The sequence below is a fragment of the Nycticebus coucang genome, chromosome 8, assembly GCF_027406575.1.
Source record: "Nycticebus coucang isolate mNycCou1 chromosome 8, mNycCou1.pri, whole genome shotgun sequence".
NCBI lineage: Eukaryota > Metazoa > Chordata > Mammalia > Primates > Lorisidae > Nycticebus > Nycticebus coucang.
The window spans coordinates 47,775,754-47,847,842 of record NC_069787.1 but is presented as its reverse complement, the minus strand read 5'-3'; positions in this window follow the sequence as shown (position 1 = coordinate 47,847,842).

Genomic DNA, 72,089 nt, shown 5'->3' with positions numbered 1-72,089 from the left:
TTGTTTGACCCCCAAAGGGGTCACTACCCACAGATTGAGAACTGCTGCCTTAAACATAACCAAGCTGCCAAACTCCTCTCTCTCATCTACAGACATCAACGTGAGAGTAAGACATTATTAGGCATCTATCAAAAAAAAAAAATAATAATAATATTTTATCATAAGGATATATTTACAATTGCCAAGATGCAGAAACAACCTAAATGCTCATTAAGACAAGAATGGATTACTGAAGTCTGATATGTGTATCATGGACTAGTATTCAATCATAAAAATGATGGAGAACTTACATCTTTTGTATTAAGCTGGATAGAATTGAATTGAAATATTCTTCTTAGTAGAGTATATCAAGAATGGAAAAGCAAGTATCCAATGTACTCAATACTAATACGAAGCAGTAGACGAACTAAATATACTGAAAAATGAAAAACTCTAGTTAGGGGGAAGAGAGAGGAGAAAGGGGCAGATGGATGTGTCCCAGTGAATAGGCACAATGTGAGTTTACATGGCACACCTCCTGGGTGTAGGACATAACTATGACAGGGACTTTACCTAACAAATGCAAACATTGTAACTTAACTGTACTCTCATATTAATCAGAAATAAATAAAACTTAAAACCGAATCTGTAGAAAATATGTGAACCGTCATGAGCTAACAGGCCCTGAACAAGGTTCCATGAGGAGCAGAGACGAGTGGGAGGGCCCAGACTCAACTTTTGGTTGTAGGGGGTTCATGGAAGTGCCTCGGAACAAAGAAGCACAAGGCTCAGAGTTAAGTTAACTTACTGGGAACAAAACCCAAAATGGTCGGGTTTTGTTTGGCCAAACCATGGGACAAAGGTTTCTGTGTTTTCTACACAGATCTGCTACTCACCCTGCAACTGGAGCCTTTCCTACCTAAACCTCTAGTTCTGACCTCACAAATGTCTGTGCAGGCTTGAAGGAGAGCAGTGAGCTCACAATGAGCAGTGGTCAGGACTGGCTGCAAGGTCCACTTACACATGGACGAGTAAATGCAGGTGGCAACAATGGCCGTTAGCTGCCTTCCAAATTTCCACGCACCCCTCTTCCTTAAGTGGAAGGAAGGAATTTACTGCCCCCACTTTTTAGGGCATTAAATTGTCCAGGGAAAACATTTCCAACTTCTCTTGCCTCTAGATATGGATAATGGGCAAACTTCTGGTCAGTGAGATGTAGAGAGAAATTTTTCTAAGCTCCTGGCAAAACTAGGTGAGCTGAAACGTGAGCTCTTTCCCTTTGAGATTATGTGGAAAGCAGATGTGACAGCTGGAGCTCCAGCAAGCATTTTAGACCCTGAGTACCCTAAAGGATGTGAGCCCCTTAATAGCACGATGACACAGAAAGACAGAAGTCTGGATCCCTTATGAATAAGGAGCAGCCAAACTACCCTGTATGAAATGTCACATGTGACAGAGAAATAAACTTCTCTATTGGTTAAGGCTCTGTCATTTTGGGTTTTATTCCCAGTAAATGGACTTAACATCCTTATATTTGTCCAATTAGGAAGCCACCATGGGAAGGGACACATCTACCTTTTTCTGACCCTTTCATCCCAGATAGCAACAGTGAGCTCAAGCTTGGCCTCTTCTGCTCTGGCCAAGCAGCCAGGCAGGGCCCTGAAGATCCCCCTCCCCAGGGTCTTGCTGAAAAGCTCCATCTCTCTGAAGGTGTGCAGGGTTTGCCAAAAATGCCTACTGTCTTAGCTGAAATTTCTATCAAAATTTGTGGCCTATCTCCCTCCCCCACCCATCACTCTCACTGCTTGAGGGTCAGGTCATGGGACAAAGCTTTCTGTGTTTTCAGCTCTGGGACATCTCCTGGCCTAGCGCAGAGACAGGGGGGTCTCATAGACACGTGGGGCATAACTGGATGGCTGGGCAGGAGGGGCAGGGAGGAGCCTCTGCTCACAGGAGACACCTGAAAGGGGCTGCTGAGTTTGCTCTGGGGATCAGGAGGCCTTGGTTTCATCCCTGCTGGGTGACCCTGGACACACTGCCTCACTCATTCACCCTAAACAAAACCACCCATGGTCGGTCTCTGGTCTGTATGAGGCACTGGGCCCATGTATACAGGTGCAGAGATGAAAGGTCCTAAGGTCACTGAGCTGGCCTCTAATGGGACAGAGGGAGAAACAAACATCCCACACCATGGGGACCAGCACTGCATGACTCTGGGTGGCAGGAAATGTGAGGACTGTCTGGCCCAGCGGGGAGTTTGGGGGCTCCCCCAGGAGCAGTAACTCCCACCAGCTCAGCCCTCTGGGCCTCTTGTGGACAAGGCAAGGTTCAGGCACAGGAAGAACCAGTCCATTCACCAGCCTGCTGTGTGGCCGCCCTCGGGAAAATCTCCCACAACCACCTTTGGGAGGAGGCCCAGGTCTTTGTGCTCATGTGTTACTGACTGACCCTCACTGAGCACTCACTACCTCCCTGGCCTTTCTACACGCACTCCATATATTAGTTCAGTAATCCTCACCACAGCCTATGAGGTAGCTGGGGTCTCAGCCCCATTTGCGGATGGGGGGAGGGGTCTGTGAAGCCCAGAGAAGTTAAATGAGGCACAGCACAGAGCTACTGTGTATCAGACCCGGATGCAGCCTCCGCTGGTGTGGAGCGGAGCCCGTGTGCTCCAAACCGGACACGCCATGGCCACCTTCCTCCTCAGGTGGAGGAGGGATTCACAGCCATCAGGCAAGGGGCAGAATCCTCCCAGACCCAGGTTTGTAGAGGGCTCCGAATCTAAGACATCAAAGGCCACTGTCCAGTTCTGGAACTGTGTGAGGATTCTGAAGGTGACTGGAGTGGAACAGAAGGGGCCCTCTCTCCCGACCCCTGTTGGGGTCAGATAGGCAGCAGATAGGAGCATACAGGAAGCTATAGTGATCCCGGCACTCAGGTGGCCATGGCCGTGCTGTAGCTCACCAGGAACATGTTGCTGTGTGTCAGACCCGGATGCAGCTCAGGGCTGGTATGGAGCTGAGCCCGTGTTCTCCAAACTGCACACCCCACGGCCACTTCCCTCCTCAGATGAGAAGAGGGGTGCACAGCCATCAGGCAAGGGACAGAATCCACCCAGAGCCAGGTTTGCAGAGGCCTTAGAATCCAAGACACCAAAGGCCACTGTCCAGTTCTGGAACTGTGTGAGGATTCTGAAGGTGACTGGAGTGGACCAGAAGGGGCCCTCTGTCCTGACCCCTGTTGGGAACATTTCAAAGTCTTTAAAACCCACACTCCTGCCTTGATCTAGACAACCTGGCAGGTTAGCACCCTGCCAAGCCTGCCAAGCACTGTCTGTCCTATGTGAACACATGGATGTCAACTATTATCCCCTGTGGGGGAGTTCTGCTCCTTTATATGAGTTCCTGCATTCAGCCAGAAAGTCACAAGCAGAGGGAGGCATGGCCGAGCAAATGAATAATTCACACCAGGGAAGGAGTGGGCAGGGTGGTGGGGAAGGGCCAGGCCCCCGGCTCACCTTGAGGGGCAGATAGGCAGCTATGGTGATCCTGGCACTCAGGTGGCCATGGCCGTGCTGTAGCTCACCAGGAACATGTTGGATCCCTGGGCCTCAGCTCTCACCCTGAGGTCACTGCAGTGCTCAGAGCCCAGTGGCAGCCTCCCTGCACCATGGGGAGAACCACCTGGTCACCATGAACTTGTCCTTCATGAACAAGGCATGACAGGCTGAGGGTCCCTCTTTCATCCTAGGCTTAATAGGCAGTCTGACGATTTAAACAAAATTTTTTAATGTAAGTCTACTTCACATGAATAAACAACTTACATTTTTTTGGCCACATATTCTACACACCCTGTATCCCAGCTCTCAGATCAGGAAACAGATTATCAGCACACCAAAGTCACCTGGAGACACATCTGATGGCTAGCCTCTCCTTCAAAGAAACCCCTACCCTGACTTCTACCAGCACAAGCCTAATTTTGCTTGATGCTGCCGCTAAACTCTTCCTTATCTGGCTTCCTCAGCTTCATCTTGTTCCTGAGCTTCCTCGTCTGTCACGCATTGCACGGCCCATGCACATTTCCATACTTTATGCCATTGTGTGGATACAGGGCAATAGACTAACCCTGCTACTGTGCACATTTCCGTTCCTTCATTCCAGTCTGGGGCTCTGATCCACAGGGCTGCTAAGAACATCTGGGCACCTTCCCTTCTGGGGGCCCACTTAGGAGTTTCTCTTGGGTGTGTTCTGAAAAGTGAGACTCCTAGGCCATGGGGCACACATTGTTCTTGCCAAATAACTTTCTCCAAGTGGTCCCATCAATGAAAACTGCTGCCAACAGTTGCCCTACATCCCTGCCTTTATTTTCCATCAATATTTTGATTAGATTTTGAAACCTAATTCATTTGTATTCTGATAAAATAACACCCTTTAAGTGTACAGTTCAGTGGTGTGACATACATTCACACTGTGTTGCAACTGTCACCACTATTTATCTACAGAAATCATTTTGTAAAACTGAAACTGTCCTCAATAAACATCAACCCCCCAATCCCAACCCCTCCTTCCCTCACAACCACCTTTCTTCTTCCTGTGTCCATGAAATTGACTCCCTCTGGACACCTCATATAAGAGTAATTACACAATCTGTACCTTTGAGACTGGCTTAGACAGTGTCCCCGAGGTTCATCCATGTGGTAGCATGCGTCAGAATCTCTCTCCCTGCTAAGGTTGAATGACATTCCATTGTGTATACGGACCACATTTGTTTTATCGCTCATCTTTGATGAACACTTGGGTTGCTTCCACCTGTCAGCGATTGTGAATAACGCTGCTAGGAACATGGGGGGACTAATACCACTTTGAGACTATGCTTTCACGTGAAATCCTGTTGAACTTTTTGAGGATCCACCATACTGTGGTTATGTGTTAAGGATTTCTGAGCTAATAAATGAAATGGGTGTGCCATCCTAAGGAGTGTAAGGGAGTTTTCCTTGAGGTTTTGCTTTGCGGTTCTCTGATGATGAGCGCTGTTGAGCATCTTTTCATGAGCATGTTGGGCATTTGCATATCACCTCTGGAGAAATATCTCTTCGGGTCCTTTGGCTATTGTTTAATTGGGTTATTTGTTTTATTGTTGTCAATGTATAGGCGTTCTCTACAAATCCCAGATGTGAACCCCTTATCACATATATGAAGTGCAGGTATTTTCTCCCATTTCATAGGTTGCCTTTCATCTTTTGCACCCTTTGATATACAGATATTTTAGAGTCTTTTTATTCTTTTTCTTTTTCAGACAGAGTCTCACTTTGTAACCTTGGGTACAGCGCCAGGGCACCCATAACTGAAAGGAACCTCTAACTCCTGGGCTCAAGTGACCCTCTTCCCTCAGTTCCCAAGTAGCTGGGACTACAGACAAGAACCTCAATGCCCAGCTTCTCTTAGAGACAGGGTCTTTCTCTCACTTAGGCTGGTCTTGAACTCCTGTTCTCAAGCAATCCACCTACTTCAGCCCCCCAAAGTGCCAGAATTAGACGGGTGAGCTTCTGCGCCCAGTCCAGCAGGCTTTTGATGTGGTCCTGTTTACTTAGTGTAAATATGTAACCTGTGCTTCTGGTATTATAGGCAAAAAAATCAATGCCAAATCCAATGCCCTCAAGCTGTCCTCCTATGGTTTCTTCTTGGACTTTCATAGTTATAGCCCTTAACATTTCAGTCCTCAATTCACTATGAGTTAATTCTTGTGTATGGTTTCATGTCAGGATCCATCTTTAGTCTCCTATATGTGGATGTCCAGTCATCCCAGTACCATTGATGAAGAGACTGTCCTTTCCCCACTGGGTGCACATTGCACTCCTGTAAAATCATTTAACCATCCAGAAGCAGGTTTATTTCTGGGCTTAGTGTTCACTTCCATTGCTCTCTAAGTCTGCCCGTGCCAGTTCCGCCCCATTTGAACTCAAGAGCTTGTAATGAGTTTTGAAAACAGGAAATATAAGACCTCCAAGTTTGTAGTTTTCAAGAGTGTTTTATTTGGGGTCCCTTGAGATTCCATATACCTGAACCTTTCCTATGTTTGCTTTGGTTTTTACAGTATGTTCATGGAATCTTCAGTGTTTTCTACGTATGAGATCGTGTCATTTGAAAACTGATCACTTTCCACCTTCTTTTTCAAGAAATTCAAGTACCTTTTATTTCTTTCTCTTATGTAATTGCTCTTTCAGTTATTGGTGTCTCCAGATTACATGTGTCCTAAACATCCAATCACAATAGCCTTAAACCAAGTACAAGACAAAAATAGTACTAGGCTTTATAAGTGTCCATGTATTTGCCTTTACCAGACATCTTTATTTCTTCATCTAGCTTTGAGTTCCTGTCTAGTGTCCTTTATTTTCAACCAGTAGGACTCCTTCCATTGTAGGGCAAGGCTGCTGGTGCTCACCTCCCGGACGCCTGACAAATGTCTTAATTACTTCCTGATTTTTGAAGCACAGTTTCTTGGATATTGGACTCTTGGTAAACAGACCTTATTTTTTCCCCATGACTTTGAATATTTCACTCCATCGATGTCTGTACACCAAGGTTTTTGATGACAAATCTTATGTCAATCAGGTATAAAAACTATGATTAGAGTCATCTTCCTAGCAGCTCACTAGATGTGAATAAGGGATATTTATTGTGTATAACATACCCACGAACATTTCAGTATAGTATCATGATGGCAGCTATTTGTAGCATCTTTCCAACAGTAATTCAAATTTAAAGAAAAATAAATTGAATACTTCCCATACAGACATGATGAGGTCTCTACAAACCTAAAGTTATTATGTTTTCCAACTATAAGTGAGAAGGCCATGGAAACATTGTACAGGTTTTAATTTCTAATAAACCATATATCAATTTCTATACCCCATGTAAACGAGAAGTACATGCTTATCTTTCGAGAGTAAAACATTTTTGCACCCATATAAAGAAAAGAAACCCCACCCAGTGTTATCCTCAGCCCTGACTGGTCCATTTCCCCCTGCCTCTGACCTCATAGAGAGCCATTGAGGCCAAAACCTCAAACCTCAATGTTTTTGCACCCATATAATGAAAAAATCCCACCCAGTTTTATCCCCAGTCCTGATTGGTCCATTTCCCCCTGCCTCTGACCTCATAGAGAGCCATTGAGGCCAAAACCTCAATGTTTTTGCACCCATATGAGGAAAAAAACCCCACCCAGTGTTATCCCCAGCCCTGATTGGTCCATTTCCCCCTGCCTCTGACCTCATAGAGAGCCATTGAGGCCAAAACCTATATAAGTGCCTGTCTGAGCCTGGGTCTTTGGTCGTTACAGCCCAGGAAGCTCTTTCGGTGACCTGCGGACTTGACCTCAGATAGCATGTTTCCTTGATCGTAGTGCTTGCAGTTATCCCAGTGAGTAGTTTAGCATAGTATACATAGTCTTCTTGGAGTAGTGTTATTTGTTTTCTTAGTATAAGTTCACATATATTTTTTCCTAGTTAGCTTTCATTAGTAGTGTTAGCATATTTAGTGCCCCAGTTATTATATTCTGTTAGTGTTTGTAGTATAGTGTTAGTTGTTGTTGTTGATTGTTTAGTTTAGCTTATCTAGCATAGTTAGTGTAGTCAGGCTCCCCATGGTGCCTGGGGTGTCCTCCGTGTCCCTGGACAAGGAGGTCCTCCGGGACTATGAGCTCTTACAGACCATTGGTGAGGGCAGCTTCGCTGAGGTGAAGCTGGCCCGTCACCGTTGAACTGGCACTTTGGTGGCGGTGAAGATCATCAACAAACGCCGTATTGCTGGCCTCATGCCTGTGTCTGCAGAGCCTGACATCATGAAGACACTACACCATCCCCACATCATCCAGCTTCTAGAGGTAATAGAGGGTGCGGAAAATATGTACTTAGTCATGGAACTTGCAACTCGTGGTGACCTGGGTGAGAGAATAGACACATATGGCCAGATGGAGGAGGGGGAGGCCCGAGCCATATTCTTGCAGCTACTGAAAGCCATGGAGTACCTTCACCAAAACGGCATCGTGCACAGGGACCTGAAGCTTGACAATGTTTTGTTCGATTCCCAAAACAATGTCAAACTAGCTGACTTTGGCATGGCCTCAAACTTCAGTGAAGGTAAGACCTTCAGAAACTTTTGTGGGACCCCCCCTTACTTGGCCCCTGAACTGTTCCTGGGGCAGAACTACAAGGGGCCAGAGGCCGATATCTGGAGCCTTGGCATCATCCTCTATGCAATGGCGGCCGGGCGCTTCCCATTCAAGGGCCAGGACCTCAATGAACTAATAGCATCCATCTTAAGAGGCACCTATGCAATACCTGCTTTCATTACCCCCAAATTAAAAGCCTTTATCCAGAGAATCCTCAACACTGACCCCAGCAAGAGGCCCACCATCCGGCAGATGTTGGAAGACCCCTGGATCCAGTCTGGCCAAGTAGGCATGAGGCCACATACGGCGACGGACATCGCACCAGAGGCCGCCACCTCACCTGAGGCCACCACCCCACTAGAGGCCTCTACCCACCTGGAGTCTGTCACCCCAACTGTGGCCGTCACCCCACAGGAGACTGCCACCCCACCTGTGGCTGTCACCCCACAGGAGACTGCCACCCCACCTGTGGCTGTCACCCCACAGGAGACTGCCACCCCACTGGTGTGTGCCACCCCACCTGTGGCCACTGCCCCACTTGTGGCCACCACCCCACAGAAGACTGCCACCTCCCTGGTGGCCGCCACCCCACTGGTGGGCACCACACCACTGGAGGCTGCCAGCCCACCGGAGGCCACCACACCACTGGAGGCTGCCAGCCCACCCATGGGGGACGCCCCCCCAGAGACCAACACCCTCGCAGAGATCAACACCCCAGCAGAGACTGACAGCCCACCAGAGACCAACATCCTACCAATTTCCAGGCCCAGTTGTGCCCCCCACGCTGGCCCTGTGTCCTCCCCCTCCAGCACCAGCCACCTCAGTAGAGGCCCAGCAGGAGACAGAGCTGAGGGAAGTCCCAGAGTAGAACACTCCCTTCCAGCTGGGCAGGTAGTGGAGGAGTGTGGAGGGCTGCTTACCAAATGGCGGAAGGAAGGCTGAGTGACGGCGCAGCAACAGAGCGCTAACCTGAGTCTGTGTTTATTACCCAGCTACTGATGACGCGGTGGTAGGCTGAGAGTCGAGGAGCAACCTCGTGGGGAACTACTTCCCTAGCAACTGCTGAGCTTTTAGCCCCCAAGACGCCCATAGGTGGAAGGCCTGGAAAGTCCCTGAGTGTAAACACCGGATGCATGGGGGAGGGTGTGGATAGGATATATAATCAGAGAGCTAGCTGTGCAGAGGGGCTAGCTGTGCCCTGAGGAAGAGGGACCTCGAACAAATTGGGAGCAATATACTGCACCTCTTCGCTACAACCGATGGTGTCTTCATTCTCTGATGGTCAGGTGTGCGACCCGACAAGTGGTGCCGAAACCCGGGAATCTTCTTCCTCTCCTCTTCACCTAGACGTCTAAAGGTAAGTGCCTGCGACAAAAGCAGGGGGCGGCCCCATAACTAAGACAGGGGGCCCGAGTCTGCGACCAAAGCCGGGACCGCATTCAAAAGCGGGGGTGTGCACACATCATTTGCCACGACAATAGTGGCGGGATCATTTGCTGTGATCACAGCAGCGGGATAGGTTAAGTGTCTTGTCTTGTATTGTGTGTTTTTCGTTTTGTCTCGTGATAATTATCGGAAATGGGTAATGAAACGTATCGAGTGTGGCTCCAAGCCCCTCTAATGCTACATTACAATTTGGGCCCACGCCTGTATGCGTGGTGCCCCCCTTCTTCTTCTTGTTGATAAATGCCAGTACTGTATTCAACCATAGCACAACAATTCAGTGTACTAACCAAACTTGTTTTTTCAGTGCCTGCTGGAATGCTACCCGGTTTCCCCTTGCTGCAGTAGTCCGGTTCCTACCCAAATACCCATTCCGGTCACGGTGGCAGAAGAATCACTCCCGGTGCTGCTGCGCCAGAAGCGAGATTTTGGAGTGACTGCAGCAGTAGTTGCAGCGATCGCGGTGTCCTCAGAGGCCACCGCGGCCGCCACAGCAGCTTTGGCCACGGCGATACCGACCGCGCAAGCTGTGTCGAAAGCAGCCGAGACTACAGCGGCTGCTCTGGAAGTCCAGGCACTGGTTAATCAACACCTGCGCTCGGGACTGCTACTTCTCAACCGAAGAGTGGACTTACTCCAAGAACAAGTGGACATTTTAGCCAGTACTCTGTCCTTCGGGTGTCTGGCCCGTCTCCCCGGTGTCTGTATAACCCCCATTGAGTATCAGAATGTGTCCCTTGCAGCAAATTTGTCACGACAGTTAGGCCTGCAGTTGCTGGGTGAGTGGGATGCTCAATTTGATAACCTGACTCAGCAACTCCACCACAGCATTACGGCCGTCAACGCCACTGTGTGCCAGTGGCCACAGCTCAGGGTATTTTACACTTGCTAAGCGCTTTCGCTGTTCATGCCTATAACTGGGCCGGCACTGCAGCGTTAGGAATTCTGTTCCTCATTGCCGCCGCCGTCAGCCTCAAATGCCTCCTAGCCATCCGTCGCCAAACGTGTGATTGTCCAGCAAGCCCTCCTCACCCTCCAAGAGGGAGGTTCCCCCCAGATCTGGATTAGTATGCTGGACCAGTAGTCAAAGACAGGTAAGATCCCCCCGACATAGATCAACCTAAGACAGAGGACGGGCCTGTGCTGCCCGTTTCCTCCATGACGGGTAAGACTATGCTGGAGGACAGGGACAACCTAAGACAGGCATGGTCCCAGATGAATAAATAATAAAAAAGGGGAGATGTGGAGGGCTGCTTACCAAATGGCGGAAGGAAGGCTGAGTGACGGCGCAGCAACAGAGCGCTAACCTGAGTCTGTGTTTATTACCCAGCTACTGATGACGCGGTGGTAGGCTGAGAGTCGAGGAGCAACCTCGTGGGGAACTACTTCCCTAGCAACTGCTGAGCTTTTAGCCCCCAAGACGCCCATAGGTGGAAGGCCTGGAAAGTCCCTGAGTGTAAACACCGGATGCATGGGGGAGGGTGTGGATGGGATATATAATCAGAGAGCTTGCTGTGCAGAGGGGCCAGCTGTGCCGGGAGGAAGAGGGACCTCGAACAAATTGGGCGCAATATACTGCACCTCTTCGCTACAACCGTTGGTGTCTTCATTCCCTGCTGGTCAGCGGTGTGACACCGACAGAGGAGGAAACTACTGAAGTAGGCCAGGGCCGGCGGGGGTGCGCTGGGAGGATCATGAACTTCTTTCGGAAACTGTTCTGCCTCCCGCCGGCCCAGAAGAACCGCCACCACAGGAACAAGGTGGTGCCTGTGACCACCCAGGGGACTTGAGTCTGAGACCAGGAGGCGAGTGTGGGGCGGCCAAGCCACACTTTCTCCTCTTATTTCTTATTGGTTTTTCAATAAAGAGATTGGTTGATTGAAATTGTATGTTTTTTCTGTGTGTACATGTATGTGGCACAAGGTGAAGTTCCAGTGTGAGTGGAAAGCTAAGACCCCCATCCCTGCGGGCAGAGGCAGTGTGCTGTCACTGATGTGTTGCCTCTGAAGAGCTGACCTCATAGAAATCATTTGTGACACAGCAGTGGGTGGCACAGGGCAGGATTGGAGGGGGGTCGTTGGTCGCAGGGAACAGTTTCAGTCAGGATGAAGATACCCTGACATCAGTTGCATGGCAGGATGACCAGGTTAAGGAGATTGAAGGACACATTTCAAAATATCAGAGAGTCCACTTCAAATGTATCCTCGGAGAGCAAAAAGGCCCTGAGCGCCCGGGATCCTGTCACAGGGTGTGGGAGGTCATCCGGGTGTGGGAGGTCATCCAGGTGTGGACTCCCAGCTGGGTGGGGAGTCAGAGCAGCATCCTGAGGCCTGCAGAGGCCTCCTAGCCACAGTGGACCGAGCTGAAGCACGACCTGAACTCCCCCCAATCAACCAGCTGGGACAATCATGGAGCCTGGACTGTGACTCTTGGGCACTTGTGCCCTCCCTGCCCTTCTCTGCCTTTTCTTCCATGGTCATGGGTGGCAGAGAGAGAGGGTTCTTAGTCATCTCACTCCCTGTGGGATTCCTGGATGACATGGTAGTCCTGTGTAACTCTGTGTAACTCTTTGTGGAACCACCATACTGTTTCACACAATGGTGATACCATTGCTTAGGGTTTTCATGCTCCATATCCTAGGAGTCTCACTTTTAGGGACACACACAAGTGAGGAATCTCACTTTTAGGGACACACCCACCACAGCCCTAAGGGTCCACCCAGAAAGGAAGGTGCCTGGATGTTCATAGCAGCCCTGTGGATCGGTGCCACAGTAGAAGTAACAGTAGCAGGGTCAGTCTACTGTCCTGTGTCCACACATCAGCGTAATATATGGAAATGTGCAATAGAAAGTGCAATGTGTGACAGATGAGGTAGCTCAGGAACTATATAGAGCTGAGGAAGCCAGATATGTAAGAATTTAGGTGTAGTATCAAGCAAAAATAGGCTTGTGCTGGTAGAAGTCAGGGTAGAGGTTTCCCTTGGGGGAGAGGCTAGACATCAGATGGGTCTCCAAGAGGCTTTGGGAGGCTGACAACCTGTTTCCTGATTTGGGTGTTGGATACAGGGTGTGTTTACTGTGTGGCAAAATGAATGTACATTGTATAATCATGTGAAGTATACTTAAATTAAAAATGTATAGTTCGTGTGATGTATACTTCAATTAAAATCATCAGACTGTCTATCAAGCCTAGGATGAAGAAGGGACCCTCAGCCTGTCATGCCTTGTTCATAAGAGACGAGTTGTCAGTGACCATGTGGTTCTCCCCTTGGCACAGGGAGGCTGCCACCAGGCTCTAAGCAGTGCGGTTCCAGCAGGGTGAGACCGAGCCCAGGGCTCCAGCAGGCTTCTGAAGAGCTACAACACGGCCACACCACCCGAGTGCCGGGATCACCGTCACAGCCTACCTGCGCTTCAGGGTGAGTTGGGGCCCTGCCCCTCCCCACCTGCCCTGTCTAGTCCTTCCCTGAGGTGAGTTATTCTTTGCCTCAGATGAATTTGTAAGAAAACCCCAATTGTTGAGAATATATTTTGGTATGCCTCCCTCTGCCTGTGACTTTCTGGCTGGAGGCAGGAACTGATGTAGAAGAGCAGAGCCTCCCCCGCAGGGGACTGTGGGTGCTGACATCCAGGTGTTCACATGGGACAGTGCTTGGCAGGCTTGGCAGGGCGCTGACCTGCCTGGCTGTCCTGACCAAGTCAGGAGTGTGGGCTCCAAAGGCTTCTTCTGGTCTACTACAGTGCCTTCAGAACCCCCATAGACACCCATAACTGGGACAGAGGGCTTTGGTGTGTTAGATTCTAGAAGTTTGCCCACTATCCATACCTAGAGCAAGAGAAGCTGGGAATGTTTTCCCTTTGTGATTTACTATCCTAAAAAAGTGGAGGTGTCTTTCTTAATGAAGAGGGGAGTGTGGAAACTTGGAGGGCAGCTAACAGCCATTGCTGCCACCTGTATTTGCTGGTCCATGTGTCCGTTCACTCTGCAGCCAGTCCTGACCACTGCTCATGGTGAGCTCACTGCTCTCTTTCAACCGTGACATTTGTGAGGTCAGAAGTAGAGGCTTAGGCAGGAAAGGCTCCAGTGGCAGGGTGGGTAGCTAATCTGTCTGGCTCTGGGACCTGTGCTTCTTTGTTCCAAGGCACTTCCCTGAACCTCCTACAAGCAAAAGTTGAGTCTGTGCCCCCCACCCATCTCTGTTCCTCATAGAACCTTGTTCAGGGCCTGTTAAATCTCATAGTTCACATGGTTACAGCAGACTCAATTTTTGGTTTTATTTCCATTTAATATCCAGGTACAATTAAGTTACAATGTTTGCATTTGTTAGGTAAAGTCCCTGTCGTAGTTGTGTCCTACCCGCAGGAGGTGTGCCATGTACCCTCACATTGTGCCCGTTCATTGCAAACACATCAATCCCCCCCTCCTCTCTCTTCCCCCTAACTTGAGTTTTCCTCTTGTGTGGCCGTGTATTAGCTCATCTACTGCTTCACATCAGTATTGAGAACACTGCGTCCTTGCTTTTCCATTCCTGCCATACTCTACTAAGAAGACTGCATTTCACCTCCATCCAGGGTAATACCAAAGATGTAAGTTTTCCATCTTTTTATGGTTGAATAGTATTCCATGATACACATATGCCAGACTTCAGAATCCATTCATGTGTTGATGAGAGTTTAGGTTGTTTCTGCATCTTGGCAGTTGTTAACTGAGCTATGGTAAAACATCTAGTGAAAATATCCTTATGTTAAATATATATATATATATATATTTTTTTTTTTTATTTTTTACTATGGATATATGCCAAACAATGGAATTGCAGTATCAAATGAAAGGTCTAGTTTGAGTTCTTTGGGGGACTCTCCATACTTCTTTCCAAAGAGGCTGTATTAGTTTGCAGTGCCACCAACAGTGTAAAAGTGTTCCCTTCCCTCCCCATCTGACTCAGTGTCTGAAGCTTTGGAACTTTGTGAGTTGGACTATTCTCACTGGATCCTGACATTTTCATATCATACACAAAAATTAACTCGCAGTGAATTGAAGACTTAAATGATAAGAGCTAACAGGACAAAACTCCTGGGATTAAACATAAGCAGAAAGCTTCAGGACAACGTGAGCCATAACACTTCCTGCTGGTGGAGCCTGAGGGATAAAACCCAATATTGTGGGTTGGTGCCTGTGGCTCAGAGGAATAGGGTGCCGGCCCCATGTGTGGGAGGTGCTGGCTTCAAACCCAGCCCCAGCCCAAAACTGCAACCCCCCCCCCCAAAAAAAAAACAATGTTGTGAATCTTGTGTGTAAAAGTGTTGGCTTAAGGGTACCGGGAGAGATCGGAATCCCTCTTTGACTTTGAACAGGCCTGAGACTTTGAGGGAGGGATCCAGACTGTGGCTGTTGCCTCAGCCCCAGAGGAGGCTCAGCCCCATGAGCATAGGATCCCACCCCTTCTCTTTAGCTCCCTTTCTGGATCCTAACTTCCTGTCTGTATGTCCTTTTCAGGAGGTATCAGGACCCACAGGACAGCCTGTGAGGGTTCATGTTTCATTTTCAATGGATAATCTCAAAATGTTAAGGAAACATTAGGGAATTTCTCTGCTGACCCTGGTAAATTCACAGAGGAATGTGAATACCTGGCTATTGTTTTTGATTTGATCTGGAATGATGTGTGTCTTACTCTTAAATCGATGTTTGTAGATGAGAGAAACAGGATTTGGGCAGGTTGGACAGGTCTAAGGGGACCAACTCCATGCCCTAGTCAAAGCTGCTACCTAGAAATAAAACAGTACAAGGGGGTCCAGGGTGGAATAACCATCTGTGTCAAAGAGGATCCCATCTCTGCGACCACATGCTAGTGTCCTTTATAAGGACATGGAAGCTATTCAGGTGAAACCACTCCACTTTTCCAAATTAACAGAGGTGGTTCAGGGAAAGGAGGAAAGCCCAGCAATATTTAGAGAACAAATCACTGAAGCTGTCAGAAGGTGGAAAACATGGACCCAGATCAGCCGAGGCAGAAATAGTGATTAACACAAGATTGACACCTCTGACTATGAAAACCCATAGGAAACTCCAGAAGTTGGCCTTGGGCCCCCAGACATGTCCCAGCTACTGTCAGTGGCCTCCACTGTCCCCAACAACCAGGATATGTAACACAGGGGAGCGCCAAAAGGCTAGATTATTGGGGGTGTCTTTTGTAGCAATGTCCTCCCCAGACACTCACTCCAAGGTGCCCTGGGGATGGTGGAAAGACCTGCCACCTTTAAGGAAAACCTGAACACCTTTAGAGAGTGTTACACTAGCCCCAGAAAGACCAAAGTTGAGGAGGGAAAAGCCGTGAAGCACTGGTGGCCCTGTCCCCAATGGGGACAGCCAGGTTATTTGTCACAGAGTTTTCCTCGATCACAGCAGGCCACGGCGGGAGTCCAGACCCTGGTGGCCATGGTCATAAATGACCAGGCCTAAAGTGTCAGGGTTCCACACTGGCTGCCACTCATCCCCTCCACATCACACATGAAGAACCCTGGGTAACCCTGGATGTGGCTGTTAAGCAAATTTTTTCTAATTGTTTGAGGAGCCACCTACTTCATCATAAAAACCTTTGGTGACCCCTGTCGTCCTCTTGTGTAGCTGTGGCATTGATGGGTGCCCCACCAGGAGGTATTACTCCCCCATGTAATTATGTAGTTGGGAAGGAATATTAGTAATTTCCACCAATTTCTGCTTGTCCCAGAGGTTCCAATGTCATTGTTGCAAAGTCTTTTTAGTCAAATTTGGCCTCAAATGCAATAGCAACACCAGACCATTATGAGCAGCCCTTTAGACAGCTGGGGGAACAACAATGACCTGCAGGTGTAGAGGGCCTGGGCCTTGGGACCTGGGCAGAGGGAAGCCGGGGAAGACTGAGAGGGTTCCTCCAGTACAGGTGACTCTCATATCAGACCACCTTTTTTCTGGTTGTTGAAGGAGGCTGAACAGCCTTGTCTTTATGGCATCCTGATTCCCCATTTCAGTGTGTTCGATCCCTAAACTGGCAGAACCTCTCTCTCTCCTCCCTTCCCTACCCCTGCGGGTTTATCAGCCACGGGTTACAGGAATATACATAGGACTTGAGTCCACAGATAACCCCAAGTGGAAGGTCAATTACAAGCCTCTGTGGATTCCACAGCTTCTCTGATTAAGTTCAGCTCACTCTTTCTCTGGTGCTTCCCAGCTGCCCTGACCCCCTAACTGCAAAAGCCGTCCTCTGGATATTGCAACATTTGTATCACTGTGTTGGGTCTCTCCTGGGCAAGCCTCTGTGTTTGTTTTCCAGAGGCACTAATTCTGCCTTGGCTGGGTTTGGCCATTATTGCTTTGCTAACTTGGAGGGGGAAGGGAAGGTGGAAACACAGTAGTTCTCAGCCAGGTTTAGGGGCTTCCCTACCCCAATGTCTGACAAAATGTCAGTTCAGGATGGGGTGGGGGAGCATCCCAGGGGACTCCCCACTGGACTGCCTCCTCAGCAACTGGAATGGCTGGGAAGGGTTGAGGAAAAATGACTCATTGTTATGTCCCCTGGGTGGAAGTTGGGGTAAAACACTGGATTTGTCTTGGTGTGATCTGTGATAAGGAGGACTATTTCTGGTATCATTGGTTGGGTGAGAGCAGCTGGGTCATCTGAGTTGTATGTATTGACAAAGATGCTCATGTGTTGAATTTTGTAGGTCTTTCTAGTGTGAATGCCTGATTTCTTAGGTCACAGAATAATAAAGTGGATCAATATAAATAAAACGGATACCATGTCTGCACATTTCTCTGGACACTGCTAGTGAGGGCCATATGGTATGCTATCCTAGGAAAACACAGAGGTGGCCCTTCTCCTAACCATCTCTCTAGCCACTCTGAATTGTCTTCTATTGAGTGAAGACACCAAATTCTCAAAAAATTCTCTTTTCATCTTTTATATCACTTAACAAACTTGTAAAAAAAAGTTTGTGTAATTATTCATTGAATGCCCTTGTTTAAAAGTAAACAGAAAGCCTTATGAAGTTAACAGAAAGCCTTACGAAGACCATGTCTGTTTCATTCACTGCTGTGTTCCTAGGATTGCACATTCCTGAGTCCAAGCATATAATAGGTGCTCAGTAAATATTTGTTGAACATACTGATTTATCAACCATAGGGTTACAGGAATATACATAGAGCTTGAGTCCACAGATAACCCCAAATAATTTCAAGTTTATGCATTTCCCCCAGCAGTTTATTTGATACCTAGATCCTCTGTAATATTAAAATCTTGCCCTCAGCTCATTAGCCTTATTTGTGCTAAGTCAGCATATTAGGTTCAAACAACTTGGTTAATGGAAGACAGAAGTGATTAGCATTATCTTCATTTTCAAAGAAAGCAAAGGGTCATACATAAGCTTCCAAGAACATCCTTGATTTTGGAAACGTATTTTTCCCACCAAATATATTTTTATGGAGGCTAATATCTCTTGGGCCTAGGCTAATTTTTTAAGCTATTTTATTACAAATCTATGCTAATTCACATAGCTATTTTTGTAAAGAACAAATTGGAATTTCCTTTCTTAGTATTTTCACTGCACTTTAAAGTTACTGGTGCTGTACAGTCTAGAAGTCTGGCAGCACATGGTTCTGCATATGGGGTGAACCAGGGAGGAGGATGTGTTGTGAGAAAGGCATGAAATGTGCCCCTAGTGAGGGAATATATGTGTAAGGCCTCTAAGTTAGAGATTGCCTCAAAGTTGGTTCAATGTATGGATTTGAAAAAAAAAAAAGAAAGAAAGAAAAAGGTAAAAAAGGCTATGAACGTGGAAATGTGTTTTTACAAAGAAAGGACTGAACACAGAGAAGTGGTTTTGTGTGGGGACCAAAGGGCCACACCTGGCTCAGGCCTCTTAGAGGGACGCACCTGTGCTACTGTTAGGAAAAGGAGAAAAGATCACAGAGGCAAGTTCAAGTGCTCCAGTATTCAGTCAGAAAACACAGCAGGACAATTGGTGCCTTAGGGTACTTTGGGGAGCACGGCCAGGTCACTCTCTGATTGGCTATATATTTTGGTTCAGAGGACATTGTTATCCTACTTGGGATAATCAACACAGGCCAGCAGGACTTCAAGTCCCCATTGTTCCTTGTGAAGATGTCAGTGTGGGGTGCCCATGCACAGGTGTGTGCGTCTTTGCCCTGCATACACCCCCAGGCACTGCTGTGTTGCTGTTGGGTGACCTTGGTAGTTCCCTCATGACCTCTTTCCATTGAGTGTTTCTCATTAACTCCAAATGCTACTGTATTCCAGGCTGCCTGCACCCGGTGTGCACAGCCCCAGCTGTGCATGGAGGACCCAAAACAGCAAAATACCCAGGACTCAGCTTTCTTGAGTGAGACGTATTTATACTGATTTGAAAGAAACATGAATGACTGAGAACCCTCTCGCCCCATCACCCACAACCATGGAAAAAAAGGCAGAGAAGGGCAGTGAGGAGACAAGTGACCAGGAGTCACAATCCAGGCTCAATGGTTGTCCCAGCTGGAAGGAGTCCAGGCTGTGCTTCAGCTCAGTCAACTGTCCTTGGAGGCCTCTTCAGACTGCAGGCTGCTTGTCTGGCTCCCCAGAAAGCTGGGAGTCCACACATGGCCAACCTTGCACACCGCGTTTCAGCATCCGCGGAGCTCAGGGCCTTCTTGCTCTCCAAGAAGACATTTGAAGTGGACTTTCAGCTATTTTGAAATGTGCCCTCACTATCCCCACCTGTATAATGGGGCTGAGACTGCAGCTACCTAAAGGCTGTGGTGAGGATTACTGAGCTAATAAATGGAGTGGGTGTGGAAAGCAGCCTGGGAGGTAGTGAGCACTCAGGGAGGGTCATTCAGTAAAACATGAGGACAAAGAACTGGGCCTCCCACTAAGGGTGGTTGTGGAGGCTTCGCACAAGGGCTGCCGCACAGCAGGCTGGTGAATGGACCTGCTCTTCCTGTGTCTGAACACTGCCTGGTCCACAAGAGGCCCAGAGGGGTGAGTTGGTGGGAGTTCCAGCTCCTGGCAGATCCCCCATGATCCAAGCTGGGCCAGGCAGCCCTCACATTTCCCGCCACCCTGGGTCAGGCAGTGCTGGTCCCCACGGTGTGTGATGTTTGTTTCTCCCTGTCCCATTATAGGCCAGCTCAGTGACCTTAGGACCTTTCATCTCTGCCCCTGTATACATGGGCCCAGGGCCTGATACAGAGCAGAGACTAACCAAGGGTGGTTTTGTTTAGGGTGAATGAGTGAGGAAATGTGCCCAGGGTCACCCAGCAGGGATGCAACCAAGGCCTCCTGATCCCCAGAGCAAACTCAGCAGCCCCTTGCAGGTGTCTGCCCCTCCCTGCTCCTCCAGTCCAGCCATCCAGTTATGCAGCACGTGTCTGTGACACCTTCCTGTCCTTGCTCCAAGTCAGGGGATGCCCCAGAGCAGAAAACACAAAGAAACATTTGTCCCATGACCTGACACTCAAGCAGAGAGAGAGAGAGGGACGGAGGGAGACAGGCCACAAACTCGTAAGAGAACTCCCAGCTAATCCAGCAGGCATCTTTGGCAACACCCTGCCACACCTTCAGAGAGATGGAGCTTTTCAGCAGGACCCTGGGGAGGAGGATCTTCAGGGCCCTTCCTGGCTGCTTGGCTGAGGTTGAATTAGTTTGCAATCCCTCCAACAGTGTAAAAGTGTTTGCTTATCTCCAGATCTATACCAGCATTTGTAGCATTAGGACCTTGTGATGTAGGCTATCTTCATTGGGTTAGGTGATTTCTCAGGGTGGTTTTGATTTCTATTTCTCTGTTGAATAGAGGTGCTGGGCATTTTTTCATGTTTGTTAGCCATTCGTCTGTTTTCTTCAGAGAATGTTCTGTTCATGTCTCTTCTTCTGTGACAGATGGGAGTCTTCACTATTTTTTTTTTTTTATTCATATGAGTTTTCCATAGTTTCTAGTTATCAACTTTTTGTCAGATTCATAATGTGCAAATATCTTTTCCCATTCCAAAGGTTGTCTATTTGCTTTAACTGACGTGTCATTAGCTGTGTAGAGCTTTTCAGTTTAAGACCCATTTGTTTATTCTTCTTGTGATTGCCAATAAAGTCTTCTTCATAAAATCCATCCCCAGGCAAACATCATTCAGAGATTTTTTTTTATACTTTCTTCTAGGATTTTTCTTGTTTTATATCTTATAGTTAATTCTTTATTCATCTTGAGTTCATTTTTGTAAGTGGTAAAAGGATCAGGTCCAGTTTCAGTCTTTTTCATGTGGGTATCCAGTTTTCCCTGTGCCATTTAGTGAATAGAAATTCTCTTTCTACTTTATGCTTTTGTTTGGTTTATCAAAGATCAGATGGTGGTAAAAGACTAGTTCTATCTCTTGTCTATGTCTCTATTTTTGTGCCAATACCATGATGTTTCGATCACTGTAAACTTGCAAAGTTTAGTAGTGTGATACCTCCAGCTTTGTTTTTATTATTAAGAATTGCCTTAACTCTATGGGCTTTTTTCTGGTTCCATAGAAAATGAAGAACTATTTTTTCCAGTTCTTCAAAGTAAGATGTTGTCATTTTAATGGGGATTGCATTAAATCTTTAGATTGTTTTGGGTAGCACAGACATTTTAACAATGTTACTTCCTCCCAACCAAGAGCACAGTATGTTATACCATCTGTTAATGTCTCTGCTGTTACATTGTTAGGGTTTTATAATTCTTTTTGTAGAGATTTTTTTTCACCTCCTTTGTTATGCATATTCCTATGTATTTCATTTTCGTTGAAGCTAAACTGAAAGATATTGTCTTCTTGATTTGCTTCTTTTTTTTTTTTTTTGTAGATACAGAGTTTCACTTTATGGCCCTCAGTAGAGTGCCATGGCATGACACAGCTCACAGCAACCTCCATCTCCTGGGCTTAAGCGATTCTCTTGCCTCAGCCTCCCAAGTAGCTGGGACTACAGGTGCCCGCCACAACGCCCGGCTAATTTTTTGTTGCAGTTTGGCCGGGGCCGGGTTTGAACCCACCACCCTCGGTATATGGGGCCGGCGCCCTACCGACTAAGCTACAGGCGCCACCCATTGATTTGCTTTTTAACTTGGCTGTTAGTGGAATACACAAGGGCTTCTAATTTTGGACATTGATTTTATACCCTGAGATGTCACTCTATCTCTTGATCACTTCCAGGAGTCTTGTGGTTGAGTCTCTGGGATTTTCTGAGATTATATAATCAGAAAAGTATGAGAGTTTGACCTCTTTTTTCCCCATTTGGATGCCCTTAATATCCTTTTCTTACCTGATTGCATTGGCTAGACCTTCCAGAACTATGTTGAATAGTAGTGGTGATAGAGGTCATCTTTGTTTCCAGTTATAAGTGGAAAAGCTTTCAGTTTTACTCCATTCAGTATGATATTGGCTGTGGGTTTGTCATAGATGGCTTTAATCAGTCTAAGGAACATGTTATCTGTGCCTATTTTCTTAAGTGTTCTTGTTAGAAAAGAATGATGAATTTTAGCAAATGCTTTTTCTGTATCTTTTTCTGTATCTATTGAGAAGATCTATTAAAGGGGTGAATTACATTTATGGATTTGGGTATGTTAAACCAATCTTGCATCCCTGGGTTAAAGCCTGCTTGATTGTGAAGTATAATTTTTTTAATGTGTAGCTACAATTTATTTGGGGGATTTTATTGCATAATTTTGCATTAATATTCATTAGTGAAATTGATCTTACCTCTCCTTTTTAGTTGGGCCCCTTCCTGATTTTTATATCAGGTTGATGTTTGCTTCAGAGAACTTGTTGGAGAAGTTCTTTCCTTCTCGATGTTTTGGAATAAGTTCTCCAGTTTAGGCAGAAGCTCTTCTTTGAAGGTTTGACAGCATTCTGGTGGGACACCATCTGGTCTAGGGATTTTTCTTGTTGGAAGTTATTTCATTGCCTCTTCAATTTCAGTGCTTTCTATTGGTCTGTTTAAGTGATCAATTTCTTTCTGATTAAGTTGAGGGAGATGGTGTGGTTTCAGGTATTGCCCCATTTCCTTCTCATTGTCCGATATCTAGGCATAGACTTTTTGTAGTAGTCAGAAATAATCTCCTGTATCGTTGTGGTATCTGTTATTATTTCCCATTTTTTGTTTCTGACTCAGGGTATCAAAGATCTTACTTTTCTGTTTCTAGTTAATGTGGCTAATGGTTATTGATTTTGTTTATCTTTTTGAAGAAACAACTTTTTGTTTTGTTAATTTCTGAATGATTCTTTTGTTTTCAATTTCATTTATTTCCGACTTAATTTTGGTGGTTTCTTCTGCTAGGTTGGGGTTGGATTGCTCTTCCTTTTTCATGTTTTTAAGAGGATTCATTACCTTGTGGAATGTGCTTTCTTTCTGATGTTTGGTCTTAAGCTGCTAATGTGATCAATTTCCCTCTTAGGACTACTTTTGTAGTATACCTCATGTTTTGGTAACATGTAACTTTATTGTTGTGATGTTTGTGGAATTTAAAAATGTCCCCTTTCATATCCTCCTCAACCCACTGTCATTCATCATAAGGTTGTTTAATAAAAAAATAAATCCTATCAGTGTAACCTGGCTTATTGTAACTTCAATGAATCCCCAACAATAAAAAAAAAAAAGAAAAAATAAATAAATCCTTTTATCATAAGGACATTTGAACTAGACTGTTCATCATAGCTCAATTTACCATTCCTAAGATGTGGAAACAACCTAGATGCCCATCAACCCAGAAATGGATTAACAACCTGTGGTATATGTATACTACAGAATACTATTCAGCCATAAAAAAAGATGGTGACTTTACATCTTTTCTATTACCCTGGATGGAGTTGAAAGACATTTTCTTAGTAAAGTATCACAAGAATAGGAAAATATCCAATATACTCAATACTAATGTGAAGCCAGTATACATTCTAATTTACCCCCACATAGGAGTAAAACTCAATTCAATTCAAGTTGGGGGAGGCGGCATGAGGCAGAGATAAGAGGGGAGGGGGGTTTGTGTGCTCCCAGTCAGTGGTCACAATGTAAGGATGTGTGGCAAAACTTCTGGGTGCATAACACAACTGCAAGATGGATTTTACCTAATCGATTCAAATATTGTGACCTGGCTCTTTGTACCCTCACATTAGCCTGAATTAAACAACAACAACAACAACAACAAGTTTCAGCAGAAAGTGACTAAGTTCCAATCCTTGCCCCTGTTGTACATAACATTGCTCTCAAAAGCAAAGCAAAGAAAAAAAGCAGCAAAGGTCACTGAGTATTGTTTAAAAGAAAAAAAGCTAGGAGAGATTATCAAATTTGATCAGAGACAATTATTCTCATTCCCAGTGTCTGAGTCAGGCTTAATAACCTAGAAGGAAAAATCAGACAGTGTGGTGCAGGAGTTAAAGGCAATTTCTTACCAGGTAGTACCACAGACGATCTGAATTCCAACTAGCCTGTTAGGTCAGAGGTAAAAACGGTAGATTTGGAAGACTACTCAGGGGTAGTTTTGGTATGGGGGTGCTTATGAATTTTTATTTACTGAAATTATATTTTATGCAGGTCAAGTCAAATGCTTACAGGAAGGGCAGAGTGTATCATATAATTAAATCACTTTCTTATTTATGTTAATTGGCCATTCTTAGTTCACAGAGCCAGAGACATACACCTGTTTTGTTTGTTGTCAGTTTTGTTGTTGCCTCTGATTTTTTTTTTTTTCATTTTGCTTGACTTCTAGCAGCTAAAGCAGTGTTTGGCTCAGAGTAGACTCTCCCTACATGTGTTGGACACTGGATAGAAGCATTAATACAGTAACGTATACAATGACAGGGTACAGACACTGCCATGCTTTTCTATGTGCAACTACTCAGAAAAAAGAAAATAACAAAACAAAACCTAGCAGATACTTAACTATCTCAATCACAAACAATCACAAAATTAAAAAAACAAGTACTGGAATACAACCCAGTAATGTTGTGAATTTTAAAAATGTAATTATTCAAATATGGATATTTGAATATCAAATATTAAAGATATCCAGGAAAAAAGATCAAACAACTTCTAAGGAAGAAGTACCAGGCTGGCATTAGAGTTTGCAACAATATACATCATTAGAAAACAGTAGAGGGATAAGGGTGTAATCCTCCAGGAAATAAATAAAATAAAATAAAGTGGGAGCAAAACGTTACCATACCCAGATAGGTGGTTGAAATAGAAAAGTGACAGCAGGAATTTTTGAATCATACAAGCACCAGGAGAATGTATTTTCTATAAAGCCACCTTCAATAAATCATAAAAAAGTAAGTCTCAGTTGGATACTAGTTGGACAGAGATACTGCACCAAAATAAACAAAGGTGAACCTAGATTCCATTTAACTTTAAAAATAAGGAAGAAACAACCCTTTGAATTATAGTTTCTATAATATAATGTGAATAGAATGGCAATGAAGAAACAATCTATCTAATGAGAGTTGGAAAAGAAATTAGCTGATTGTGTGAGGATATTGATTATTTTGTCTTTTATCAGCAGAAGACTAAAAGTCTCATTTTGTCTGATAGATCAAGCCATTGAGGTTTAGGTATATTTTAAGGTGTAAAGTAAGTATTAGAAGAACAAATAATTGGGCGGCGCCTGTGGCTCAGTCGGTAAGACGCTGGCCCCATATACCAAGGGTGGCAGGTTCATGCCTGGCCCCGGCTGAACTGCAACCAAAAAAAAAAAAAAAAAATAGCCGGGTGTTGTGGCGAGCGCCTGTAGTCCCAGCTACTCGGGAGGCTGAGGCAAGAGAACAGCTTAAGCCCAAGAGTTGGAGGTTGCTGTGAACTGTGTGATGCCATGGCACTCTACCGAGGGCCATAAAGTGAAACTCTGTCTCTACAAAAAAAGGAAAAAAAAAAAAGAAGAACAAATAATTATAGTAGTGCCTACTAAACCATGTTGGAGAAAAAGGTATTTGAGGTATATCAACACATCATTGTTCCTGGTATCTGTAAAATAGGAAATAAGTAGACTAAATTATGTTACAGGTACAAATCAAACACTAAAATACCCAAAACAGGAAATAAAGTTTCCAAAGAGTAGTAAGATATCCAAAGTACACACAACAAAGCAAAGAAATATACAGAACACAAATAAAGTAGTAAATGAAGAAACCGCCCAAAATATGATGTCAGAGAGAATATAAATCATCTGTTTTTAATATAAATGGATATACTTACTACAATAAAAGTATTTCAGACTGTGTACAAGGCAAAAGCCAAACATTTCTGTGTGTACATGATAAATCTAAAACAGAAAGATTAAAAAATGAAAGGTTGTAGAAGCATGCTGAGCCCACCCATATAAAAATCATGGTTTATACTCTTAACACAAATAAGAAAAAATCAGTGCAAAAAGCACTGGATATGATCAAGAAGGTGTCATGGGTTGAATTGTGCCTCTCAGAGAGATACATTTAAGTCCTAACTGCAGTGCTTATGTGACCTAATTTGAAAATAGGGTCTCACAGGTGTAACGAGGTAAATATGAGTTTATACCAGATTAGGGAGAACTTTAATCTAATGACCAGCATTCTCGTAAGAGAGATATTTGGACAAAGACAGAGGAAACATGGACCTGTAATGAGGGAGACAGATTTGCATTGTAATACGACAAGCCCAGGAGCACAGAGAGCTGCTGGTAACTGGCAGAAGTTAGGAAGAGGCCAAGTAGCATCCTCTGGGGTGTTCAGAAAGAGTTTGTCCTTGTGACAAGTTGATTTTGGAGTTCTAGTCTCCAGAATTGAAAAGCAATAAATTTTCTGTGTTCTAAATGATCGAGTGTGAGCTACTTGTTATGGCAGCCCTAAGAAACTAATACAGAAGGGAAACAAAATTCCAATTAATATTTTATTTAATATTCATTTAACATTTCCAATTCATGTTTGCTTATAAACAAAAAAGTACATTAAGTCAATGAAAGATTAGACAAAAGTTATTTCCCATAGGAGATCCTCATTTACCTCTCCCAGGAAATGAAAACTCAAGTATGCAAAAGCTAAGTATGCAGAAGAGTAGACGGAAAGTAGATAAAATAGATCTAATTGAAGTATATCAACAACTATATACGAAAAGACAATGCACTTAATTTTCCCGTGCTAATAAAATATTTAGTTTTCAAAAATTCTAGTATTAGAAATCACTATATCTAATCTAAATGCAATGAGACTAAACATTACTGATCAAAATTAGACATTGTGGCTGACCACCAGGTAAAATAAGTGAGAGAGAGGGACAAAAAGAGAGAGAGAGGATGAGTATGCTTTCTTAATTTGGGATCAACAAAGCCATCAAAATAAGCCAGTAGATGATCTAATGCATGCCCACATGAGGGAAAAACTCAATTCAATTTAAGATGGGGGGAGGGGAGGAGGATTGGTGTGCTCCCACCTAACGGGCACAATGTAAGTGTATATGGCACACCTCTTGGGTGCAGGACACTGAACAAATGCAAACATTGTAACCTGGTTGTTTGTACCCTTACATTAACCTGTAATAAAAATAAATAAATAAATAATAAAAAAGAAAAAAGAAAAAAATACAGCATATACTAACTTAGTGAATTAAGAAAATGCTACATAATAAAACAATGATTTACAACTGAAAGAGTGCTCACACAAAAATAAATCTTAAATATTTACATTGTAAACAGGGAGAACGAAAACCAATGATTTGAGCACTCAATTCAAAAGATAAAAAATTAACATACGTGATGAAAATGTGTGTTTACCCAAATCCTATCTTCAGCCAAAAAAAAAAAAAATTATAACTTTCTATTGATGTCAAGAAGTAAACAAGGATGTCCACTTTCACAAATATAAGCGTGGCATAAACATTTTAAAAAGAAGGTAATGGTATCATTATTTGCAAAAAGTAGGGCATATCTAAAAAATGCAAGAAAATCAGCTGAGAATTTACTCTACCGAATAAAAAAATACAGTGAGATGACTAAGAACAAAATTGGTGTATAAAAAACAACAGCCTTATTATATAAACAACTATATTTTCAAAACAGAACAGATTTTATTTCTAATAGAAATAAAGATAAAGTGCCTATAAAAAAACTAAAAAATATTGAAGACATACTTATAGAAGAAAGTGTAAATTGTTATCGAGACAACTAAAAAGACGTGTGGATAGAGGAAAAAATCGCGTTGATCCTTGTTAGGCAGACACTATACAAGGAAAACCTCGATTTGTCCTAAATTAGTCTATAAATTTAATTCAGTTCCAAAAAATATGCCAAAAGAATATTTTCTTTCTGGAACTGATAATCAGATTCTAAAGATCATATTAAAAATTAGTTATGTGAAAATAACCAGAATAGGTCTAAAAACAAAGAGTAGAAAGACATGAGAATCAACTTGCTAAATCACATAAAGATATCATCAAAGTGAAGTAATTAAATGGCAAATGTAGCATTGAAACAGAATACAATCCAGAAAAAGGGTTAAATTGCATAAGGAATTTGTTGTATGTCGAAAACAGAACTGATATCAGGAATTAAAGACAGATTATTTGATAAACGCCAGGGAGAAAACTTGATAAAACATTAAAAAAATGTGAAAATAATGAAAAAAATAAATATACTAGATGAAAACATAGAAGCATTTTTATTATTTTGGATCTAAGCCGTACTTTTCTTAATGTGCCTCAAATCACATAAATTATACTAAAAATGTATAAATTTAACTACATAAACATTTTGCAAGGGAAAAAATAAAAACACCATAGCAATGTCAAAAAAACAAGAGAACAACCCAGAAAACCTTCTAACAAATACCAACAGTATGACTATTTTTCATTTTTACTATGTAAAGTTTTTCTGTATCAGTAGGAAAAAATAGACATAGGATAAACAGACGCCAGAAAATAATAAGATAAAACAAGGAAAAAATGACTTTTAGATACGTGAAAAGGTATTAAGCTGACCAGGGAGCCCCCACCCCCCACCCCGCCCCTTGCATCGAGGCATCAGTTTTCATTTATCAGTGTGGACACAGAAGAAACATTCTCCTTCATTGTCATGACAGTTTAAATCTCAAAACTATGCAGAGATCAGCTTGATAATAAATTTGATAATGCATATTAAAATTTAAAATGTACTACGTTTTGATTTAGCACATTTACTTGTAGGTATTTTTTTTTTCCTTTAAGCACTCAAGAATTTAATGGATATACTCCAAGGCATATGTATAAGAACAGTTTTTGAAACACTGGTTGCAATACATAAAACACTCCGAATGTTCAACAATAGAAAACTAAATTCAGTATTATGACATAGCTTGATTGTATTACTATTTTCTGTTGGTCTAGGTTTAAACTCTACCTGGAAGAAGGCGTGGAACAGTAATAGTACTGGCCTATTCGGAAGGAAACAGGAAAACAAGTGGGAAGCCAGTCTTCCTTTCCCTATATGTATATTTACGTGTAGAACCTTGGATCGTGCACTGGGTACTTCTATCATCCATTCAAAATAGAATTAGGCACAGTGATAAAGGTGATGAAAGGGCTGTGGGAGGTACTTCATGAACAAAGTTAATATGTATTAAAACTTAGTGTGAAATTTGGGTTCAAAACTTTTTCATCATTTTGTATATTAGAATAGTTTCATTTAATTTTTTAGAGGCCAGTGTGCATGTTGAATTGTTTAATACGCACAACCTCCCACATTAAATTAAATCAGAAAGTAATCAGTAAATTAAATCAGAAAGTAATCAGTTTTCCTAACATTAGCTTAGTGGCTCTTTATGCTGAAGTATTAGATCAAGATGATTTTTTCCCCCAAACTGCAGTTATCAAATCATATTTCCTTTAGACTTACTTATTTGTATTTGAAGCAGAACTGTTAAACTTTGTCCATTTGCATAGGTCAGTTAATAAATCCTCCAACTATTTAATCTATATCCAGGATATATTTAACCCAGAAGCTCTGGTCTATCTTGATTTAATTTGATACTCTCTTTATTTTAGAACAGTCTGAATATTTACTACAAAGATTGTAGTTTGCCTTAAAATTCCATCATGGACGTTTTCATTCACTCCACAAATATTGACTTATGCTCTGGGTTTATATGATGCTGGAAATATTTGCATGAAAAAGAGTGGAAGAGAGAATTACACAAATATTATGTTCTGTATTGCCTTGTAAGCCTCTGATGCTTTGTAATAATGTGAGATATTTATTTACATTTGCATTCAACTTACATTTATTGGATAACAGACATTGGGTTATAAAAATAAATGAGCCATGGTCGCTGACAATCTAGCAGGGTAGAGGGATATATGAACGATTTATTATAATCTGATGTGGCAAATAAATTTATAGAAAGATTTACATGGGTGGAGAGCAAGAACACATAACCCAATCTGGAGAGTGAGACCGACTTGATAGAGACGGTGTCTCTGGGTCTGAAGAGATGGGTCTGATGAATTTAATGAGGAAAAATACAGAGAATATGGGATAGTGGTGGACTTTAGTTCTGAATCTCAGAATCTAACACTTACTAGCTCCGTGACCATGGGCAAGTGCTTCATTTCTCTGTTTATGATGGTAGTAAGAACAGTCCGTACTGGTCCGGTGTGACTGAAGATTAAATGAAAGAATTGGAACAGTGCCTGGAGTGTAGTAAGTGCAGTGTGTACACATGGGTCACTAAGGAAGTTTCCAGATAGACTGTGTAATGGTCCCACGTTTCACTTGAAAAAAACACAGATGACATTACACTTTTGTTGGGCCATGTCCTGAACCAGCACAGAGCCAGGCTCACACCTACCAGGTACAGGGCCTCCCTGGTGGTTGCTGTGGGCCTGGGGGTGGGAGGAGGCGCCCCACGCCATGCTGACTGTGGGCAGCAGCCCAGAAGCTGCCTCCACTGTGCTCGACCTGTCCTCCCTCCAAGGGTCCTGTGCTAAAGAGGAGTCTCTGCCCCCAGCTGCTCTCCGCCTACAAAGGCAGTATCCCACATCAGCCCCCAGTTTCTTTCCCTGACAGATGGTCCAGGAAAGGCTGGGCCTGGGAGGAGACCCACCACCTGACCTCAGCTGCTCTCCTTGACAGCAGGAAAGACGAAGGGGTGTGGCTAGGGGCAGAGAGAAAGAACCAGGTCATCTGGGACTGTTCCCCAATAAGAACAGATAGTGAGGAGCCCCTAATGACCTTAGGCTAACCTGGGCTCACTGGGCCCATTATCCTGCAAGTAACTTGCAAATTCCAAGCCCATGGTTTTTTCAGGAAGTTTCTAGGGAACACGCCTGAATATTAAGAAGTTTGTCTTGTACTATCACCCTGGTCAGTTACCCCAAAGACAGGAGGCAACAGTCAATCCTTCCAGGAGAAAGGCCGGGCAAACTAGACAGCTTGGTTCTCTTATACAAGATGGTGAGTGCTCAGGCCAGGGTCTCTTCACTCACTGAGAGGGACCCGTCTCAGTCTTGACGTGTGTTTTCCTCATACGGTATGTGCTTTTGTTCTATAATAAATGTACGTGGATGGTGACCCCTGTGTGTTTGTGATCACTTTGTCATCACTTGGGTGACAGTGCTCATTCCTGGCACTGGGAGGCAGGATCCAGGGAACACCCTCCTCCAGAGGGACCACACTTTCTCATTCACCCACGCACGTTTCAACTTGCGCTGCCTGTCCCTGTTGCTCGGAAGGTTTCATATGTTTCCATCTACACAGATTTTACGTTTCATAAGCTGGCTTTTTCCTTGTTTATTTTTTTTTTTTTATTTTTTGTTGGAGACAGAGTCTCACTCTGTTGCCCAAGGCTAGAGTCATGGTGTCAACCTAACTCACAGCCTAATCTCAAACTTCTGGGTTCAAGTGATCCTCCTGCCTCAGCCTCCCAAGTAGCTAGGATTACAGGTGTCTACCACAATGCCCAGCTAATTTCCCCCTGTTTAGTATAGACAGGGTCTTGCTCCTGCTCAGGGTGGTCTCGAACTCCTAAATTCCATTTTGTTTAAAAAAAAAAATAAAGATAGAGAGAGAGACCCTGAGAGGTTCCCTAAGACTATTGATTTCCAAATGGGGGGATATATGCCACTGGTGATAAACAAATACGATTCTGAATGTAATTCTAAAATGGAATTGAATTATGTGGGAATACATAATAAGAAAAGCTTCCCCTTTCAGTTCTTTCTCAGTATTTCTAATTATTTAAAGGGAGTGTTGCGCTGGGGGCCGCTTCTGGCTACAATGAGCTGTTTGCTTCCCCTCCCATCTGTTTTCAGGGATGTTACCTTGGTAGCCTGGAACTGGCCATGGTGGGAGGATTTACAGGATAGCAATCAGAAAATGCTACAAGTTACCCTCCTGTGGTTAAACACGGTCCAGAGCACATCCGTACTTAAAGGGACAGTCTTACTTTGATCCTACGATGCAGGTTCTCCCCTCTTCTGTAATCCAGTGGTACTTCTTTTTTTTTTTTTTAATTAAATCAGAGCTGTGTACATCAATATGATCATGGGGGTTACTTCTTTTTTAACAAGGAGGCCTGAGATTCTCAGCCTCAGAGAGTTTGTGGTATACTCCCTTAACATCATTTTTCTTTCTTTGCCTTCATGCCAGCACTTTTTGAATTATCTTTCATATATGCCAGGTGTGTTGGTTTGGCTTTTATGTTAATGGTACAAAATGTTTTCCTTTAACTGTATTTATTTAAATCAATTCAATCAGAAGGATGAGCTTAGCTTTTAAAAAGCCAGCGTGCAGAGAGGGTACATAAGTAAGGCAAAATCAAGAGAGTGGGGCAGGGAAGCCCAGGGCTGTGTGCTTGCCTTTCACAAAATCAAATAATAAAATGTGAGGAACTTTGTAGCTTCAGAGCTTTTGTTTGTGGTTGGTTTTCCTATTTGTTTTTGTGAAAAGGCAAGCCTGTGGCATGGGCTGGGGAGGAAAGTGGTGAGTGTATTATCACTTGAAAGCTGACTTTGATGGCCTCCCTTTGGCCACTCTATTGATATCTAAGATACACAAAGGAGACCAAGTCCTTCCTAGAACTCAAACCAATAGCTGATGTCTATTGCACTGCGTAGTCCTTTACTTAGAGGAGCACAGCATGTCTGGAAAAAAATGCTATCTAATCCCTTCAGAGACGGTGCTTGTGGGAAGATATGAAAGTGAACATGTGAGAAGATGTGGTATCTATTTTTTTTAATTTCTCTATCTTCAATATTTAGAAATCAGGAATTAGTTATTTTTCTCTTTTCTAAAGATCTTTGTCCCCAGCTTTCAGTCCCTTAGACAAGCCCAGAATGAGACATAAAATAATTTTAGAATAGTTGAGCAGAGGAATAAGATCAACAAAGCCATCAAAATAAGCCAGTAGATGATCTAATGCATGCCCACATGAGGGAAAAACTCAATTCAATTTAAGATGGGGGGAGGGGAGGAGGATTGGTGTGCTCCCACCTAACGGGCACAATGTAAGTGTATATGGCACACCTCTTGGGTGCAGGACACTGAACAAATGCAAACATTGTAACCTGGTTGTTTGTACCCTTACATTAACCTGTAATAAAAATAAATAAATAAATAATAAAAAAGAAAAAAGAAAAAAATACAGCATATACTAACTTAGTGAATTAAGAAAATGCTACATAATAAAACAATGATTTACAACTGAAAGAGTGCTCACACAAAAATAAATCTTAAATATTTACATTGTAAACAGGGAGAACGAAAACCAATGATTTGAGCACTCAATTCAAAAGATAAAAAATTAACATACGTGATGAAAATGTGTGTTTACCCAAATCCTATCTTCAGCCAAAAAAAAAAAAAATTATAACTTTCTATTGATGTCAAGAAGTAAACAAGGATGTCCACTTTCACAAATATAAGCGTGGCATAAACATTTTAAAAAGAAGGTAATGGTATCATTATTTGCAAAAAGTAGGGCATATCTAAAAAATGCAAGAAAATCAGCTGAGAATTTACTCTACCGAATAAAAAAATACAGTGAGATGACTAAGAACAAAATTGGTGTATAAAAAACAACAGCCTTATTATATAAACAACTATATTTTCAAAACAGAACAGATTTTATTTCTAATAGAAATAAAGATAAAGTGCCTATAAAAAAACTAAAAAATATTGAAGACATACTTATAGAAGAAAGTGTAAATTGTTATCGAGACAACTAAAAAGACGTGTGGATAGAGGAAAAAATCGCGTTGATCCTTGTTAGGCAGACACTATACAAGGAAAACCTCGATTTGTCCTAAATTAGTCTATAAATTTAATTCAGTTCCAAAAAATATGCCAAAAGAATATTTTCTTTCTGGAACTGATAATCAGATTCTAAAGATCATATTAAAAATTAGTTATGTGAAAATAACCAGAATAGGTCTAAAAACAAAGAGTAGAAAGACATGAGAATCAACTTGCTAAATCACATAAAGATATCATCAAAGTGAAGTAATTAAATGGCAAATGTAGCATTGAAACAGAATACAATCCAGAAAAAGGGTTAAATTGCATAAGGAATTTGTTGTATGTCGAAAACAGAACTGATATCAGGAATTAAAGACAGATTATTTGATAAACGCCAGGGAGAAAACTTGATAAAACATTAAAAAAATGTGAAAATAATGAAAAAAATAAATATACTAGATGAAAACATAGAAGCATTTTTATTATTTTGGATCTAAGCCGTACTTTTCTTAATGTGCCTCAAATCACATAAATTATACTAAAAATGTATAAATTTAACTACATAAACATTTTGCAAGGGAAAAAATAAAAACACCATAGCAATGTCAAAAAAACAAGAGAACAACCCAGAAAACCTTCTAACAAATACCAACAGTATGACTATTTTTCATTTTTACTATGTAAAGTTTTTCTGTATCAGTAGGAAAAAATAGACATAGGATAAACAGACGCCAGAAAATAATAAGATAAAACAAGGAAAAAATGACTTTTAGATACGTGAAAAGGTATTAAGCTGACCAGGGAGCCCCCACCCCCCACCCCGCCCCTTGCATCGAGGCATCAGTTTTCATTTATCAGTGTGGACACAGAAGAAACATTCTCCTTCATTGTCATGACAGTTTAAATCTCAAAACTATGCAGAGATCAGCTTGATAATAAATTTGATAATGCATATTAAAATTTAAAATGTACTACGTTTTGATTTAGCACATTTACTTGTAGGTATTTTTTTTTTCCTTTAAGCACTCAAGAATTTAATGGATATACTCCAAGGCATATGTATAAGAACAGTTTTTGAAACACTGGTTGCAATACATAAAACACTCCGAATGTTCAACAATAGAAAACTAAATTCAGTATTATGACATAGCTTGATTGTATTACTATTTTCTGTTGGTCTAGGTTTAAACTCTACCTGGAAGAAGGCGTGGAACAGTAATAGTACTGGCCTATTCGGAAGGAAACAGGAAAACAAGTGGGAAGCCAGTCTTCCTTTCCCTATATGTATATTTACGTGTAGAACCTTGGATCGTGCACTGGGTACTTCTATCATCCATTCAAAATAGAATTAGGCACAGTGATAAAGGTGATGAAAGGGCTGTGGGAGGTACTTCATGAACAAAGTTAATATGTATTAAAACTTAGTGTGAAATTTGGGTTCAAAACTTTTTCATCATTTTGTATATTAGAATAGTTTCATTTAATTTTTTAGAGGCCAGTGTGCATGTTGAATTGTTTAATACGCACAACCTCCCACATTAAATTAAATCAGAAAGTAATCAGTAAATTAAATCAGAAAGTAATCAGTTTTCCTAACATTAGCTTAGTGGCTCTTTATGCTGAAGTATTAGATCAAGATGATTTTTTCCCCCAAACTGCAGTTATCAAATCATATTTCCTTTAGACTTACTTATTTGTATTTGAAGCAGAACTGTTAAACTTTGTCCATTTGCATAGGTCAGTTAATAAATCCTCCAACTATTTAATCTATATCCAGGATATATTTAACCCAGAAGCTCTGGTCTATCTTGATTTAATTTGATACTCTCTTTATTTTAGAACAGTCTGAATATTTACTACAAAGATTGTAGTTTGCCTTAAAATTCCATCATGGACGTTTTCATTCACTCCACAAATATTGACTTATGCTCTGGGTTTATATGATGCTGGAAATATTTGCATGAAAAAGAGTGGAAGAGAGAATTACACAAATATTATGTTCTGTATTGCCTTGTAAGCCTCTGATGCTTTGTAATAATGTGAGATATTTATTTACATTTGCATTCAACTTACATTTATTGGATAACAGACATTGGGTTATAAAAATAAATGAGCCATGGTCGCTGACAATCTAGCAGGGTAGAGGGATATATGAACGATTTATTATAATCTGATGTGGCAAATAAATTTATAGAAAGATTTACATGGGTGGAGAGCAAGAACACATAACCCAATCTGGAGAGTGAGACCGACTTGATAGAGACGGTGTCTCTGGGTCTGAAGAGATGGGTCTGATGAATTTAATGAGGAAAAATACAGAGAATATGGGATAGTGGTGGACTTTAGTTCTGAATCTCAGAATCTAACACTTACTAGCTCCGTGACCATGGGCAAGTGCTTCATTTCTCTGTTTATGATGGTAGTAAGAACAGTCCGTACTGGTCCGGTGTGACTGAAGATTAAATGAAAGAATTGGAACAGTGCCTGGAGTGTAGTAAGTGCAGTGTGTACACATGGGTCACTAAGGAAGTTTCCAGATAGACTGTGTAATGGTCCCACGTTTCACTTGAAAAAAACACAGATGACATTACACTTTTGTTGGGCCATGTCCTGAACCAGCACAGAGCCAGGCTCACACCTACCAGGTACAGGGCCTCCCTGGTGGTTGCTGTGGGCCTGGGGGTGGGAGGAGGCGCCCCACGCCATGCTGACTGTGGGCAGCAGCCCAGAAGCTGCCTCCACTGTGCTCGACCTGTCCTCCCTCCAAGGGTCCTGTGCTAAAGAGGAGTCTCTGCCCCCAGCTGCTCTCCGCCTACAAAGGCAGTATCCCACATCAGCCCCCAGTTTCTTTCCCTGACAGATGGTCCAGGAAAGGCTGGGCCTGGGAGGAGACCCACCACCTGACCTCAGCTGCTCTCCTTGACAGCAGGAAAGACGAAGGGGTGTGGCTAGGGGCAGAGAGAAAGAACCAGGTCATCTGGGACTGTTCCCCAATAAGAACAGATAGTGAGGAGCCCCTAATGACCTTAGGCTAACCTGGGCTCACTGGGCCCATTATCCTGCAAGTAACTTGCAAATTCCAAGCCCATGGTTTTTTCAGGAAGTTTCTAGGGAACACGCCTGAATATTAAGAAGTTTGTCTTGTACTATCACCCTGGTCAGTTACCCCAAAGACAGGAGGCAACAGTCAATCCTTCCAGGAGAAAGGCCGGGCAAACTAGACAGCTTGGTTCTCTTATACAAGATGGTGAGTGCTCAGGCCAGGGTCTCTTCACTCACTGAGAGGGACCCGTCTCAGTCTTGACGTGTGTTTTCCTCATACGGTATGTGCTTTTGTTCTATAATAAATGTACGTGGATGGTGACCCCTGTGTGTTTGTGATCACTTTGTCATCACTTGGGTGACAGTGCTCATTCCTGGCACTGGGAGGCAGGATCCAGGGAACACCCTCCTCCAGAGGGACCACACTTTCTCATTCACCCACGCACGTTTCAACTTGCGCTGCCTGTCCCTGTTGCTCGGAAGGTTTCATATGTTTCCATCTACACAGATTTTACGTTTCATAAGCTGGCTTTTTCCTTGTTTATTTTTTTTTTTTTATTTTTTGTTGGAGACAGAGTCTCACTCTGTTGCCCAAGGCTAGAGTCATGGTGTCAACCTAACTCACAGCCTAATCTCAAACTTCTGGGTTCAAGTGATCCTCCTGCCTCAGCCTCCCAAGTAGCTAGGATTACAGGTGTCTACCACAATGCCCAGCTAATTTCCCCCTGTTTAGTATAGACAGGGTCTTGCTCCTGCTCAGGGTGGTCTCGAACTCCTAAATTCCATTTTGTTTAAAAAAAAAAATAAAGATAGAGAGAGAGACCCTGAGAGGTTCCCTAAGACTATTGATTTCCAAATGGGGGGATATATGCCACTGGTGATAAACAAATACGATTCTGAATGTAATTCTAAAATGGAATTGAATTATGTGGGAATACATAATAAGAAAAGCTTCCCCTTTCAGTTCTTTCTCAGTATTTCTAATTATTTAAAGGGAGTGTTGCGCTGGGGGCCGCTTCTGGCTACAATGAGCTGTTTGCTTCCCCTCCCATCTGTTTTCAGGGATGTTACCTTGGTAGCCTGGAACTGGCCATGGTGGGAGGATTTACAGGATAGCAATCAGAAAATGCTACAAGTTACCCTCCTGTGGTTAAACACGGTCCAGAGCACATCCGTACTTAAAGGGACAGTCTTACTTTGATCCTACGATGCAGGTTCTCCCCTCTTCTGTAATCCAGTGGTACTTCTTTTTTTTTTTTTTAATTAAATCAGAGCTGTGTACATCAATATGATCATGGGGGTTACTTCTTTTTTAACAAGGAGGCCTGAGATTCTCAGCCTCAGAGAGTTTGTGGTATACTCCCTTAACATCATTTTTCTTTCTTTGCCTTCATGCCAGCACTTTTTGAATTATCTTTCATATATGCCAGGTGTGTTGGTTTGGCTTTTATGTTAATGGTACAAAATGTTTTCCTTTAACTGTATTTATTTAAATCAATTCAATCAGAAGGATGAGCTTAGCTTTTAAAAAGCCAGCGTGCAGAGAGGGTACATAAGTAAGGCAAAATCAAGAGAGTGGGGCAGGGAAGCCCAGGGCTGTGTGCTTGCCTTTCACAAAATCAAATAATAAAATGTGAGGAACTTTGTAGCTTCAGAGCTTTTGTTTGTGGTTGGTTTTCCTATTTGTTTTTGTGAAAAGGCAAGCCTGTGGCATGGGCTGGGGAGGAAAGTGGTGAGTGTATTATCACTTGAAAGCTGACTTTGATGGCCTCCCTTTGGCCACTCTATTGATATCTAAGATACACAAAGGAGACCAAGTCCTTCCTAGAACTCAAACCAATAGCTGATGTCTATTGCACTGCGTAGTCCTTTACTTAGAGGAGCACAGCATGTCTGGAAAAAAATGCTATCTAATCCCTTCAGAGACGGTGCTTGTGGGAAGATATGAAAGTGAACATGTGAGAAGATGTGGTATCTATTTTTTTTAATTTCTCTATCTTCAATATTTAGAAATCAGGAATTAGTTATTTTTCTCTTTTCTAAAGATCTTTGTCCCCAGCTTTCAGTCCCTTAGACAAGCCCAGAATGAGACATAAAATAATTTTAGAATAGTTGAGCAGAGGAATAAGATCGAACCATTGTTTGAATGATCTCTAGAAAGCAATACGTTTCACTCAAACATTTCATCTTGATTTCCGTTTGCTCTTTATATAAAAATAAATCTAGATTGACAGGAGCTGAGTCACCAGTCAGGCCCGACATTTTCCACTGTCTTTCCAATGCGACTGCTGTAATAGTGGCGATTACACACACAGAAAATGCCTCCGTTGCCTTTTCTCCTTGCTTGACAGTCAGTGGTGGTGTGAGACCCTGTGTGTCTGCGTTACACGAATAGCCCACCATTTGCATTTCTATTACACCACCTCCCATGATCCCCTCCTTTAACAAGAAAAACTTAGAGTTCAAAATAAACATTATAAGATAGACATTTTTAATGAATACAAAGTCATGCTAAATGGTCATAATTTTCACATACCCCATATTTATTATAAAGCATTATTCAAAATCAATATGCTTGCATGAAGAGTTTATTTCGCTCTGTATGTTTGTGGGATCGTTAAATGTTAGATTCCGTTTTATACCTTGTCTGGTATAATAACATAGAGCTGAAAAATATTAGTAAGTCATCAATTCCTCCTTTTACAAAAAAGAAAGAAGGGAAGGGAAGAGAAGGGTAAGGGGAAGGGGAAGGGAAGGGGAAGGGAAGGGAAGGGGAGGGGAAGGGAAGGGAAGGGAAGGGAAGGGGAAGGGAAGGGGAAGGGAAGGGAAGGGGTAGGGGAAGGGAAGGGAAGGGAAGGGAAGGGAAGGGGAAGGGGAAGTGAAGTGAAGGGAGGAGAAGGGAAGGGAAGGGGAAGGGAAGGGAAGGGAAGGGGAAGGGAAGGGGAAGGGAAGGGGAAGTGAAGTGAAGGGAAGGGAAGGGGAAGGGAAGGGAAGGGAAGGGGAAGGGAAGGGAAGGGAAGGGGAAGGGAAGGGAAGGGGAAGGGAAGGGGAAGGGAAGGGGAAGGGAAGGGGAAGGGAAGGGGAAGGGAAGAGGAAGGGGAAGGGAAGGGGAAGGGAAGGGAAGGAGAAGGGAAGGGAAGGGGAAGGGAAGGGAAGGGGAAGGGGAAGGGAAGGGGAAGTGAAGTGAAGGGAAGGGAAGGGGAAGGGAAGGGAAGGGAAGGGGAAGGGAAGGGAAGGGAAGGGGAAGGGAAGGGAAGGGAAGGGAAGGGAAGGGGAAGGGAGGGGAAGGGAAGGGGAAGGGGAAGTGAAGTGAAGGGAAGGGAAGGGGAAGGGAAGGGAAGGGGAAGTGAAGTGAAGGGAAGGGAAGGGGAAGGGAAGGGAAGGGAAGGGGAAGGGAAGGGAAGGGAAGGGGAAGGGAAGGGAAGGGGAAGTGAAGGGAAGGGAAGGGAAGGGAAGGGGAAGGGAAGGGAAGGGAAGGGAAGGGAAGGGAAGGGAAGGGAAGGGAAGGGGAAGGGAAGGGGTTTTTGCTTTTTAAAAGCTAAGCACACTGGGGCCAGGACAGAAAGTGAGTGACTGGCTCAAGCTCACACAGATCTTTATAAGGACTGAACTTGAATCCACTCTCCCAATGACAATAAAACACAAATGTATTCTAGTACGTAGGCTAGAGGGTAAGGGCAGAGGAGGATTGGCAGAAGGAGGGAGGGCATGAGGCAGGATCTCACCTATGGTGCACATTGTGAGGCTGTATAATATGCCCCCTGGGTGAGGGCCTCTGTTTCAACTAGACCTTTACCCTGGAAGTGAGAACAATGTAATCTAAAAATTTGTACCCTCATATTAATTTGAAATAAAAAAGAAAGAATCCAGTTTCCCTATATCCTTGTCCTGTGGGCATTTTATCACTCTTATATGCAAAGCAAATATTTAATGTGATCATAGCAAACCTCGGGTTGTGGACATATTCACTGTGAATATTCATTTAGTAAGGCAGAAATTCATTTGACTTCACTTTACAAACCTTCGCACAAATGAATGTGCAATATCCGGACATGGACGGGAAGCTGCATGTCCTGACCCAGATGCATATTAGATGTTCAAATGAATTCACCCATTAGCGTCACCAGTCTTCTTTCTAATTAATGCAAGTTGGGAGAAGGATGGACTTGAAGGGGCATTTACAAACTGTGCAGGGTTGAAGCTCACATCCTCTACCTGTGCATTTTTGAGAAGTGAGAGAGAAGTGCTGCTTGGATTTTATGTTACTCTGTATGTTTCTGGGATCATAAAATGCTACAATCAGTTTCATACCTTGTCCAGCACATGGAAAGAGCATAACACGTGTTAATTGCTATTAATAAAATACCTGTATTATTATATTTCACACCAGTGCTAAGAGGCAAATAATGAATTTTCTTGTCATTCACATGTGAATACCTTGAAGCTCTGAGAGAATTAGCAGTGCATCCTGGATGACAGAACAGATTTCCGTGGGACCAGAACATAGATCCTCTTATAAGCTTGTGACTTTGACTTCTATCCTGGGTAGCCAGGTATGACCATATATTCAGCATATGAATCCAAACAATGTTTGGATCTTAGTGGGTTAAAATTATATCATTTAGTTAAGGAATGGACATTATACAATCAAGTTAGAGTCTACATGGGCTGCAGTTTGGTGATGATAAAAGTCATAGTAGAGAATGGGAAAGTTTTGTATTGGAGAGAATTGCTTAGATGTCATCACTAATCAACATTGCTTGAGCTTCACCTTGTGTCTGGGGCTAGAATAGGTATCAGAGCATCCTCAAGGAACTCTGTTGTTGTTACCCTTGAGCTTTGGAAAGTGCTAATTAACCACATGCGTGAAGACTTGGTGTGTGGGGCCGGGTCATTCTTTGTGTAGGGGGTTGTCCTGAGCACTGCAGGGTGTTTCCCAGCGTCTGTGGCTTCTCCTCTTTGGAGGCGGTGACACTTGCTTTCCTAGTCATGACAATTTGAAAATGTCTCAGACCTTCCCAAAAGTTCCCTTGAGGTCAAAATCATTCACTGGTCTTTTAGTCAATGTAACTATATATATAATCCAGTTTTTAAGAGAAGCTCCATACCTAAAACAGGGTCCCACTTTTTCTTTAAATTTTTTTCTTACTATAAATCAGTATTTCTCAAACTTTTATCTGCATGAACATAACAGGGACATAGAAGCTTATAAAAACACACCCCTGGGCCTCTCATTCCTCTTCCACCAGTTTCAGTTAGTCTGGGTAGGGGCCCACAGTTTTGCCTTCCTAACACATTTCTTAAAATTTCAAGCGATGTTGATGCTGCTGGTCTGGAGAGCACAGGTGAAGACTCAGCGTCACTGTAAGTGTCAGCAGTTCCACCTCGGCTGCGGTTGGTTAGATACCTGTAGGTTGGACCGTTCTTTGTATTTGCCCCCCGCCCCCACCCTGTGTTTCCCACACAATGTGCTCTCACTGAGTGGGGCAAATGAATCAGTGAATCTGAAAGTGTTTTGCAAAGGTTAAAGAGATCCCCAGACATAAAATGCCATTAGGATAGTAATGGGATTTGTACAATTTGGGGGTCACGTTGAGATAGTTCTGTATCCAGAAGCATTTTGACAAGAGAGCTAAAGGAAATGCCTCCAATGAATTTGAATTCATTGTGATTCAAACAAAAGATTGCTGGAAATTATTCTGTTGTCATGGCACATCAAGGAAGTTGATGGATAAATTGACATACTAATGAGAGTCTGAGTGACAATATGAAATGAAATCAACAGACTCTAAGTGACTTTTTGAATGACGCTGGGAAGGCATCTATTTCCATCAATGCTGATTATCAGAATAGCTAATCTTTTTAGGAAGTGCACTAACTTATACAGATTCTGCTGTGCTGGACCGTATCTATACAGGTGTTGGGATCAGAGACTACTTGGGCTGTGTAAAGAGTGAGAGGGGTTATTATTACACACAGTAAGTTCTACTGCTCTGCATTTTGTAGCCATGGTTATCTTTCCCAAGCCCTTTCCTGCCTAAGTAACAATTTTCTGCAATCTCCATATACTCCTTTGGATGATAATTGTCCTCAATGTTTTAAAAGCTGGGAAAAAAAAGAAACCAAGGCACAGAATTTTTAATGATGGAGAAAAATAAACTTTTAAATGGAATAAAACAGTTTATAAATACAGCTAACATGAGGAAACAAGTTCTTAAATTTTTATTTATTTTTTTTTTGGTAGTTTTTGGCCAGGGCTGAGTTTGAACCCACCACCTCTGGCATATGGGGCCAGCACCCTACTCCTTTGAGCCACAGGCGCCACCCACAAGTTCTTAATTCTTAAAAGGAGACCCTTCTAAAAACAGCACCCATCAATATTGAGTGGATTTCACAATGCATTCTTTCTTTAACTTTTTTCTCAATTCCTTTTCATAGAGATGTGACAGTATCTTCTCTTGAACGCCTGGAACCTTCTTTCCTTACTTCTACAGAACTGGTTCCTTACTCTTCAGATCTCCCTTCAAATATCATCTCTTCCAAAAGACCATTTCTGAGCCCTCTTAAGTCACACTTTGCCCTGTTAAATATGTCACTCTGATTATTTCTTTCATAGAACTAATCACCATCTGATAATAACCCGTGAATTTCTTTTTCTTTTTTTTGATATCCTCTTCACTCAGAGAAATGTCAACTTCTGAAGGCCAGGGACATGCTTTGGCTTATCTGCCCTTGTACTGACAGCATCTTAGCACAATGCTTCAACAGAACAAGCATTTGCTGCACGTTTGTTGAATAGGTAGATCATCTTCCAGTTCCTATCATGGGTCAACCACCAATAATGATATTTAAACACAGATATTATCTCAAAGAAACTAATCTTTGATGCCTTGAGATCATCTTCCAGGTGGGGCCAATCCCTATTTTCACCTAGCTACACATTAGTCTGTTATAGATCCTACAAAAAAATTAATCCTGAGGCTGCTGCAGAGATGTCAATAACCAATACGGTCACTTAATTTAATAGGAGACAATAAAGCATAATGATTAACTGAGCAGACCATGGAGCCAGATTGCTTGGTTCATTTTCTGGCTCTGCTAACTACTACCTGTGTAGTTTTGGGCAAGCAACTTTACCTCTCTGAGCCTCAATTATTTCACCTGAAAATTGAGATGATAATTTCTATTTTTGTTCTAAGGGTCTAATAACTTAATATGTGCAAAGTGGTGGCTGGGCACAGTGGCTCACGCCTATAAACCTAGCACTCTGGGAGGCCAAGGTGGGTGGATTGCCTGAGCTCATAGGTTCAAGACCAGCCTGAGCAAGAACAAAACTCCATTTCTAAAAATAGCCAGGTGTGATGGTGGGTGCCTATAGTCCCAGCTACTTAGAGGCTGAGGCAAGGGAATGGCTTGAGCTCAAAAGTTTGAGGTTGCTGTGAACTATGATGCCACGGCACTCTACCAAAGGCAACTAAGTGAGACTCTGTCTCAAAAAAAAAAAAAATGTGCAAAGTATTTAATATAGTACTCATCTATACTAAGCACAGTATAAATGTAATCAATAATCATTATGTATAGCCATAGATCAAGGTTCTACTCAAAGTTTGACTTCATATAAGTAAAGTTGCTGAAATTCAAGCTCTAATGTAAAAAAGCCATAATTGCCATTGAGAAATATAAGGGAAGCTGATTGAGGATGTCATAGACACGCAAATGTTAAGCTATTATATTTGGCATTTACTCTACCCACAAACCCATTTAGATTACACATTGAGAATATATTTCAATTTCAGGGTAAACAGACTGAACTTAGGGAAATGAGTAGCTTTTCCCCCATTTGTTACATGGGACATCACGTAAACAATCATAAACCTATGATAAGCCTGTGCTGGAAAGGGAAGTGTGTGATTCCACACAAGCTAAGCAGGCCCAGGTCTCGATGGACTCTGGATGTCCCTGAACAGCTCCAACAGACAGGGGAGAAATAAACGAAAAGAAACAGCTACATTTCAAATGGGGGTTATAGGTGTATCATAAATACTGCCTTATCAACAATAGCATTAGGATCAAAAGATTACCCTGCAATCACTCGGCATCATAGCTCATAGAGATGAAATCAAGGTAGAAACACAACATCCGAGCATAAAACAACTGAAAAGTGCAAAGAAAATGTACAGACTGATCAGTGCAAACCTTAATAACCCCATGCAACCAGGAAACAATTCCACATGAATGATCCCCTTCAAAATAGCAAACATTTGTTACTCTGACTTTATTTTTATTAATGTAATATTTCGATCATATTGAAATGTTTAACATCTCTAACTAAAACTTAAGAGCGCTGGAAAAAATAATCTTAGTAATAAGAAATTAGGCTATAAAATGCAATAACATTGCATTTGAAATGTGGATCTTTTCATTAACCAGAAAATAAGCTTCTAAACTGAATTTTGCACATAAAATATCTGTCTATGGTTGTATGTTTCTCAAAACCTTTTCCAGATTGTTAAAGAAGTCATCGTGCTGTAACTGGAGCTATTTGATCTTGTTTATTTTCTCTTTATGTGGCAGCCACTAGTTCTTCCTTCTCTCTCATTACCAGACTTTTTTTTTTTTTTTTTGTGGTTTTTGGCCGGGGCTGGGTTTGAACCCACCACCTCCAGCATATGGGACCGGCGCCCTCCTCCTTGAGCCACAGGTGCCGCCCTCATTACCAGACCTTTTACAGTTATTGCCAAGAATCATATCCATTTGACTGCTCTGTTGTAATTTTGCTATTTCTTCCTTTATTATTCTGTTTGATCTCATTCTTACTCCTGTGGAATTCAGACTGTTAATCTGTATCTTTAGATGGCCTATTAACCTACAGATGACATTTCTTTCTTCAACATCTACCCATTCAGGCTCCCACATGTCACTTTCTCCTGCTCTCTGAACATTCTATACTTGTCATTTCTGTGATAATTTCATCTGAAAGGATGCTAATTAATGGCTTTTCTGTATTTTCTCAAACATTTTTCAGAAATAAAAATCTCAAATTATAAGTTCTTGGCATGAAAAGATACCAAAAGCCTAATATTAACTAGGGGGAAAAAAAGGCTATAAAGCATCAGAGGATTATGGAGAACATAATCTTGTTTTTATTAAAATAAAAGGATAGAATACACACATAGAAAAACACTAAAGGAACATATCAACACAATAATTGAGTTTTGGAAATTTTTTAATTTGTAGGTATTTTATTTGTATGCTTTTTCTTGAATTGTCAGTGTGCACTAGTTTTATTATCAGAAAACAAGAAGGCCTTGGTTTTTCTACTATCAAAAAAAAGGAAAGACAGAAAGGAGATAATTTTGTAATATGTTATAGAAATTCAATGGTTGCAAACATTTAGCACAGATTATGTTTAAGACATTAGAGTAACAGCACAGAGAGAAATAAAAGACAGCATTCAGAACTTAAGGTGCTTTTCATTAATCCAGACTATGCAATAAATGATTCAAAATGTCATAAGCCCCTATTCATTAATTTACTCAAAAAAAAAAATAGCATCTCTCATATTCAGTATCAGGAACTCCTCTTGGCACGAAGATGTTCTCTGAACCATCAAATTCTTGCATATTTTGCAGTTAACATTCCCGTGGAGGAGATGAACTGCCAGCAAATGAATATGCCAACCAGCAATCATAAATGCTATGCAGGAACATAGGGCAAAGTAAGAGGAGAGAGGGTGACAGAGCAGTGGCTTTTAAGCAGGGCATTAATGGGAGGCTTTTCTGAGCAGGTGAGGCTTTAGCAGAGAGGTGTATGAAATGAGAGATCAGCCGGGTGGGGCTGTCTGAGAACACCAGAGGGAAACACCAGTGCAAAGGCCCTGGGGCAGAATGTGTGAGTAGCATTTGAGGTACCCCACAAGGCAGTGTGGCTGTGGGATGGACAAAATTCAAGAGAGAATATGTTAGAAAATGAAGTCAGACAGATGGAGAAAGGTGGGAGACGAATTACATAGGCCAAGGTAAGGATTTTGAATTTTCTGACAGTTATTACCAGAATCTATAAAAAAGGTTGAGCAGAATGGAATGAAATAGAATCTTATTTACGTTACAAAAGTATCATTTTGGCTTTCCTGCAGAGAACAGTATTGGAGGACAAGAAGTAAGCTGTTGAGGGATGAGAGTTTAACCTAGTGGTTGGCAAACAGTAGCCCCGACTCAAATTTAGCTTACTGCCTAAAAGCAAAGAATGATTTTTACATTTTTAAATGATTTATTATAAATGATTATTTAAGCAAATACACAATATTGTGGATCTGCCTCTTGGCTGGTAAAAGTTAAGCTATTTACTATCTAGCATTTAAAGAAAAACGTTGTTAATCCCCAGCTTAGAAAACAAGGTTAAGCTTTAGGCTCGTGCAGTTTAATCATTTATTATTTTTTCATGCAATTTTTTTGTTCTGGAGAGGAAAGGGAGAGAAATAATGATTGACAGAAAGAATGAAGAGTAGAATGTGAGGAAGATAAAAGTAGTTGAATTCAGGGTACATTTTAAAGGCCAAGGGACAAGATTTGCCTATAGATTGGAAGTGGCATATGATTTAGAAGAGTAAATATAACTCCAGGAGTTTTGGTCTGATTAGCTGAGTGGATGATGGTGAACAGGTGATCATTAGGAAGGAAAAAGGTGGGCCAGGGTGGGAGGAATCGAGAGTATTTTGTTTGGGGTATGTTAATCTGGGGATTCCTTTAGATGTCCAAATAGAGACCTCTGGTGAATGCTGAGAAGGAATATAGATGATCTCTACTAAGGAATTAAAGGGATGGGGGCTGGGCATCTCCTTCATGGTGACATATAGAGGCCTAGAAACACTGCCTTACATGAGTACAATTTCACAGAGCTGGAAAAGGAGGCAGAGCCCCTGGATCTAAATGAGTAACAGGAAAAGCAGGATGGTCAAGTATAAACGTTAAAAGAAATAAAAGAGCTCACTCAGTATCTACATGAGGAAAAAGGAGTCAAAATAATTTCAATACATATTTATTGAAATCTGCAAGTCCAAGAACAGTGGAAGACAAAAACAAAAATAACTCTTTTGGGTTAATTCCACAATTAACTGACTTTAGCTGAGTAAATACCATTTTAGAATTGCCTGAAAACAAATAAACAAACAACCCAAATACACACACACATACATACACACACACTTTACATGCTTAGTTATATTCTAGGTACTTGCGCTGAGCATTTTGCCACATTTGTATAATCTCCAACCTCACTTTAAAGCTGTGAAAACTGAGGCTTAGATTAAGAAAGTAGTTGAATTAGAGTAGAACTTAGAGCCAGAACTCAGAGCCCTGTGCTCTAACACTTTTCCTAGAATACCTATGGATGGAAGGCACATTTCCCCAGATGGAAAAAGTGAACTGGTTCGTAAGAACATTCTTCAAATTTAAGAAAACTAATACTAATAATTTGGTATGCAATCCTTGTGTGTAAATGAAGAACTTCATTAAAACAAATAAACAAACAAAAACCCAGAAACAAACAAAAAGATCCCAGCATTTCCTTGTTTTGAGGTGCCTGTGTGTTGTAAATACAGGTCTGACAATTAAGTTCACAAACTTGCCATCATGTGCTGTTGTTGCTATTTTTGGCCAGGGCTGGGTTTGAACCCACCACCTCCGGTATATGGGGCTGCCTTATCGCTTTGAGCCACAGGTACTGCCCGCCACCAGTGTGCTTACACTGGCAGCACTGCACAAAGAACTCAGTAAGGTTTCATAACCGTGGTGGATGAGTGTCTCAGAGTTGTGTTCATGTGGACGTGTGGTGATATTTTGCTAAATGGTGTTTACCTATTATTGTTGTGTGTTTTGTGTTTTGTTGCTCTGACAAAAACGTCAGAGCTTGAATTAGAGCGCTGAACAAATACTGATAAATTTCCTGTTAAACTTGGCAAGAACGGAAGTAAAATCAGAGACATAATAGTTCAAGTTTATGGGAATAATTCCATGAAGAAAATAACAGTATACACATGGAATAATCATTTTTCTGAGGAGAGAGAAAGTGTCACTGATAAAGAGAGGTCAGGATGTCAAGTAATGAGTAGAACTGACAGAAATATTTAAAAAGCTTTTCAAATTGTGTACCAAAATTGTCCAGCTGACTGTGAAAAGCATAGTAGATCAAATAAATATCAATCAAGAAACAGTTAGGAAAAACTTAACTGAAATCATGGCAACAACTCATGGCCCTTGCATCACAACAGTGCACCAGCTCACATGGCACTGTCTGAGTCTTTACCCAGTAAACACATAACTGAATTGGAGCACCCTCCCTACTCACTGGATCTGGCCCCTGATGACTTTTTTATCTAAAGATAAAGGAAATATTGAAAGGAAGACATTTTGATGACATTCAGGACATCAAATGTAATACAACAGCTTTGATGGCCATTCCAAAAAAGAAATTCCAAAATTGCTTTGAAGGGTGGACTAGGCACTGGAGTCTGTACATAGCTTCCCAAAGGGAGGACTTTGAAGGTAACCATAGTGATTATTCAGCAACTCATTGCACCAAATAGTACTTTTTCTAGAACAAGTTTGCAAACCTAATTGTCCCACCTCATATTACTATGAATAATAATGAGCTATGGTTTAAGACACAGTAAGAAGTATGGGGAAAATAGCATTATGCCAATTAAATTTACTCTGTTGCGACCTATAGAGATTTTGTGCTACATGGAGAATACTGACTGGCAATTATTCTCAATTATCATTTCCATTTGCAGATATTAGTGGGATAACAACAACTTCACATTTAATCTGTTACTTGTGTAGAACTATGGATTTTATTGATTGAATACATTCTTAAGGGCTTTAGGAAAATATTGTCTGCAGAAGATAGTCTCCCTAGAGAGTTTTAGAACTCTCTTTGTCAAAACAATAAACAATGGCTTTGCCATGTTCCCTCACATGTTAGATAACTAATTCTCTTGCAAAGATTTTGCTAGATGGTAAGCAATTAAATCCCTGTGTACATTCTGTAGCAACCCAGGAAACCAGTCACAATGTGGTAAACAGGCAGGTCCCCTGCACAGGGACCTTCCCCAGCCACCTGGGGTTTGGCAGAAAAAGGGAAAGAAAGGCTACAAAAGTTACACACACACACACACACACACACACACACACACACACACACACACACACACACACACACACACACACACACACATGGTGTTGTGACCCATGGCTGAGGGACAACATTGTATCAGCCCCTTGTGAAGCTAACAGGAGCCATCCGGAGCCCAGTACTTAGGGCTATATATTTAGAAAATTGGAAGCATGTTTACACAAGGCAGAACATGAAAATGTAACAGCTTCATGTTTCAATTAAACAGGGAGCTCTTTGTTTATGTGAGAAAGTTATCAGGCTGAAGGATAGGGTAGTACTAAGCTACAAATCAAAGAATACATTGGGGGAAATTTAATGAAGGAAAGTTACAGCCTTCAGGTCCAGGTGCCTGCAGCTGTGGGGTATCTGTGGGGGCAACTATCAATTACTTTCTAGTTTTATTTATATCCTTGTCTCTAAGCTGCTGATCTCTAACTAGACATTTCCTAGACTATTTCTTATCCACTCTTCTGGATATTCCTATCCCCCTTTGCTACCATAGGTGTGCATTCAAATTGGGGAGATGAATTTTGGGGCCATAGCCCGCTTGAGATTTCAGGGGAATGCCAGCCTCGTCTAGCTTTCACCCACACATTCCTTGGAAGATACATTCTTTAGGCCCATGAAATTTAGACACCTCTTGTAATATATTTTCAAAATACTTTTTTTTTTCATTCTGGAGAAATGAAGAAAATAATAAGGACCAGCATGTTGAATACGAAGCAGACAGTATTTTGAAGAAAGTTTTATGACACATTATCATTTATTTAGAAATAATATGGACAGATAATGATAATATTAATCAGAATGGCTAAAATTTATTGAGCATTGTCTAGGCTATGCATTCATTTTCTCTGAGTCCTCGCAACATATGTACTATGAGATTGGTACTAAAATTTCCATTTTAAAGATGTGTAAAGAAATTTGTACAATTAGTAAGTGGCAGAGCTAGGTTACAAACCCAGGTGATCTGATTCCAGATCTGGAAGGTCTTCTCCAAAAGAACCACAAATGAGTCTCTCCTTCGTGCTGTTTTTCTCATTAAACCTCATACAGTGACCTTAAGTTCATAAACATTTAGCAAAGTTACATATTCCAAGCTAACCATGTAGTATTAAAGGTTTGGTAGACTGGGTTATAGCCTATGTGATTAGAAATTGGGGCAGGAGGTGCAATGAAGTATGCCCCTTTGTGGCTAAGGGTCTTCAGTTATAGATTTGGATAGACTAGATTATGAACTGCTGAAATTATTCCTTACTAGCTCAAAAATACTCCAGAGGAAAATGCCTTAATATTTAATCCTTCCTAACTCCTGTTTTAGGTACATTCTGAGTTGCATAGAACTACAGTCATTCTTTGACAGCACAGTGTAAAATGTACAGTATAAAGAGTGACTCTTATCGATGGAATGCCCTTCTGTGTCCTCTGTTTAGAAGCACAAGAATAAAATTAGATATCTGCTCTATTTGGGTCTCACATGGTTGACCTGATGCCAAAAGAATAAGTTAAATATGGCTTCGTAGGGGTAAGGCCAATACATATAACCTATTCTACTCTAGTGAAAACTGTTTCTACTCTCCTTGATGAAGTGGGCAAGGAGATTAGTGACATAGAACGTGAATGATGGCAGCTACAGCAAAAGGTCAGGTTTATCATGTGAGAGAACATTTCATGTCTTGGGCACCTCGACCTGTATTATAGTGCATTTTTATAAATTGAACTATGTGAATTTGAAATAATGAGCAACTGAAATACATTAAAATATTCTTACTTGATGTATAGAATTAAAGGATATTCTCTCAAATGAAACAGGGTTAGAATCTTGTCATTTGAAAACCGGCGAGCTGGGCGGCGCCTGTGGCTCAGTCGGTAAGGCGCCGGCCCCATATACCGAGGGTGGCAGGTTCAAACCCGGCCCCGGCTGAACTGCAACCAAAAAATAGCTGGGTGCTGTGGCGGGCGCCTGTAGTCCCAGCTACTCGGGAGGCTGAGGCAAGAGAATCGCTTACGCCCAGGAGTTGGAGGTTGCTGTGAGCTGTGTGATGCCACAGCTCTCTACCGAGGGCCATAAAGTGAGACTCTGTCTCTACAAAAAAAATAAATACACTAAAAAAAAAAAAGAAAAAGAAAACCGGCGAGCTAAGTCCACTAGAAAAGGGCATTACTTTTTACATGGTGGAGCTCCTGAAGCTGGTGAAAAGAAATATCTGGCAGTTCTATGGAGATCATAAAAATATCAGTGGTTGCCAAGGGCTGGGGGAAGGGAGGGATGAATACACAGAATGCTGAGGAATCTTAGAGCAGTGAAATGATTCTCTATGACATTACAGTGGTGGATACATGTCATTATACAACTGTCCAAACTATTGAATGTACAGCACTTGGAGCGAGCCCCAATGAAAACCATGGACTTTCAGTGTTATGATGAGTCAATGTAAGGTCACTAATTATAACCAATGTACCGCTCTGGTGGGGGATGCTGCTGATGCTGTAGGATGCATATAAGTAGAGGAAAGAGGTATATAAGAAATCTCTGTGAATTCATCCCAATTTTGCCATGAATCTATAATTTCTTTTGAAGTCTTAAAAATGAGAAACAAAGGGCAGGGACAGGGCTCATGCCTCTAATCCTAGCACGCTGGGAGGCAAAGGCAGGTGGGTCCCTTGAGCATGGAGTCTGAGATCAGCTTGAGAAAGAGACCCTATCTCTAAAAACATAAAACTAAAAACAAATAAACAAACAAACAAACAAAAAAACTAGCTGGGCGTTCTGGCAGGCACCTGTAGTTCCAGCTACTTGGGAGACTGAGGGTTGCTATGTGCTTTGAGGCCAAGGCACTTTACTGAGAGCAACAAAGTAAAACTCGGTCTCAAAAAAAAAAAAAAAAAAAAAAGAAAAGAAAAATAAAAAAGAAATACTTCTTTTGCTGCCTTATGATTAGGCTGGATTTATTTGACTTTGTCCTCACCACATCCCTCTTCAGTGAAGCAACGGTCTTGCACCTCATTTAACAGCAACATGAGCTTCTGACCCTGATCAGGCATTTTCTTATAAATATAACATGATATTGTTCCCATCTTACAATAAAAGTATTAGTGTCCATCTATAAAGAAGCGTTCATTTGAACTCATGTATATGAGCATGACATATGTATGTGTAGATTTTAATAGAAAGAACCTTCAGCAGTTTCTTCTGAGGCTTCTGTGAGACCTTGTTTACCTTGCAAATGAATATCTTAGGCACCAAAATCTTACGGGTGAAAACTAAGCTATAGTGACGATTATTTTTTACACAGAAAGGTGAATAAGCATATTCAAAATTACATAAATATGTCTGGTGAGAAAGAAATTCTGCAGCAAAATTCTTACATATTTCAATCTATTAGAAACTATTCTTTGAAGGATGTAGACTTATCAAAGTATAGATGCGGCTACAAGAATATTAGCCTTTAAATATAACTAATGAAAAAGAAGGCACAGTTTTAACCTGCTTTTTTTTCATCTTCAATACTATTGACATCAAAAGACCATTCAGAATGCTCATAAAAATTACTTTGCATCTTTCTTATGACTAAAAAGAGTTTTTCATAAATCAGATTAATCCTCATTCTCTGACACATTTACCAGAATTCTGAGATGAAAAGAAAAACATTCTTGGGCGGCGCCTGTGGCTCAAGGAGTAGGGCACTGGTCCCATATGCCGGAGGTGGCGGGTTCAAACCCAGCCCCGGCCAAAAACACACACACACACACACACACACACACACACACACACACACACACACAAAATTCTTAATATACATCCTTCCTGAGAGAGCAGTAGAGGCAAGATCTGAGTCCAAAATTATTCATTTCTGCTTCAAATATTTCTTGAAATCTTTTCCATGGCTTTGATGTGCAAGAAATAGCTGGAGAATTTTTATCCCCACCCACTCAAGTAACACAAATAATCTGCTCCCCCTTTCTACAAATATGAAAGAAGGAAACTGTCCATGATGATTTGTGGAGAGTAGGTGTGTGTGAGATCTGCTATTTCCATGGTTGGTTCAGAAGTTGATGTCACGATTGCTTCCCACACAACAATATGGGAAACTCTATTAGCAGCAGGAATCCCAGTTGGCAGAATTGTCAGTTGTACCTGTTAAACAGACAGTTATTTGGAGGAGGAAACCTCGGGACACCTTATAGAAGTCAGTCTATGTTTTATCTAGAAATTGGAAACTCCTAACATGGGATGACATATTTTAAAGTCATTAAGAACTTCAGCATGGTACAAGTGATCATTAGTATTAGTTATAGCAACAACACTAGATCTGTGGGGAGGTCTTTCATATGACTCAAAAACGTTTGTCAGAAATCAAGTGTTTTGTTGAACAGGAATGATAATATAATAATTGATATATTAATATATAATAATATTAGCAATATAAAAATTAAGTTAAACATTTCAGAGGTTGCCTGGAGAAAATTTTTCATAGGAAATGATGACGTCAGGTTGGATTGAAAGATGATGGTCTCAGATTCCAAGGGGATCAAAAATGACTGTGAGCATGACTTTGGCAGGAGATCATTTTACCCTGAGGGCGTTGAGACAGAAATACTCGCCCCTAATAGATGGCAATACGTGGGCTGAAGGACTCATGTTAGTGTGACAGCCATAGGCTCACCAGTTTGAGCGGCTCCAGGGGGCACCAGTCATCCATTCCTCCTTTGCATGAAGTGGCTTAGAGTACTAGGCACCAGACAGAAGCTGCAATTTGGAAAGACCATCTGAGAGATTCTTCATAGAACCAGACCCCTGGTCCATAAGGTACACATTGAGAGCAGTGTCACTTGCTACTTGCTCTCATCACACTTCTGTATAGATGTCTTTTTGTTTTTCCTTTTCCCTACTGCATGAGGACAACAAAAACGGATCTGCCGAGGTACCAAGCTCTCCCTATTCCTGTAGATGCTGGCTGTTTCTTTGAAGAAAGTTGGCAAGTTATTCTGAACCAGCCAATTGATCCGTTATAACAATAAGCTCCCACCAAATTCAATTGCTAGGTTCTAATTCATATATTATTCATGTATTTTTAAGTTTTCCTCTTGGGAGCCTTCTCTATAACTGAGTAAAGCCTGAACATGGGAGCTATCCACATTCCAATGTAACAGTTTTCAAACTTTGCCTTAACTGTAGATTCCTTTGTTCAAAGATAGGCTCATAAAGATGCCCGGAAAATAAAATAAACAAGAGGTGCTATTTTTGCTGAGTCTGGGGGTCTTGCCTGCTCATTGTCTATGCCAACTCATGGCCTTGACTTGTTCTATAGAAGCCACTGAGGGAATTCCACTGACTGCCTTGGGCTCTGCCACACCCTGTATAAACAACACCACTTAGACAAAATCCATATCATTGCCTTAAGTGAATTTCTGGAGTCTATTATCAGTTTTCTTTGAAAATATTCCCTTCCCAGAACACATGTACATCGTTATTGGGATTGCAAACTAATATAGCCTTTTGGGAAAGAAGTATGGAGAATCCTCAAAGAGCTAAAAGTAGACTTTCCATTTGATCCTCTAATCCCATAACTCGGTATCTACCCAGGAAGGGGAAAAAATCATTTTACCATAAACACTTGCACTCAAATGTTTATTGCAGCTCAATTCACAATCACAAAGATGTGCTCATCAGTGCCTGAGTGAATTAATATATTGGGATAGATGTATACCACAGAATACTATTCACCTATAAAAAAAAATGAAAATTTTACATCTTTCGTATGAACCTAGATGGAGTTGAAACACATTCTTCTCAGTGAAGCATCATAAGAAGGGAAAACCAAGTATCCGATGTACTCAATATTAGTGTGGAACTGGCAGATGTACATCTACAGGCCCATGTGAGAGGAAAATCATAATGAAATTCAAGAAGTAGGGAGGAGGAAAGAGGAAGGGAGTCGGTAAGCTCCCACCTAATGGATACAATATTGGGGTGTGCGGCACACCTCCTGAATACCACTCAGACTTTTCCTAATAAATACAAATAACATAACCTAACCGTATGTATCTTTATGTTGATCTGAAATAATAAGAAAAAGAGAACATGTTACCTTCCTCATTATAACAATAATCTGTGATTCTAAGTCCTAATCCAAATTGAGCACAACAGTATTAATCCGTATCTGTAGAACTGTATTATTGAGGAGTCTGTGGGTTGCAAGTGGCAGGACCCAACTTCATCCGGCCTGAAGGGGTTCTTGTGGCTTACACGAAGGAAAGACTTAGAGCTAGCCATGAGTTCAAGGGCTGAGAAGATGCAAGAGCTCTCTTTCTCTCTCCTTTTCTATCATTCACCTCAATGTATTTGCTATTGGCCTTATTTATGAAAGGCTTTTTCTTTGTGTGGTATCCCCAAAGTAGGGGGATTTTATGTGATTTTCTTTCCAAGTAATTCCAATGGAATTTTTGAAATTATGATTCATTTCACTCATTGTTTTTACCTACGTTCTCAATGTATAAGGTTTATCTTATTTAGAGTATTTTGGGGTTTACAGAAAAATGGATCAGAAAATGCTGAGAGTTCCCAAATATCCTCTACCCCTCCATACAGTTTTATCTATTCTGTGGTACATTCGTTACAATTGATGAGTCAGTATTGAGACAGTATTATTAACTAAAGTCAATAGCTACCTTAGAGTTCACCCTTTATGTTGTAGAGTTGTATGGGTTTTGATAAACTCATCATGTCGTGTATATACTAACCATAGTCTCTTACAAAATACTGTCCTACAATTTCTGTGTTCCACCTCATCATCCTTCCCTTCCTCCTGTCAAACAGCTGGCAACCAGTAGGTAATATTGTTACTGCTGCTAGGGTTGCTTTTTACCTAAATGCCATATAGTTAGGATCATATGATATGTAGCCTTTTCACACTGACTTTTGTTCACTGAGCAACACCCATTTGAGTTTCCTTCTTGAGTGGCTGGAGAACTCCCTTGTTTGTTTTAATCACTGAGGAGTATTCTTCTGTATGGATATACCACAGTCTATTTTTGTATTCACCTATTGAAGGGGATCCTGAATGCTTCCAAATTTCAGCAATTATGTATGAAATTATAATGAACATGTGTGTACATGTTTGTGTGGACATAAGTTTTAAAATTATTCTAATGAATATTGAGATTAATTGCTGGTTCATGTGGTAATATAATGTTCAGCTTTAGGAGGAAGGAACTACAAGACTGTCTCCAAAACTGGCCATACTGTTTTTCACTCTTACCAAAATCAGTATGTTCCCGTTACTCCATATCTCAGCCAGCATTCCTTGTTGTTAGTGTTTAGTATTTTACATTCTAATAAGGGTGTAGTGGTATATCATTGTTGTTATAATGTGTGATACCTTAAAGATATTGGACCAGTTTTAACTCGTGCCCATTCATGAGCCATTCTCTGTAGTCAAGGGAAGAGAATATGGTGATTAGTCATGTCTGCATATCAGGATGGTTAGTGATTTGCAGATACAAAATTCACAAATGAAAAGTGATTTACAATTAGATGAGAGAGGGAATTGGATACCATACTGACAAATACATCAGAAATTCACCAAAACATAGACTAACTCCTGACAAAATACAATAATATTAAAGAGAGTGTTCATATTAAAAGCATGCTTAGGTGGAAAACACAGGTTGTCTTTCAAGCATCAGGGGAAAAGATGACGTACATATGACATAGAGATTGCAGCACTAACTATGGGAAGACTAGGCTCAATTTGTACCATTTTAAAAAAGTAGAATAAAATACATTTGTTTTCAATCTCAGTTCTTCACTGTACATATCGATTTATGAGTATGTACAGTTCCTTTCTGTGTGAAACATATCACACAGTGGAAATGAAATAAACAATCCAGTAGAATTCTTTTACAACTAAAATGAAGCTATTATTCAATGTAATTACTAGTCTGAATGTTTTAAAGTTTTTCTAAATAAGAACTATGGAGGTTGTTTATTCTACAAGATGGTTCATTGCACAATTATGAATAACCAGCAATAACTCTGTGAGTTGATGATCATAGGGTATGTTTTAGTTGAAAACATATTTTTGGCAATGAATATACAATGCTTATTAATTCAGTCAAAGAGCTCATTACATACATTGATTCAATAAATGTTCTTTGAAAATAAATATGTTGGTCAAGTAATAGGTTGCCAGTCAAAATGCAATTGATGAACTGGAATCTTTTAATTGGCAAGAGGAAGTATGGGTTAAATGTTCACAAATATTGGCACTAGTTAGTGATATAACTAGCGGGAGAAGAAGAGAGCTGCTGTAAACATTTCACAGTTTGATAATGATATTTGTACAATGATTGATTTAATTTGGGGATTGATCATTAGCAAAAGTGTAAGCCATATGGCAACTGATATTTATAAATCTGCTTTTATCAGTCAGTTTTATCCCATTGAGGGCAGCAATTTAAAGATGCAACACATTCTAAGTTTCTTAATACAGTATTGCAAAGACTTTATGAATATAGATTTAAATATAGTTTTGAAAAGATTCTACATAGATTCTATTCATTGTACATAGAATTCTATTCTATATAGAATCTTTGTAGAACCATGAAGGACTGGTGGTAGAAAAGAATTTTCACTTACCATTGACTACATTTATTCCATTCAAAGACTTGTGTTTATTTCATTCAAAGTTCTGATATCATTAGAAATTGATTTTTCTTGGAAATTCCTTGTAAAAAATGTGTAAAATAATAATGATTTATGTCATTGTTTGAAGATACAGATTTTACCTACCATGTTAAAAATTAAATCTGAATTAAGTCAAATGGCAAAGATGGGGTTGCTAAAGAAACAAATATCCTAAATATTTATACAAATTTTATCAAGATGTGTCTTTTCTTAACTTATTAAAAATAAGGTATTTGGGAGGATTGGTAACTAATTCATCTGCCCATCCCACTGAAACATGCTATAGCAGCTATAGGCTTAATTAGTCTACTTTCTACTTAAAAGAATACCCTTTTATAAGTACATATGATACTGTTTTTACAAGAAAGAATATTTTGTGAGTGTATGATGCCCCATAATCATATCATTGTATACAGTTATGATTTAATAAAAAAATAAAAAAAATAAAAAAAGAAAGAATATTTTACCTCCATTAACAGAAAACATAAAGCAAAGAACAACATTTTCTGAATATAAAATTAGAGATCTTATCTATATGTTCATTTCTGTTTATTCAGGTGACTCAGGACATCACTTAAGTATAATTTAAGCCATCATTTAACTGTCAATGTTTAATACTGTCATTACTGAAAGTGCACTGTCATTTTCATTACTGTAACTGCCGCTGTCACCATTGTCGTCATCATTACCAACATTTTATTTTCTTGGTGCATAAAAATAGTCATGTGTTGCTCTGGTCGAGAGAAGCAAGTGAAACTTGGTGCCATATTTTAGCCAAAAAAAAAAAAAAACAACAAAAATGCTTTTGGTTCTAAATTTACAGAAGGAGAAATAAAAGAAGAATATGGGTTGTAATGAATGGTTTTAAAGACGGAATCAATCAAATATGTATTAAACTACCAGAATAGTTCACTCGGATCACTGTGTTTTCCTATAGGTAGAACACGTGACTGGGAGTAGAAAAGTATGGCTTGGTCATTAAGTAATTTTCCAAAACCTACTTAATCATTCTGAGATGATTTTTTCAGCTATAAAACTAAGAAATCAAAATAGAAGTCAAAGCCAACACAGTTGCTTAGCTTAGGTAGCCACCCTCTCAGTGGAATGACATTGGACTTTTTCCTGACATCAGCACCATTTCAGTTTTCAGCGCAGTTGACAACTTTCAGCCCAACACTTTCACTCCACTCTGAGTTGTGCAGCTTCCTGGCCTTTGATACTTTGTCTACAATAAGATCAAACGTTCTTCTTGAGTGCTTTATTTTAGAACATTCCAGCTGTGAAAAACAAACAAATAAATGTGGAAAGACATGACAAACATTATCTAAATATTTTAAAAATTTCTCAAATAATAAATGTTTCTAGAAAAATTCTACTCCTAAAACTTTCCATTTCCAAATGTCCATATGCATTTATTCAGTTAGGTCCAGAAAGAAGGGTTATTTTAAGTGCAAATATAGGACTCAATATTTCATTTATTCAGAAGGGGGCACACTTGTGCTTTTTTTTTTTTTTTTTTGTAGAGACAGAGTCTCACTTTATGGCCCTCGGTAGAGTGCCGTGGCCTCACACAGCTCACAGCAACCTCCAACTCCTGGGCCTAGGCAATTCTCCTGCCTCAGCCTCCCGAATAGCTGGGACTACAGGCGCCTGCCACAATGCCCGGCTAATGCTTTTAATGCAGATGTATTCAGATTTGCTAGTATATGGAAAGTATACAGAAAGTTTTTGCAGATGACAGAACTATTCTTTATTATCAGGATTTCTTAAAAATATGTCATATTTCTTAAAGAATGAAAGACTTCGATATGCAGATTTCTTTTTGGAGAAGGCTTGTATTTGTTATTATTTTTGTTTTTCTTAAGTCCAGAGATGTTTGAATTGTTCAATGTGATTAGCTTCTCTGCTCACAAAGATATCTGTGGCCATGGAACATGTTTTCGACAGCTTCTGTAAAATTATAGTTTGATCCCTGACTTTTGGCAATTGGATAGTCTTAGAAACATTTTCTCCACTGGTCTTCATTACTAATGTGTCATCGTTTATATGCTAAGGTGACACTGACCTGCTTGGGGAAATAAAAAGACTCACGCAATGAGGTGTCTTTTTACCAGCATATTTAATTGTCCTGAGCCATAATTGTCTTTCCCAGGGACACAAGGTGGGGTTTGGCATGATGGTTCCCTAAGATAGGAGTTTACATTAAAGAATTAAAGCCACTTTTGAAAAATCAAAGCCACTACCACAACTTTGGCTTCCGTGTGGTTATGTTCTACCTAATTCAAGTATCTGTTAAGAATGATATAACCCAAGCAGTTTAGATCATATGGTGGTATCAGGTAAAGATAAAGGAAACAAGAAGATAGAATTTCTGTGTGATTAAATTTGTTCTGAGGTTATGTTAAACACTTATCTTGATTGTAATCTGTAGGACAGTATGTGACAGTGGGAGATATCTTAAACATTTAAAGATCGTTTAGAAATGGTGAAGAACATTTAAAATAATCTAGTAGAAAAATGTGTAAAGGTAAAAGATGGCCATTTGATGATTTCCAATAAGAAGAATGATTGTGAAATTATCAATATACCATAGTCAACATCTAGAGGAGAATAGATTTAGTCTATTTTGTAATCTTAAAAAAAAAAACAAAACAAAACAAAAAACAAATGTTAAATGGGATTGAGTTTTGGACGTCTGTGAAAGATTGAGATTAGCATCAGCCCCATCTAAACAATCTCTCTTTCCTTTTTATTTTTGGAGCTAAAACTTAACACATTTTTTCTTCCATCATGGTATTTTCAGTCTTCTTCCCTCATAAAATTTTTCTCTCTAAGACTGATAATATCAAAACAGATGTACATTAGTATATTTTTAGATTATAATCTTGCAATATTTCCCCAGTTTCAATATTTATCCATGTGCCTTGACTGACCATTCAATGTCTCTCTTAAGAGAATGACCTGAGAGAAATAGCTGTACTAAAATGTTTGGTAAACGGTCTGTAAAGCTAGTGAATGATGCCCCATGATCATATCAATGTACGCAGCTACGATTTAATAAAAAAAAATAAAAATAAAAAATAAAATGTTTATTGCCACGATGCTTAAAGTAGTGAGTAGTTGGCAACCACAGAAGTGTAAATTGAAAATAATTAGTTAATAATTTTTGGTACAAATCTTCAAATAAATACTTTATAATTATTAGTATTATAAAGAAACTCCACATACTTTTGTTTTTAGAATGTCTACATACATTGGTAAGCTGAAAACACAGGTTAACACAGAGATTATGAAGTAATTCCAATTATAAGAAAGAACCATCATTCTACTCTCTATCTTCATGAGATCTATTTCTTTAACTCCCACATATGAATGAGAACATGTGACATTTGTCCTTCTGTGCCTGGCTTATTTCACTTATGTCCTCCAGTTCCATTTGTGCTGTTGCAAGTGATAAGATTTTATTTTTTATGGCTGAATACTATTTCCTCATGTATAGATACCACATTTTTATTTACCCACTAATCCACTGGTGGACATTTAGGTTGATTCTATATATTCAGCTATTGTGAATAATGCTGCAATGAACTTTAGAGTGCAGGTATCTCTTTGGCACCCTGACTTCATCTTTTTTGTGTATATACCAAGTAATGGGATTGATCCTACCGTAGTTATAGTTTTAATTTTTTGAAGTCACTCCATACTAATTTCCATAATAACTGTACTAATTTACATTCTTGATTGTGTATAAGTGCATCCTTACCAGTAAAAACCATTTTACCACAAGTGGAGTGAGAGGATATCTCATCTTGGTCTTGACTGCCATTTCTTCAATGATTATTGATGTTGAGCAACTTTTGATATACCTGTTTTCCACTCACATATTTTCTTTTGAATAGCCCTTTAGCCCCTTAAATCAGATTTTCTTTCTTTTTCACTACTGCATTGAGTTCCTTACATATCCTGGTTATTAATCCCTTGTCAATTGAACAGTTTGAAAATGTCTTTCCCATTTGATAGGTTGTCTATTCACTTGTTTCCTTTGCTGTGCAGAAGCTTTTCAAATTAATGGGATTTGTCCATTTTTGCTTGGTTGTCTGTGCTTTTGAGGTCTCACTCAAGAAATCTTTGCCCAGACCTGGAATATTTCCTTACTATTTTCGTACTTCCATGTTTTACATTTAGGTAGTTAATGGATTTTGATTTTGAGAGTAGAATAATGGTTACTGGAGGCTGGAAAGGGTAGTGGGGAGGAGGAGACAAGAAGGGTTGCTTCATGGATACAGAAATAAGGTTAGCTAGAAGGAAAGAAATCCAGTGTTCAGTAGCACAATAGGGGGACTGTGGTTAACAATGACTTACTGTGTATTTCAAAATAACTAGAGCAGTAGAATTGAAGTGTTTCTAACACAAGGAAATAATAAATGTTTGAGCTGATAGATATCCCAGTTACCCTGATTTGAACATTGCACATTGTGTGCTTGTATCAAAATATGATGTATACCCTACAAGTAGGTTGAACTATTATATATCCATAAAAATTAAAGTGGTAAATCTAAGCATATTTCTTTAGAGATTCAATGAGTGGAACTATTTAACAAAGAAAGAATTTTGAAAGCAGAAGGTAGAATCAAGTTATTACAACATGTTTCTGCATTAGTCTTATTATGTTGGGTTTATAAGTTTGAAAGGAAAATCTAAGCATGTTTAAAAATACAGTATGTGCTTAAAAAATGATAATTATACAAGAGAGAAACATTAGATACAAAATAAATCCCAACATGTTTCCAATAGTGATTTTCTTGTCGAAGTGTTATTGTGTGTGTTCTTCATCACCTAGTGTACGATAGCTGATATTTTAAAATGATGTCCTTAAGTTTTATTCAGAAAATATAACAAAACTGTGGATAAAACACCACTAATCATAAACTCAAACTGCTTAAATTTCCGTGCATGGGAAAACAGGTCAAAAAAACTCAACTCCTGTGCACGGGAGAGATGAAGAGAACATCGTGAGAAAGAGCTGTGGGAAGCAAGTTGGAAAGAATTTGAAGGCACAGACTCTAGATCTTTTCTCTCCTACTGTATAGACTTTTGCTTCCTCTAAGAGCCTATAAAATGAGAGGGTTAGACTTTAAGACCTCTGGAATTACATAGCTGGCTACAGGCACCCACAGAAAGGCCTGGCTAGTTTTTCTGTTTTGGATAGGCACTAGGTCTCACTCTTGCTCAGGCTGGTCTCCTGAGTTCAAGTAATCCACCTGCCTCAGCCTCCCAGAGTTCTGGGATTACAGGTGTGAGCCCCCACACCCAGTTTCCCTGATAATGTACACAATGGCGGGTGCTCAGCATGCCCCCTGGGTGAAGGGCTCAAATGCAACTTGAACTTTACCTTAGAAATGAAAACAATGAAACTTAAACATTTATACACTCACAGTAATCTGAAAGGAAAAAGAAAAAAAAAAAGCTAAGTGTAATTAGAAAAGTTGTCCAAAGGTGGTTTAATCTACTGAGATCTTCCAAGTAGATTTGGAAGACCAAACCTTCCAAGTAGGTTTGTCCATGTCAAAGCAAAGATTTGATGTATGGTCTAGATCATTAAGATTCCAGCTATCGGCCTCTTATAATTTCCCACAAGGCTACAAGCTTCTTGAGGGAGCCATGGTATCATGCATGTCACTGTGTCTCTCACCCTCAGCCTCCAGTCCTTATCCTGTATGGACCAAGTAAGGGAAAGTCTGGTAAATGAACAAATAAGTGAAACCTTCAATGTATAAGTGAGTGAATGCTTCACAGGACAGATGGTCATGTGGAAAGTTGGATAAGAGAACAAATGAGATTTCTGTACAACAAATACATCTACTTACCTGAGGTAGAATGAACTACTTGGATGGTACCAGGTAAAGCACTTTCTGCCCCTGAGGTTCAGCTTCCTCACCTTCAATATAAAGGGGTCAGACTATATACTTTCCAAGCTCTCTTTCAGTCCTAAGATGATGTGACCCTATGTATCTGGGAAACAGACACTTTTTCTGGTATATTTTCTTTTCTCTCATCCCCTACAAGCAGTCCATTAGGCATTTCTTGTTTGGATATTGGATCTGAAAACCTCCTGCCCTCATCATCATCCTGGTCTATGCCACCATCACCTTTCACCTGAACCTCAGAGATTCACCTGTGTTCCTGCATTGGCATGTGTGCTGCCATGGAGTCCATTCTTTACCTACAGCAAAGAGAACGTCATGTTTTAGCAAACAACTTAGATCGTGTTACTCCCTGGTTCAAAGCCTTCCAATTACTGCTCAGAGTAATGCCAATAAAATCCAAGTTTCTTAACCTGGCCTCTGTGATCTGGCTTCTGTCTACCTCGCCCTTCTCCGATCATTCTTCCCCATTGTTTACAGTGCATGTTTCTGACCACTGGACAGAAACCAATGCACTCCCACCTTAGGGGTCTGTCATTGCTCTTGTCTCTGTACGGAAGCTACTTTTCCTTAGAACTTACCACCTCCTTCTCAACATTCGGAAAAATCAGCACTTGCTCACAAAGTCTCCTCCTAATTACCTTGCTGTAGTATGTCCAAGACACTTCCATTCCTTTTGTATTCCACTGCTATGTTTTATAAGCTTTGTGGAACCACTTCCCTGTCTGAATTATATTGTTTATTATTTGGGTTCCTAGTTCACAATTTTTCTCCACTCTCATTTATATACATAAGCTTTCCAAGGACAGGGAAATGCTTTATCTTGTTCATTGCTCTACCCTTATTGTGGAGAACAGTGGTGGACATAGCACCAGGTGATAGACGTATGTCAGGAGCTCCAGAAAGAGTTGTTGCATATTAACAAGTAATTTTTCCTCCAGACATTTTTGACTGGTGTGGTAATTCATCTTCATCTTCGTGGATTTGTGTGGTGCCATTATGAAATGCCGTTGGGGGTGATGATATCTGCCTCATGGGATCATTGTGAGGGTTAGAGGAGATAATGTATATAAAAGGTACTTTGTATAACATAATAGCATTTATCATCATTATCCCAGTTCACAGATAAGGAAGCTGGAGCTCCAGTGATATATTACTACCCAAAGCTACAGATATAAGCTCTTCTGTCCTCTCTGCAAAGAATCACAAAAGTATTTTGCCATAGCTTTTCTTTTCCGCCCCTATTTTGGGCTGAACATCTCTCATAAAAGATCATGAGAATAACAAGGACATCTCCAATAAGTTAATAATGGTAGGAAAAAAAATATTTTTGAAAAGAAGGATCATAAAGTTTAGTAAAAACAGTCCGAATGAATATTAGGATGAGAAATTCAGGGCAGAATTTGGCCTACTGGCCCACATGGTAAGGGAATAAATTACTTGTGATGTTTAATGGAATGCTATAGAATAGTTAATAGGTTTGTGAACAAATGTCCCAGACTCTCAGCTCACGGTATGATTTCCCAATTCAAGAAACTTTTCTACCCTGAGGGCAATCATTTTTACTCAACTTTTGTCCAAAGAAATTGCCACTATTTCATATTTTCCTTTCTTTTTATATTCCCTTAATAAAAGTTTTCAGCATTATCTGATGAAATTCTGCACTACTGTTTGATGGCATGACACCTTCCTGTCATCAGGAGTGACTGGCACTAACCAGAACAGATTATGACATGAGAAAGTACATTAGTATATTCAGTTACATAGCATATTCTTATGTAATTCATACAGTCAGCTATTTAGAAGAACTCAATTTCAGAGTTGTGTGATTTCATTTGTAGTACACTTAAGTAAATTTTTATTCTTAAACTTTTTTATTCTTAAACACTGTTATACAGAATATATAGAATAAATACAGAATAAACCTTATGACCAGAGATGCTTAATGATGTGTCGAGGTCTTCACAGCTACTTCACAAGCAGAGAGTGACAGTGATGGGTCTCCTCACATCTTATACACCAGGGCTGACCTCCCCCCCTTGCCCACTACTTTCCTAAAGACTTAAGCACACAAATCTGAGTTAAGTAACATTTCCTTGATTGTCTTTGTCTGCACTGAAATGCTCTGACACACAGGGATTATACAAGATTATTTTGCAAACAGTAATACATTTTGGAAAATGAAAATGAGGAAGTAATTTTTTTATTGTTTTCTTGGAGAAGAACGACATTTTAGGGCTGAAAACATCCTTTCCTTAAAAACATCACAGGTCCAGAGAAATACTGGGACTTTCCCAAGTTCATATAGATCTAGAATCCAACTCCTTACAATATATCTTCTAGTTTAGTCTATTTTCCATTGTATTATTTTGATTCTAGTTCCTAGTTCATTAATTTGTCCAGTGTGACCCACTAATAACGTGGTGGTGCAAATCATAATGAAGTTAGTAAGTTATACTAGATACTCATGAATTACCTGCAATGTGAAGCCTCTGTAAAGACATTTAATAAATAATCTTCCTTCAGCCTCATAATAACAACAAAGAGGATACACATAGGTACCAACCATAATTTAAGAATAAAGATATTTCTATTCATAAAAATGTTTCTGTAGTTAGAAAATGGAGGACCTAGATGAAAATCTCACCTCTATGCCTCAAGAACTTGAAAATTTTAATCTCTTTTAGATTTTTTTCAAGACATGGTAAGCCATATCTTTTGTCTTGAATTCACAACTTGGGTTCCTGTATTTGCTGTGTTTTCTCAGAATTTAGCTTTTTGCTAGAGAAGCAAACTAAACAGATGATCCCCACTCTCAACCTTCCCTTTATGTTTCTGCCATGAGATCCCTTTGTGGATTGTTGCATCTAGACTCGTTTTGTTTTGCTTGGTCAATACAATGCAACAAAACCAAGGTGGTACAGTTACTCCCTAGACTGAGCTGTTGCAAAAATATTTATGGGTGAGTTTAGTGGAAGAAGAGAGATGTGTGACCCAGACATGCCTCAAATGATAACCCGTCACCCTCCAGAAGCAGAACCCAGAATAGTCACCTTGCTAATAGGTGGCTAGCCCCAGACACTTAAGGATGTTTAATTAAAATCAAAAGTACCACCCACCAGAGTTCAGCCCAAATGGCTGACCCACAGAAATAAGAACTAAATAATTAGATATAGATTTGGGGTAGTGATAAAGAACTGATACAACTGACATTACCAACTTTCTTTTAAGGAAGAAGGAATTGAGGCCCAGAGACATTATCTCACTTGCTTTTAAATCGGACAATCATTAAGTGGAGAAAATTGTTTTGTGGACTCCATCATAGGATGGCAAAAGTTAATTTTGCAGCCATATCATTAATTTCTATAGCCACGTGGATATATCAATGTATTCTGAAATGTATTTAATACTGGTTATAATGAATGCCTACAGCTTCGTCCATTTCTGAGAGAGCTTGTCCAGAGCCCAACTTGTCATCAATATCATCAAGTTGACCAATGAGGGAAAAAGGATGAGAACAGGCCCCTAGGTTTTATGTATTTGATTTTACACATATTCAGACCAAGTTATCCAGATTCTAGTTAAAGGTTCCTAATGAGTTTGCTAGGAGAAATTGCTTTCTGGGCTCTAAATACAAAGGGGCAAAAGGGCCTATTTCCATTTTAAAAGCTCAAATGCTGAAATAAATGAAGTGCCTTGAAATCATATGAGAAGAGGCTACCCCAAAATCTAAAGAGTAAAGAACACAGGCTTCAGAGGTGGTAAATTTATTTTTTTTTTTTTTGTAGAGACAGAGTCTCACTTTATGGCCCTCTGTAGAGTGCTGTGGCATCACACAGCTCACAGCAACCTCCAACTCCTGGGCTTAAGTGATTCTCTTGCCTCAGCCTCCCGAGTAGCTGGGACTACAGGTGCCCGCCATAACGCCCGGCTAGTTTCTGGTTGCAGTTTGGCCGGGGCCGGGTTTGAACCCATCACCCTCGGTATATGGGGCCGGCACCCTACCGACTGAGCCACAGGCGCCGCCCGGTAAATGTATTTTTAAATAATGAAATTTCCATTCTACTTCATTAAATGTCATTTATTCAGAAGAGGTGAATCAATAGGAAAAAACACCTTGTACAAGACTCTTTTTCATGTCAATTTAAATAAGAATGTTATTCAGTTTGTGCTTCTCTTAAAATAGTTTAAAATTTATAGTAGCATTTCTTATACCCACCCAAATAAGCAAAAATAATTTTTCATATAATTTATTATAGCTTATAATGAGGTAGCTCTGAGTATGTTAACATTATTTAATGCTTTTCCATAAAATATTGATATATTTCTACTCACTAAATCTTAGGTATTCAAATATTATGTTAAAGTATTATCTATATCATCATCCAAAAATCCAGAACATAATTTTACAGTCTTGATTGTAAATTTTAACTATATGAAAGCTAGAAGTACATGATGACCGTAATACTTTTTGAGGGAGTTGTCTACCAAAGAAAAATTATTCCCTTATTGAAAAATTCAATAGGTATTAATATATATAGGCACAATCCATGCTCTGATTACTTGGTTATAGCTTTCATTAAAACCACAGGCCAAGGCAATTGAGACTTAGAGTGCAGGATATTAGTGACAGGGTTAAGTCAACACAGTATATTGTAATTGTGCATTTCAGGATCCTCTTATTTGAACTTAAGGGAGTCAGTTTCCAGGAAAGGTGACATGGAAGGTGATACCTGATAGATTGGAGGTCATCTAGGCAAAGAGGAGACGTATGTTTCACCACGGTGAGCATCACAGGCAAAGGCATAGAGGGAAAACAGAGTTTGGAATTCTCTGAAGCAGTAAGAGAAGTTCAATTGCTTCTCAGCCTTCTGGCTAAGATCAAGTGAAGAGATAAAAGAAGTTTAATGTGACTAGAAGTTAGAATTCTTGAAAAAAATTAAACAGGAATTGTGAATAATAAATAAGACTAAGGTTGCATCGTGGAAGTTCATTTCCATCGTGTTAAAAAAAAAAATTGATAATTCCTTCCAAGAGGACTGAAATTCTGTAGGAAACTTTTAACTAAAGAAGCGGGCTGGTCAACTTCACATTTAAAAAAAATCATTTCGATGTGAAGGAAAGATCTTGGATAGATAAGAACAATGGAAGTAAAGGCTGAGGAGTTCATTTGGGAATGGCCATTGTGGTTCCAGGTGAGAGATGCTATGGGCCTCAACTAGAAACCCACTAAGCAGGTATAGAGAGAAGTAGGCGGAATCATCAGGTTTGTAGGAGATTAAACTAGGCGGGCTTTAGAGTTGTTCCAAAGTGGAAGAGGGTAAGGATGAAGGGCTAGGAAAGATAATTGGATTTCTGGAATCTGCAACAGAGATGGCCAGTTCCACTATCAAACTAGGAAACATAAAAGGAAAAGCTTGCAAGTGAAAGTAATGAGGTCATCTAGAGCCAAAATAAGTTTTTGTTTCTCTAAGACTCCAAATGAGATGGCTAACAGCAATTTGTGCCTATGGATCTTGAACAAGATCATTTCAGGAAAAAAAATACCTGAGCTAGAGATATAAATTTTGAAATTGTCAGTAAGTAGATGGTAATTGAACATGTGGAAGTATAATAGATATTACCCAAAGCTAATATATAAAGGAATGGTTCTCAAACTTTGGAGTCAGACAAATTACCCAGGTTATCTGATAAAATTCAGTCAACTCCTGGGTATCAGCACAAAAGTGTCTCATTGAGTAGAAGTAGAATGTAGTTCACAAATGTGCATTTTTGACAAGTAGAGCCTTGCTCCACGATTTTGCTGGAGATGATACTCTGACCCTACTGTGAAGTAAAAAAAGAGGATCTCACATCAGAACCTGAGAGATGGAGAGAGAAAGAGTAACCTGGGAAGAAGACTGTGAAGAAGTAACCATAGGTACTGAAGGAAAACAGAATAAAATGTTACAGATAATATAAAAAAATAGTGGGTTCAAGTGTGGTCGGCAAGGGCCAAGTGCTGAGAGATACGGCAAAGACGAAGGCTAACACACGCCCACTGGATCTAACAAAAAGGAGGTCATTACAAAGTCGGCAAGAACAATTTCGGTAGAATTATGTGGGCTGAAGGCAGATTGCTGTGGGCCGTGGGGTGAATTTGAGTTGAAGATGAGACAAGAAGCAGAGACAAAGTGTTTTAAGAGAAGTTAGCACTGGAAGGGAAGGAAGGTGCTGCGTTACAATGTGGGGGAGGGGTGAGGTTTTTTTAGGAGGGAAACAACGTGAGTGTAAGTCCTACATCACACTATACATGCTCCATCTCTAACTTTATGTTAATTTTTTTTTGGCTAGGTCAAATGGAAATTTAATGAATTAAAATAAAATAATAAAATATGTTTTAATGTACATTGCCAGATTACTTTCCAAAAAGGTTGTAGTGATTGACAAATTCCAACTTCCCTTCATCTATGGGAATAGCACTTTTCTAGCATCCTCTCCAATTCACATTGACTTTATTTATTTGTATTGGGGATTCATTGAGGGTACAAGATGTGTCACACAGTGAGACCCCCTTCTCTCTCTCTATTCTTCCTTTCTCCCACCCCCTCCTTCCTCTCTCTCTGCTCTCCACTTTCCCCATCCACCACCATGTCATTAATTGTCATTAATTGTCCTCAAATCAAGATTGAATACATAGGATTCATGCTTTTCCATTCTTGTGATGCTTTACTAAGAATAATGTGTTCCACTTGCATCCAGGTTAATACAAATGGTGTGAAATCTCCAGTTTTTAATGGCTTAATAATATTCCATGGTATACATGTGCCACAGCTTTATCAACAATAAAAATCCTCAAAGAAAGCATAGGAAAAACACTGGAAGACATCAGCCTGGGGAAAGACTTTATGAAGAAGATTGCCATGGCAACTGCAATAATGACCAAAATAAACAAATGGGACTTAACTAAACTGAAAATCTTCTGTACAGCTAAGGAGATCACAACCAAAGCAAATAGACAACCTACACAATGGGAAAGGATATTTGCATATTTTGAATCAGACTAGGAGTAATAGAGAATTACTAGGAGTAACAACTAGGAGTTATAGAGAACTCAAATTAATCCACATGTAAAAAGCCAATAATTTCATATTAGGGAAGAGAGATGAACATAACCTTCTCTCAAGAAGACAGATGAATGGCTAGCAAACATATAAAAAAATGCTCATCACCCTTAATTATCAGAGAAATGCAAATCAAAACCACCCTGAGATAACATTTTACCCCAGTGAGAATGGCCCACATCACAAAATGTCAAAACTGCAGATGCTGGTGTGGATGTGGAGGCAAAGGAATGCTGGGAATGCAAACTATACAACCTTTTTGGAAGAGAGTATGGAGAAACCTCAAAGAACTCAAGCTAGACCTCCCATTTAATCCTGCAATCCCATTACTGGGCATCTATCAAGAAGGAAAAAAAAAAAAAGCAAA